The sequence below is a fragment of the Malania oleifera genome, chromosome 4, assembly GCF_029873635.1.
Source record: "Malania oleifera isolate guangnan ecotype guangnan chromosome 4, ASM2987363v1, whole genome shotgun sequence".
In the NCBI taxonomy this organism is placed as follows: domain Eukaryota; kingdom Viridiplantae; phylum Streptophyta; class Magnoliopsida; order Santalales; family Ximeniaceae; genus Malania; species Malania oleifera.
The window spans coordinates 65,056,861-65,128,949 of NC_080420.1; the positions used below are offsets into that span (position 1 = coordinate 65,056,861).

The 72,089-nt window shown below is 35.0% G+C and overlaps 1 protein-coding gene across 2 annotated transcripts; it reads right to left on the reverse strand.

Moving 5' to 3' along the window:
- Positions 1-27,651: 27,651 nt before the first annotated feature.
- Positions 27,652-59,771, reverse strand: LOC131153511 (uncharacterized). 2 transcript variants are annotated; one of them, XM_058105855.1, is made up of 7 exons: positions 59,452-59,771; positions 45,297-45,343; positions 43,241-43,397; positions 40,965-41,160; positions 30,380-30,509; positions 28,791-28,967; positions 27,652-28,708 (listed from the first exon to the last, which is right to left on the reverse strand). In XM_058105855.1, exons 1-7 carry the CDS (start codon positions 59,609-59,611, stop codon positions 28,550-28,552), a joined length of 1,026 nt encoding a protein of 341 aa, XP_057961838.1. In that variant the 5' UTR covers positions 59,612-59,771; the 3' UTR covers positions 27,652-28,549. The 2 variants fall into 2 exon arrangements, with proteins under 2 accessions (XP_057961838.1, XP_057961837.1); XM_058105854.1 differs by having other exon boundaries at positions 40,965-41,163.
- Positions 59,772-72,089: the final 12,318 nt, after the last annotated feature.

The window sequence follows — 72,089 nt, forward strand, 5'->3', positions numbered from 1 at the left end:
GTCCGAACCAGGCTAGGCAGGCCAATCGTACTTATAGACAAGTCAAATTTGGCTTAGCATGGTAGGCCAACCATTGGTAGGTCCTGCCTATGAGCCACACAGCCCAATCATGTGGGGATAATACATAATATCAATTAGCTATCCATCTCGGGGAAAATTTCAGTATTATACAGTTATAGCAGATGATTTACATATTATGGAAATTTATTAAGATATAGTATGCTTATGTTTAAAAGTACATATTTCCATGATTTATTAGTTACAATTAATATATAAATTACTTGCAGTATATATATTTATAACATACAAGAAATTATGCTGCCACACACTTATGATACTCTATCCCACTTACAGAGAGGTGTCTCACCCTGGAATTGAAACATTTTAGGAGATCCAGACAGGTGAGCGGAGCGAGCTCCTAGGTAGAGGAGGTATGGGTATAGTCCTAGATTCAGGGTAAGTGTTGAGTTGGGAGATGTGTTTTGTATAATCCTTATGATGATTTATGGTTTTTGGGGATGCACATGTATATTTGTGGAGATAGTAGAACTCTGGTATTGCATGTAAGGTTCAGGTATATTATATTTTCTGTTGCATAGATAGTATGTATTTATGGACAGGTATCCTCGATACCCACTTTGGTTTTGGGATGACATTGTGGATATTATTATTGGTATCAGAGTAATTTAATGTTTTTAGTAGTACGAAAAAAAAAATAGTAGAAATTTCGAGTCGTTACATCATGCATAAGTAATTATTCATATATACAGGTAAAAATTGAAATCATGGAGCAATCAAAGGACCATCAAATATAAACTTAGGATAATTTGTAGCTAATTAATGGCTTGACTCTCAAAGGGTCCTCAGCAAAGTCGCCAAGCTATCACAACGTCTCGAAAAAGGGTCCAGAATGGTGAGGGGTGATGAAAATAATGGTTCAATGGAGTCATCACTAAACTATTATTTTCTTAGGTACAATTAGTCCACCTAATTACTACTCATTCATTAGTCTTTATACTAATATAAAGGTCGAGGAACTAGTAGTCTCGGTCTACTATACCAAATTTAAGATCGAGAGTACTGTTATGCGAGAGGAAAGTATTAGCACCTCATACACACTCAATCTATGAACAGTACCTAATTAACTATGAATTATCCAAACTTGAATCCTAATCCTTAATTAACTCTTAAATGAAATTTAAAATTTCAAAAGAAAATGGAAAAAATAGGTGTGATTTAGGAATGTTTAATAAAACCTCCAAAGGAGGAGATCTTATTAGATAAACCCCTTTAGAAATGATGTAGGTGAGGTATGAAACACCTCTTTACCCTTTGCTTTATCATTGGGACACACACTCACACATAAAATAAGATATAAATAGATACTAAATACATAAAATGATCATATAAATTCATCAAATTTAAGCAAAAAGTGATTTTTAAAACATTCTTAGATTTCCAAAAAATTTTCAAGAATTTTCTAATATTTTCTCTACAATTTGTTTTTGGGATTTTAAAAGAATTTTCCCCATTATACTTTTTATTTTTTTTCATTTTTTTGTTCCCTAAGTCAAAAATGAGTTAAAGAATTTTTATTTATCTTTCTTGATTTTTTAATAATTTTTCCTTATTTTCTTTTACTATTTTCCCAATTTGTTTTCAAAAAATAAAAAAAATAAATTTTAAATTAAAAATAAAATAAGCGGTCTAGGAGGAATCAGATCCGTTCAATCGGTTTGAATCAGGTTAATGGGTCAAATTGTAGTAACCCGGGAAAAATAGCAACAATGTCTTTCAGTCCCTCTCCACTCGTATTTCTCTCTCCTCATGCCTTTCCTCTCTCTCTCCTCATTTTCTCGGCAAATATTCGGCCGATCGGGAAATGAAAATTACCGTTGGATTCCATTCTCCGCCGTCGTCAATTTAATCGAATTGGATTTTTCGTAGTAGCGTTGTAAGCACCACTCCTAGAGTAAGGTAAACTCACTCTTTCTCTTCAATTTCTTCCCAATCTTTAACCAAACTGACGATCAGAAACCACCATGATGATCTAGGAGTGTTTCTCTACAAGTCTAGCGGAGTAGATTTTTGAACTAGACTTTTCAAACACCACTCTGAGGCTAAGTTGAGGAGTACAAATTATGTGGGTTGTTTTAAAATATTAACTGATTAAATTGTAATATTTAATTATATCAAATTTTTGGGAGTGTTTTGGGAATAAGTTAAAGTGTAAGGAATTGATTAAATTAGATTTTTGGAAATATTCCTAGAATTAAATTAAACTACAGGATTGGATTATATTGGATTTTTCGGAGATATTCCTGGAATTAAATTAAATTGCAGGAATTTGATTAAATAGAATTTTTGGAAACATTTTGGAATTAAGTTAAATTACAGGAATTGGATTAAATTAGAATTCTGGGAATATTTTGGAATTAAATTAAACTGCAGGGATTTGATCATATTGGTTTTTTTCTTATATGTTAGAGATTAAATTTAAATATGGGAAGTGGATCATACCCCTGTTTTTAGAATTTAACCGATTAACGGGGAGTGTGTGAGCTTAGGGATATTAAAATAATTATTATTCCAGGATTTAGCTGATTATAGTAAAATATGTGGTTACAGGGTTTGTGCTCTGAACACCGTAGGCGTCGGTTTACGAATCTTAGGCAATCTCCGTGAATAAGATAAAGGGAATAGATTAAGCTAGTTTTTTTTTGTAAATTCTACCGATTAAAATGGAAATTATGTGGGTATGTATATGATTATCATGCAAGTTTTGAAAGTCAACCGTTTAAACTGAGGTTTTTGAGCCTAGGGTTGAGTAATAGCTATTATTTTCGAAAATGAACCGATCAAAATAAAGAAAAATGCTATAGGATTTAACTAATTGATTCTTTGGATAATTTGACTGGTTGAAATGATTAGTCGGAATTGTTTTACATTTTCTAAAAATTGGTCAAGGTGAGTGGGGTTAATTATCACCGTTTTCCTTATTAACGCTTATTTTGAGTATATGATAAATTATGGAGATAATTTAACCTATATTTTCAGTAAAGCAGATAATGAATATGGATTGACTTATTATTTCAGTTATATAAATATGTGTATTATTCAAATTGTGTGGCATGAGAAATAATGAAAATACTGTGTTGAGTTATGAAATATGTATAACATGTGGAAATACTGAAATGTGTTAGGATTATACTATATTTGGAATTGTTTATTCAGAACAGAATATTAATGTTAAATTGCAATGTATGGTTTGAGAACTCTGGTGGACCATAGTATGCACGGTACCGTTGTGAGAGTTATGGAGAGCTTAGTGCAACCATACCTCTTAGAGAGAGTGTTGGTATTGACTAGTTGATTGAGCTGTGAAGGGTAGTGTTCCCCCTAGAGTCTAGACCAACATGGGAAAGCCAATCGGACTAGAAAATTGAAGATTTGGGAATTAATTTAACTGTGGTGAACTTCCTAGGGTTAAGTCCAGCCTATGGGCTGCATAACCCGTCATATGGGGAGCATGTCGGTTTTTATCTATCTAGCAATGAGTTCTAAATTCATATTTTCATATTTAACCCAAGTATAATAGAACAGTGCATGTGAATACAGAACAGTGTATGTGAACACAAAATATATGAAGACATAGGATGTGAAATTTGAAAACAGAGTATGTGATAAGAGAACATAGTAGAGTATATGAAAACAGAGCATATGAAGAGTCGGGTAATATATGAAAGACAGAGATTTTTAACAGTTGGGTTTTACAGAGAAAACAGCATACAGAGTAAAGTAACAACGTATTAAATGTATTAAATATAGTAGTATTATATGTTTTTGGGGTAAAGTAAACTCTCCACCCGAGGGCTTGCCAAGAAAGACGAGTACCCTAGTAATTATAGTTTGGTACCAGACAGAGGGAAGTTACATATATAAGCGTGTAATATTCCCTATTCTTGTAGACTTTGCTTATAAATATAACCCTGAGGGTATACTGAGTAAGTTGAGTGCCCTGGTAGTTGTAATGGTATTAGAGTAGAGAGAAGGTACATGTATGGGCATGTAATCTTCCCTATCCTCAGGAACTTTCACTTATAAATAATTGTGTGTGTGTGTGTGTGTGTGTGAGTAAAAAAAAGAATGATTTTATAATTGTGGTTAAATAACAACTAATGATATTTTGTATACACTAAACTCATAATAGCCATACACTAGTATTAATATATTCCGTCTTACTCAGATGTGTCTCACCCATTATACAATTCATCTTTTTCAAGACCTCCGCGTGATCGAGCTTAGCGAGCTCGGGGCTAGGTTTGTTGGCATAGCATTTTTTTTTTAGAAGGTACAAATCTTGGATGTATTTTTGGGTTTTTTTTTTTTTTAGTTTTCTGAGATGTATATATGGATACTAGATGTCGGGAAATTTTTGAGATGTTTATATAGAACTTTGGTATATTATAGAGGATGTTTATTTATTTTTCCGCTTTGTGATTGAGGTTATGGTATCAGACATAGGTGATTGGATCACATCACACCCTGAGCCCCACTTGGCGGATTCAGGGCATGACACAACTAGAGTTGATTCAAGTCAAACCGAATTGACATGGCCCGAGGAAAGAGAAGGTGGGAAATGGGATCAGCTACCACATGTTTCCCATCCGTGGTGACACATGGCATCAGGCGGTATTTTTTTTTTATTTTAAATTTAGAAGGTGACACGTGGTAGAAAATGACAGAACTGGGAAGTTTAATATGGAGCATTGACATGGTATCGATGTGACCGTATAGAGAAAATATAATTTGGACAGTCAGGATTGCACCACGTCGCTTTCTAATTATGCGATCTTGGTTGTGCCACGTGTTATCATCCGTACGGCGACATGTGTCCCATTAACATTTTTTTTTACATGATTTCAATTATCATGTTTTGATGATAACAACCTATTAGTGTTCTAAGAAAACTAATCTTGGCATATCAAGTAATGATAAGTACAAACTCAATTGCAAAAATTAGTATGAAAAATAGGGCAATTAGTTGACTAATGAGGTGTATTCGTTAACTAACTAAACCAGTAGCTAAAGTGAGTTTCTACCTAGTGAAATCATCGACGAATTAGGGTAAGTCGTTGACAAACTGGGGGAACTTGTACGTCAACAAATTAGAGAATATCGTCGATGAATTAATCCAGTAGCTAAATGAGTTTTCTGCCCAGGAAATTCGTCGATGAATTGGGGCAATTCGTCGATGACTTGGGACAACTCGTGGACGATTTGCATCAAGCCCTGAAACCAACGAGCAGAAAAAATGGCTAGTTCTTGAGTCATTTGAATGGGATTCACTCCCAACATTCAAATAATAGTTTGCTCATGCATTGGCTATAAATACAAGTTCATAGACTTGATTAAATAAGGTTTTGATGGTTTTACAAGTTTTTAGTGAAAAACATCTCTTAAACATCAACCCGAAGCACTTTGCATTTCAGTTTATAATCACAAGTGCTCAATTTCTCTATTGTTCTCTAATCTTGTTTGATTCATTACTTGAGAGATTAGTGTAAGGATTATATTGTATTTGATATCAGCTCATTTGAGGAGCATTGGTTTGTATCTCATCTTCTTGTTGTAAAGGGATTCGTTCCCGTATTGAATGTTCTTGGTGAACCATTATTGAAGGTTCTGGGTGGACCGAATTGCAAGGCTTCTTAGTTAACCTTGTGGCTCTTGGCGAGCATTAAGGGATTTTTTCCCGTGTTGTAAGGCTTCTTTACCAATGAAAGAGTTTGATAGTGGATTGTGGAATCCTTGAGTTGGTCTCAAGGCATGGACGTAGGCTTGATGTCGAACCACGTTAAAACACCAGTGTTAAGTTTCTCTATCCTATACTCTTTATTTTATGTCTTGTGCATGATTTACATTTGATATATTGTAATATAATTGCTTGTATCTTGCCAAGAATTTTATTTTGTAGAGAAAACCCAAAATACGTGAAAGAGTCCATTCACCTCCCCTCTAGACTCTTACCCCTAGGACAACAAGTGGTATCAAAGCGAAGCACTTGCATTTTTCAAAGTAAAATCCATAGCATAAAGATCAAATGGAATATATGGTGGAAACTTCTTCCCAAAGACAATCCATGACCAAACCACTAATGTTCAACGGCTCCAACTACCCAACACGGAAAAATTGAATGATGATATTCATTATGTCACAAGATCTTCAAATGTGGCGGGTCATTACAAAGGGAGACAACATCTTCAAAAATGAAGAAGGGAACCGAAAGAAATAGAAAATATGTCAAGCAACAAAATGAGGTTAGTACAACTGAACTTTAAAACCAAGAACTGTCTTTATCGTGCTTTGAGTTACGATAAATACAATTGTATTTGTGGATGTGAAACAACAAAAGAAATTTAAGGTAAGGTTGAAGTCACATTGAAGGTACATCCCAAGTTAAGAAATCCAAAATATACATGCTAGTTAATGAGTATGAAATGTTTAAAATGGATGAGGGAGAATCAATCACATCCATATTCACTCGGTTCACACACATCACAAATGGTTTAAAGCACTCAGTAGAACTTATTCTATGGAGGATAATGTACAAAAAATTCTCCGATCCTTACCCAAGTAATGACATGCTAAATCAACCGCCATTAAGGAAGCAAAGGATCTAACCCAAGTCACACTTGATGAGCTAATTGGGTCACTTATGACTTGTGAAATTAAGAAAAACATGAGTTTGGATCCTAAGAAGCCTAGGAAGGATATAGGTATTGTGTTAAAATCATCTCATTTAAAATACAAAGAAATGCTAGAAGATGATGATGAGGATAGTGAGGATGATATAGAATCACTCACAAGAAAATTTATAAAATTCCTAGTAAAAGGATCACAATTTAGTAAGCAAACTAGAAAGAGGAAACAAGAAAAAATGTTAGCATTAGGTGCTACAATTGCAAAAAGGTTGGGCATATCATAACTAATTCTCCCTTGATCAAACACAAAGGGAAATTTCAAAGAGAAGATTATAATGCCATGAATGCTACTATTTGGGATGATATCGTTGGACCTTCCATAGATGATGAAACAAAGAAAGAAGCATATTCTTGCTTCATGGCCGATGAACAAGAGAAGATAAGTTCGGAAGATGATGATGATTATTTTCCTTCATATAATGAATTAAAAGATAACTGTAGAAAACTATATGATGAGTTAGTATTGGTTGAAAGAAAACACTCAAAGTGCAAAAGGAACCTTGTCTTTGTTCCACCTTAAAAGAGGAAAATGAATCCCTTAAAAAGAAAAATGAGGAGCTTATTATAAATACTCAAGAAGAGCATGAAACTTTTAAAGTAAAAATAGAAAAATTGGAAAATAAATTGTCAAAATGCAAATAAAAGGAACCTTTCCTTTGTTCCATCTTGAAGGAAGAAAGTAACTGCTTGAAAAGGGAAAATGAGGAGCTTGTTGAAAATGCTCAAAAAGACCATAACGTTTTTCAAGTTGAAATAGGAAATTTGAAAAATCAAATTGAAAATGTTTTAAAAGAAATTACTCTTGAAATAGAAAGTTTAAGTTCATGGAAAAACTTTTAACAAATTTACAAGAACTCCAACAAATTTTTGGGAGTTAAAAGAAATGGCTTTTACAAAAAAAAAATGTTAAATTATCTTATAAATCACATGGTTATGTCTCATCAAGCAAAAATAGTGCAAACAAGACAAACCCCTTACACACAAATAAGTTTGTTTATATTGTGAGAGAAAGGTCCACATCCGATATTATTGCCCCTTTAGAGGTACTAGAGGCAAAGAAAGGAAGCTTGAATGGGTAGTTAAGAAAACCAACCCTTTGGGACCCAAGGAAGAATGGGTACAAAAAAGAATTACATGATATTTAAATTTTGCTTCCTTAGAACCGAGGATGAGAAAATAGGATTTAGCTAGATTTAACAAAACGTAGGTGAAATGGAATAAGTATTGACTAAGTGAGTTTATATAGTGCTAAACACTTATTAAAATTTCTGTGGATAGAGCTCAAAGTGTAAAAATTTTGCATAATAACTGTTTGATTTCTATGCTGAGAACTTTTGAAGATCAAACCAATATTGATGACTTCAAATGTCAAAACCAATATGATCTCTTAAGTGTATGTACCCTTGTTTATTGGTTAATTATATATATTAAAGTATTGGTTGTAGCTTATGGGATGAAATAGCATGAACAGCCCCACAAGTTCTTTATTCAAAGCTTGTTCTTTAGGAATACATTTTTGGGCGAAAATAGAAACCTTGGAAATCGGATATGAATAACTTAGGTGTTGAATAAAGGTTCAAAAGCATGCTATGATGGGTAAATTCATCTCTAATGGACAAAAAATGTCTTCCTTAGTTACATAATTCGTTTTTTGATGATATATGCTTAAATTTGGAGACATAGTAAAGAATATCTAAAATATAGCATGACATATCCCTTACATAAGAACTAAGTTTTAGGCGAGTTAATTATGACATCAAGTGGTAATCAATAGTACCTCTCTTTTTTATGATGATCAAAGGTGGAAAAGTTTTGTGGTGTTAGGTATGTGCGGAAGAAAGATATTAAAGAATGGTGTATTATGTATTGCATGTTATAGCCCCAATAGATATGAAATCTCTAATTGAATATTTTTTATGCCTTATATGCATATAGTGATGGGGAGGAAAATTTATATCTTATTCAAATCATATGCATAAACTAAGGGGGAGCTTTCAATAATACCCTATAAAAACACCAATAGTTTGTCATCATCAAAAAGGGGGAGATTGTTGGAGGTTGTTAGCATTGGTGGCTACATGATCTCAATTGTCATGTTTTGATGATAACAACCCATTAGTGGTTTTAGGTAAACTAATCTTTTCATATCAAGCTATGAAAAGAACAAAATCAATTGCAAAGATTAAGTAAACTCCTCATAGGTTAGACATCATAAAAAAGGGGGAGATTGCTAGTCTTAGTGGTTACGTAAGTATGTTTAATGTGTTTTGATGATATTAACCTATTTGGTGTTCAAGTGTATCCTATCTTTAGAGATCATATTAAGTACATGTACAAGTGTCAAACATATCAAAGGAAAAGACAAGACCGAGTAGATGTTCAAGTAGGAAAGATCAAAAGGACTCTCACTCGAAAGAACTCAAGCACATCCAAGGAAGCTATTGTTGAATTATATGTAATAGGGAGTGTTTGAGGTAGGAACGATTGTAACTCTTGCGGTTTTTGTTTCAAGCATGATTCTTGAGCAAGAGTTGAGCAAAATGCATGCACATACTAGGACACAAGAGTATATAGGATTTCACTAAGTCATAAATTCAATACTTATGGTTTTCAAAGATAAAACAAAGAGGTTGACAAAAATATCCTATACTCAAATATGTTTTCGTAAGGAACAAGTTTTTAACATCTTAATTTGTGAACTTTAACATACTTGTTCCTGGTTCTGTCAAAACTATTTTAATGTCCTAAAGATTCAAGAAAGTCAAGTATATTTTTATATAGGACATACTAGCATATAAGATATCAAAATAAGCTTTCAAATGCGATTTCATACACAAAAGATCTTATATTCAAATGAAACTTCATAAGGACAAGTATTAATCATTATTAGTCTTAATATCTTTCATATACTTTTGTCCAAGAATGGGTTAATTTATTAAAAAACATATTAGTATGAAAAATAGGGCAATTAGTCGACTAATTGGGTGTATTTGTAAACTAATTAGACTAGTAGCCAAAGTGAGTTTCTACCCAGTGAAATCGTTGAAGAATTGAGGTAAGTCGTCAACCAATTGGGGGAACTCATCAACGAATTAGAGCATATCATCGATGAATTAATCTAGTAACAAAATGAGTTTTCTGCCTAGGAAACTCATCAAAGAATTGGGGTTATTCGTGGACGACTTGGGACAACTCGTCAATGAATTGGGTATTATTTTCGACAATTTGCATCGAGCCATGAAACCAATGGGCAAAAAAACAGCTAGTTCTCAAGCCATTCAAATGGGATTCACTCCCAATGTTCAAATAACAATTAGCTTGTGCATTTGGCTATAAATAAGAGTCCATAGACTTGATTAAATAAGGTTTTGATGGTTTTACAAGTTTTTAGTGAAAAAAATCTATTAAACATCAACCCTAAGCACTTTGCATTTTAGTTTGTCATCACAAGTACTCAATTTCTCTCTTGCTCTCTAATCCTGAAAAACTCACATTGGGTTTAGGAATAATCAGGCTCAAACTGATGACTTCCACCATGTCAAGGTAACACTCTACCGCTGAGTTATATCCCTCCCCTGCCCCCATCGAGATAAGTCAAAGGGTCGAGAAACTCAATGCCACGCCACTATTCTTGAACAATTCATTACTTAAGAGATTAGTGTGAGGATTATATTGCATTTGGTATCAGCATATTTGAGGAGCATCGGTTTGTATCTCATCCTCTTACTGTAAAGGGATCGGTTTCCATATTGAAGGTTCTTGGTGAACCGTTGTTGAAGGTTCTTGGTGGACCGAGTTGCAAGGCTTCTTGGTGAACCTTGCGGATTTTAGTGAGCGTTGAGGGATTCTTTTCCGTGTTGTAAGGCTTCTCCACCAGTGAAAGAGTTCGATAATTGATTGTGGAATCCTTGAGTTGGTCTCAAGGCATAGACGTAGGCTTGGTGTCGAACCATGTTAAAACACTGATGTTAAGCTTTTCTACCTTATGCTCTTTATTTTGTGTCTTCTGCATGATTTACATTTAATGTATTGTGATATAATTGCTTGTATCTTGCCAAGAATTTTTTTTTTGTAGAGAAAGCCCAAAATACGCGAAAGAGTCCATTCATCCCCCTCTAGTCTCTTACCCCTAGGACAACAAAATTTAATATATATTATCTTTTTTTTTTCTTTCCTTTTTCCTCTTTTGTTTCTTTTTTTTTTTTTTTTTTTTTTTTTAAGAATTTTTTAGTTTCAATTGGCAAAAAGAATTTGGGGAGTCTAAAAGAATCCTATTCGGATACTTTAATTTTGAGTGAATTAAACCCTATGAAGTGATCAATGACATCTCAAGATTCTACAAACTTACCCAATTTCACATTTTACCATCCCCTCTTAATTGAATTTTTCAAAACAAGTCATGCATCAAAATGAATAAAGTAAATGATGCTTACCTCTTAAATTCCTTATTCCTTGTTGTTTCTGATGTTGCCTCATCTTGGTTCGTTTCAACAATTCTGAGTTTCTTCTCTTTCCTTTGCTGCTTCTTGGCCACTCCCAATTTGTAACGACCTGCCAATTTTGCTATATAAAATTTTTTTTTCAACATAACCACATACATAATAACTCTGATATCCTACTAAACTGATATAGTCATGATCAACTCGGACCCATGGGTACCGAGGATATACATGTCATACATCTTTGATACCTAAGCAGCGAAAACATAAATTACATACAAGTTATACAAAAATGGGTACAATACCAGAATTCTACTGAACCTGTCATATATGTACAATCATCCACAAAAGGACCAAAATGTACCCTAGGGTCATAACCCAAAACCCATTCTAACCCTAACTCAACAACTTACCCTTCTGACAAGGTAGTTCGGTCAACCTCTATAGCTGTAGAGCTCTATCCGCCCTTCTATCTGGATTTCCTGAAATATTTGTAATGCTGGGGTGAGGCATCTCTCAAAAAGGGAGATAAACTAATATCAGTGTGTGGCAACATGAGTATTATCATGCTTAAACATAAACCGTACATAATATATATATATATATCTGATAAAAACTGGTTGTATAAACTCTGAGCAAAACATGATTCATCATATTATAATAAAAATCATAATAAATATCATACTAATTTATGTAATTATGTAAAACATCTTCTATAACTGTACAATACTAAAATAATACCCAAGATAGATAGCTAGCTGATGTCATGTCTTACCCCCCACATGACAGGGTTGTGCGGCCCGAAGCCGGGACCTAGCAATGGCTGGCTGACCACACTAAGTCAACATAAGTCTGTAAGTACGATGGGCTTGTCCCACCTATTCCGGACTACCAGAGGAACATTTGCACTACACTGAAGCCACATCGACTGTCATCTCCCATATCCTATCTGAGATGTGTGGTAGGACTAATATAAACTTGAACTTATACGTATAGCTATGGTACCGTGCTCTAAAATACTAAACTAAGTCATCCTAGTTCTGATAACATATAGTACAATTCATATTTCTATTTCATAACTATTTCATATTTTTGAGTAATAGCTGACATGATCATATTTTCATGGATTCTAACATATTATACATAATTACGGCATCTGTGTCGATCGTAAATCACGGCATCTACGCCGACCATATCATAACTTACTAAACATGAATTTTTTGCACTATTTAACATAATATTTTAAACCATAATTTTTGTACTGCTTTCATGGTTTTTCTAAAAACTATCGTAACATGCTTATTCTGGAAAAATCATATTATTCTAGTATAACATAATTTTCATGGAAATCTATACTCATGCCACACATATATGAATAATATTCTAAAAATAAAAATTTGATCCGAAATCCTATTTTCTAATAAAATGTATTAAATCTATTTTCTTGTTCAACAACGGTATTTTCAAACCCTGTACTATACATATTCTAAAAATAAATGTTGTATATTAATAAATAATTTCATGAAAAATGCTGACTTAGTTTGTCCCTTTACCTAACTTATTGAGAAGCCCACAAATCTAAACAAACCTACTCATGTGTGTTCGCAGTTCAACACCCTGAAATTCACATTTTCCAATAAATCAACATATACCCGTATAACACCTTCCAACATGTTCCCCTCAATCTAGAAATACCCAATAACTTAAAAAATTTAAAATAACCAACTTACCCAAATTTTGAAATGGTGCCCAAATACTCCAAATCAAAATTCTGATCCGTCGATATTGTATAGAATCTTCCTAGGAGTAACGTGGTGGCTTCCGATTGTCAAATCGGCAAGAATTGAAACCAAAATCCTAGAGAGAAGTCAGAGAGAAGAATTTTAGAGAGAGAAAGAGAGAGAGAGAGAGAGAGAGAGAGAGAGAGAGAGAGAGAGAGAGAGAGAGAGAGTGAGAGAGTGAGTTTTTCAACGTGACCTCGTCGACGAGCAAAGCCTCCTTGTCAACGAGTCCAAGAAAGAAGTTCGTCAAAGAAGACTATAGGTTCGTTGACGAGCCCGCACGCCCTCAATCCTACTCTCGGTTTCTCTTCGTCGATGAGACACGTGTCCTCGTCGACATTCCCAAGAAGGCCACTTGTCAACGAATATTCTGTGTTCATCAACGAGACCCTATTGAGCCCCCTTGGAAAAATTCTTTTCTCTCTTTTCCTTTATTATTTAATTGCTATAATTCTCCAGGTCTCTACACAATTGCTGAACTTTGACTTTTTTTCACTCTCAATTGTATAGACCTATTTCTCTCATTTCAAACGTTTCAATCTCAACCCCACAGTCTTTCCTATCTCACTCCTTTCTTCTCAAAGATTTTCCCCTATTTTTTTCTCCTCCCAATTCTTTCTAAAGATCACTATTTGTAGGCCTAGGGAAAGCAATCCATTAACTCCGATTGATCAATCAAATTAATAACAGATTGATATTTTTTAAAATTTTAATTTTGATTTTAAATTACCACCCATTTCTAATTGAAATCTCTTCTTATGTTGTGTGTGCATGTGCAAGCATGGAAGAGTTGGCCCACCGAATTTTTATTATTTTAATTTTGTTCTTTATCTATTTTTATTTATCATGTATTATTATTTTATTTTATTTTTGAAATTGTACAAATGAATATTTACAAGACACTATATGAATTTGAATTGAATAGTGAGAGTGATAAAATGATAAATCTAATTATTTCTATATAGAGCTCTGGACAAAATGGGGTGTCTACAATCCTCATTAATGCAGCCAAAATTGGTCCAGGAGGATTTGGATCAATCATAACTTCGATTACTTGCCAAAAATGAGAGAAAAATGTTTGGAAGATCTAGGGTGTACTCTGAAGGATCACTTTGATGCCTAAGTAAAGGAATTCGAAAGCATTATATGATCGCAACAGTAAAGGAGTGAGTGAGAATGAGATGACATGTCTTACCTTCCTTGAGGGGTCCTTTTTATAGGCATATTCGGGATACCTGCCTATTGACTTCCCTACTAATGAATTGCAGGAATTTCATTTTAAATATGTTACTAGGAAGTAAAGATTAGTGTGCTAACCCCTTGTCTTAACTAATGGACATTACCTTTTTTTTCCATTAATCCCTTTATATTTTTATTTTTTGGTCTTACGTAAGTTAATGTTGAGTTTAATGTCAAGGTTTCTTTTAGGTTATATCAGTTGACCCGCTACCCTCGAGTATTAGAGTTACCTTTTTGGTTCAAGAGTATATTGAATTTACTATAAGTTCTTTTATTATCACACCACATAAGTAGTGCTTATCAGATGGGTCAATACTTTGTTGAGTAATGCCCATTTCTTATTGCTTCATTAGCAATGCTCATCAAAAAGAAATTTTTGAGTATCATTAGTGGTGCTCATCAGATGGGTCAATTTTTTGTCGAGTAGTTCCCATCTCTAGTTGCCTCATGAGTGATGCTCATTAAATGACCATTTTTAGGCCTTACGAGTGGTGCTCATAAAATAGGTCAATACTTTGTCAAGCACTATCTGTTTCTTGTTGCCTCAAGAGTGGTACTTATCAAATGATAATTTTGGGCCTTATAAGTGGTGCTCATCATATGGGCTAATTTTTTGCCAAGCAGTATCCATCTCTTGTTGTCTCATGAGCAATGATCATTAGATGAACATTTTGGGTCTAATGAGTCGTGCGCATTAGATGGGCCAATTTTTTTCTGAGCAGTGCTTGTGTTAACCTTATAGGTCATTCCCAATTTTGATAATGACAAATACTCTTTGTATTTGATAGCTTTCAAGTTTGTGTGCAAGATCATACAAACTGGATCATATTGAAGGAATGCAGTACACAGTGGCTTAAAGCAAAAGAAGACCCAGAACATTCATTGTTGTAATTTTATAAGTTTAATATTGGGTTTGTAATTGTAATATAGGAATGGTCTATAATAATTAATGCATGGCATGCATATAGGAACTAAAGCTCAAAGACCATAGATTGGCCTTAGGGATCACCTTTCAGTCGACCGACACCAAGTTTTTTGGCGTACTTAAAAAGGCCATAGAGAGACCCTAGGTCCCAACACTTGCACATAAGAAAGTTCGCATTCAAATTCACAATCAGGGGATCAACTTGAAATGAAATTGAATATAATAAGCATAAAATGAGATAGGTCGGGCGACCAAACCCTAGGAATTCAAAACACCTCGGGTGCTCGAACTAGTGGAAAGTCAGCAATTTGACAAGGTTTCAGGCGACCGAACCTAAAATGACCCTATCTTCCCCGGGCGAATGAACCCTTAGAAAGTGACTTTTCACCAACTCAGGCTGCCAAACTTTTTAGTTCAAAACAAGGCTCGAGTGACCAAATCCCTCAGTTCGGTTAATCGAACGTATTTTTGGGCACCCAAACCGCACACCAAAAACTTTCTAACTTTTTTTTAGCCAACTGAATTTGAACTCGGCCACCCGAACCATTTAAAAGGCATTTTTGGGCTAAATCTATTCGGGTGACCGAACTGAAGTTCAGCCACCCGAATCTCTCGAGTTAAATTAATTTTTACTAAAATTAAAAGGGGTAAATTGGGTTAATTTTTCTAAACTTGTTTTAAACTTTTCTAATTATCCCCATTGAGTCTCCAACGGTCAAAAATTCCACCTTACCTATATGTACATGTTCATTTGCAATAATTATAAAAGGATTAGAAAATTGATTATAGCCAAAATTCTCTCAAATTCAAAAATCCCTTTTTAGCCTATACTACTCCCAAACACTCTAGAACTTCATTTTCCTTTATCTTTTAAGTGTTGTGAGTATTTCAAAAGTGATTGTGCTTAATCTTCCTAGCTAGTACTCTCATTTGCTATATTATTTGGTTGATTTTATTTGAGAGTATAACATTAAGTTCTTTCACCGATTTTATTTGATAAATCTTGAGTGGGAAGACTTAGAAAGTTGTCGTTCTTGCATTGTCATTGCAAGAAACCTAAGCCTATATTTTTTCGTGCAAAAATCATTTTCAAAGCTTACATTCAAACATCCATTGTGCTTAGTACATTGAGAACATTTTATTAAGGTTGTTTGAATCATCTAGCTAGCATATTTGAAACCTTGATCTGATACTATGATATTCATATATTGTGTTTCAAATCTTGCTTTAATATACACTCTTGTGCTTTATAGACTATAGACATAACCTTGAGTGTTTATTGCACATGTAGAGCACTGAACTTATAGTTCATACATATTGATGTGCATTGACTATACTATGTTGAATCAGAACATAGCCTGCTTAGCGTAAGAAGAATTTTCGTGTACGTAAATTTTAGTTGATTGTTGTATTCCAGGCATGGGACTAAAGAGGGAGACTAGCCCTGTGGAATAGTCCAGTATTGTCTTAGACCCAGTTAGGAAAGCTAGGTGTACCATCCTGGTAAGGTGTAGGTTGAGGTCAGCGCCGCTAATTGACCTAGTTGTAACCGGTGCTGCTCCACCCATTAAGTGAGCATTAGTGGAATCCTTATGCTCGTGAGCCAAGGCAAGAACATAGGCAGTATTGGCCGAACCCCAATAACATATCGTGTGTGCACTGTTTATATTTCTGCAATTTATATTCCTACACGTGTATGTTATAGTGTGAATGATGCGTATGATTTAATTTCCATATTATATTTCTCTACGCATTTGGAAATTGCATAGACTAACCCTAGTTTGTGTATATACTACAACTGGATAGTTTAACCTAGGAGATAAATATTTAAATTTCCAATTCACCACCACTCTTAGGAATACACCAAAGCTAATAGCTTGTCTATTATTCCCTAATGAGTGGTGCTTATCGTATGGCCATTTTAAGACCTCATAAGTGATGCTCATTAGATGAGCCAATTTTTTTCTTGTTGTCTCATGAGTAATACTCATAATATGGGCATTTTTGGGCCTCATGAGCAATGCTCATCAAATGGGCCAATTTTTCATTAATTAGTGCACGTCTCCTGTTTCCTCATGAGCAGTGCTCATGTGATAGACATTTTTGAACCTCATAAGCGGTGCTCATTGTAACAACCTCAAAAATCTTAATATAAAATGAAACATAATAAATAGAAAAGTCAACCTAAATCCGTGAGTAACGGGGACACCTGTCATTCATAGCGGAAACCTACGCAGCAGTAAATATAAATCACATTCTCAAAATCGTAATATATATAATACCAGAGTTTACTACATCACCAAAATACTGTATTTATATACAACCTCCAAAATATCAAAATAACCCTAAGATCATACAACAAAAATATCCTGATCTTAGATCAAAGCTTGCCCTTCTAGTAGGAAAGCTCAACTCACTCAACGGCTGCCTTGACCCTCCGGTCTCTCTGGGTTTCCTGAAAATCATTTAATGTTTGGGGGTAAGACACTTCTTAGTAAGGGAAAATAAAATAAATAAAGCTGTGTGGCAACATGAACATTTAACACAATTATACATATATTGTACATTTCATATATTCATAGACATTCATCATATCGTATTGAATAATCATATATTTTCATATTTGCTAATAAATCATATCATTCATAAAACGTCTGTTATAACTGATAATACTGAAAACATACCCAAGATGAATAGCTAGTTGATGTCATGTATTAACCCCCATGACGGGTTGTGCAGCCCGAAGGCGGGACCCGACAATGGCTGGCTGACCACTGCTGAGCCAAAAATGTTTGTAAGTACAATAAGCCCTCCACACCCTGGTCCAAACTGTCAGGTGGACGTCCACACTCTACTGAAAGTCACATCGACTATCTATCTCTCACCCCCTCATAGGGTGGTTAGCACCAATCTGATCATAGATATCTGATCCATAAGTTACGGTATCATGCTCCTGAACTGAACTAAACTAACATCTGGGTTCTGATAACATATAATACATGATATTATAGCATTTTTCATCATTTCATAAATATGGCCTCGTGCCGAAATCATTTCATATATATGGCATCGCGCCAAACATTTCATAAATACGGCCTCGCGCCAAACATTTCATAAATATATATAAGGCCTCGAGCCGAACATTTCATATATATATACGGCCTCGCGTCGAAATCATTTCATAAATATCATTCTGAAATAAATCAATTATCATGTATTTTCAACATCATTTTGTACTGTAACATTTCATATTCCTGAAAACATGCTTCATTCATAACAAAGTCATATCACAATACATTTCACGTAAAGTAATATTCATGCCACACATTTTTTGTATAAAGTCATACATTGTATTCTAAAAATCATAAATTCTGGCATCTCATACATATATATACATTTCAACATAGTAGCAGTATTTTCCCAAACATGCATTTCCTTTGTGATATACATATATAATACGTGCATAATCCCTGAACATTTCTTTGCTGATAATAATAATAATACGTGTGGAAAAATAACTGTTTTAGTTTATTCCCTTACCTGGCTACTGAGAAAAAACCCCTATAAATTCTTGGTCTAACACCCGTAGGCTTTCCTGATCAATACCCTAAAAATGACAACCCCTAGAATTAAACATCAATATTTCTTTGTAAATATCATTTCCTACAACTATGGTAAGACCAAATTTGGCATAAAAAGTCTTACCTCAACTCAGGGATGATTTTCAACGGAGTTCCACCGACGATCCGTTCTGGTAGATTTGGAGAGAACTTCCCCAAGAGCGTCATGGTGGCTTCAGATCCTCGAACCGGCAAAAATCCAGCTCGAAATCGAAGCGAGAGGAGGAGGGAACCAAAGGGAGAGAGAAAGAGAGAGAGAGAGAGAGAGAGAGAGAGAGAGAGAGAGAGAGAGAGATATATATATATATATATTTCTTAATTTGGATGTTTAAATCTAGGTTTTTTATATTTATAAGACCGTTTTCGTCGATGAGACACGTCACCTCGTCAACGAGTCCTGTAGAAAGTTCATCGACGAACATGCACCTTCGTCGACGAATTTCAAACTTCCCCAAAACCCTCTCTCGGTATCTTCTCGTCGACGAATCTTGTCTTCGTCGACGAGGTCCTCTTATACCCTCGTCGACAAATCTCCTGTGTTCATCGAGAAGGCCCTGATAATTTCCCTCGATTATTCCTTCCAAAGTGCAATGTCGTCCACGAAGTCGACTTCCTTCTTCTGTTACTGTTTCCATTTCCCTTCCTCTTGATTATTTAAATCTCATTATTATTCGGATTGTCACACTCATCATATAGGCATTTTTCAGCCTCATAAGCAATATTCATTGTGGTTTGTGCCTCCTATTTTTCTCCTTTGAATAATCTTTATTCCCTTCTCTTATTCTTCATACTTGGAAGGGAAGTCTTTGCTATAGGTATGTTTCCTTACTCCTCCCTCGATGATTTCATTAGCATCTTTAGCATGTTTTCTCTTCAAATTTTATTTGCTTCTTTTTGCAATGATAAATTCCTCTAGGTTGATATATTTTTGGGCTCGCGCCATTAGCTTTCTTATATCAGTTGGGGGTTTCTTCCCTATGGAATTCAAGAAGTCAAAAGGTTGCAGAGCTATTGTCAAGGCAGCTACTGTTACTCTATGGTCCAATTTTTTTATCTCTAGAGTTGCATTGATAGAATAACACATGAACGTTTTCAGTGTCTCATCCTCTCCTTGGGCAAGGCTTATAAGGTGGGTCGAAGTATTCATCATTTTTCGACTACTAACGAAATGCCCAAAAAATGTTGCTTTATCTTAGAGAAATACCCAATCAAGCCAAGTTTCAATATCCAATACCATGGTCTAGCATTCTTTTTCAGGGTTGTTGCAAATGGTCGACACATAATGACATTAGGTGCATCTTGCAATTGCATCAACATTTTGAAAGTGTCGAGGTGGTCTAGGGGTTTGTCAATCCATTATATCCTTCTATGTAAGGTATTTTGAATTTATTAGGTAGAGGGATCTCCATTATTTCCTTGGTAAAAGGGGGATCACAAGATCTAGCTGAGGTTTTCCCTATTAAGGGTTGACTACAAACTTCTTTTACCAGCTTTTCTAATTGCTCTTCTACTTTATTTGTTAGATCTAAAATTTTCAAGGCAACTTCATGTTGTACCACCACCTAACCCTTAGGTTTTGTTTCTTCTTGAACAACCCCTGAGTCATGTTCTATACGATCTTTTTTCTTTTGTAAGATCATGCTAAACATGTCTTTCACATTCTTTTGGAAGGATAGAAATTGGTTTAAAGGCACAATGTCCGCCAAATTGTCTAGTATTGGGGAGTGAACAAACTAAGGCGATTAATCTCTAGCAATAGGTTCAGACTCATAATTGTGAGATGTAGCCATGATTGAGATAAAGAAATCCTTCCAAGTTTCCCACAGACAACGCCAAACATTGCAGGCAAAATTTGTCCAAAAGAATTTGGATCAATGACAACTTCGATCACCTACCAAGAAAAAGAGAAAAATAGCTTAGAAGACTCAGAGTGTACTCTAAAAGATCACTCTAATGCATTAGTCAGGGAATTTGGAATGATAATATGATCACAATAGTAAAGGAGTGAGTGAGAAAAAGATGAGATGTCTTACCTTCCTTAGGGGGTCCTTTTTATAGACATTCAAGATACCTCTCTATTGATTTCCCTACTAATGGATTGTAGAGATTTCATTTTGGATATGTTACTAAGAAGTAAAGATTCGTGTGCTAACCCCCTGCTTTAATTAACAAAGATTCCTTTTTTTTTGCCCCATTTATCCCTTGATGTCTTTTCATTTTCTGGTCTTACATAAATTAATGTCGAATTTAATGTCAAGTTCTCTTTTAGGTTATATTATCCATGATGAAATTTTGGTTTAGTTATTCCTTGTTATTATGGACTCATAAAATGTTTCACATTTTTTTTATTTTTTTTATCCTAATGACATGTTTTTTTTTTCTATAAATAATTGTAGCTAACTTGTTAAAACTAATATATTATTGGGACAGACATTCCGCAAACCAAACATGAGCTTAGGTATTACATTTATATTGTAACTTGAGAGGTTAATGTCATAGGTAGTTAGACTACACGAGGTACCTTTCAACATTTTATTAGATTGAAACCTATAGATAAAATTTTTGCAAACTCTAAAAATAGGTTTGAGAATACAGCTAAACTGAGTTTGACCTAGAGAAGAATGGGCAGTTAGGATGCTTTATTTAGATATTGGGGAAATTGTTACAAACTTGCGTATCTAATTTTTGTGTACTATTAAACATATATATATATATATATTTACTTGAGTAAGGTATGCTAAATTTTAAGGACGAAACCCCTTAAAGGAGGAAGGTTGTGATGCCTTAGGTGAAAAATTTGCCAATAAAGTATTTTACATTCATGGAATCCTTTTCATGATTTCATTATTTTATTTATTTGGTAAATTAATCGAGTCAAAGGTGAAGCTTGGGAAACAAGTAGGAAGAACAAAAGAAGTTTCCCAAGAAAATCATACGTGGGAATGCTTAATGTATTATGCAATCGGTAAAGTTTACATAGGTAATTAATGTCTTATTTGATATAGATTAGTGAGAGTAATAGATTTATAAATAAAATGTTCTCCTAAGCTTAAGTAATGCTAAATAATATTTTTCAAAAAAATAAGCGCTTAATGTTGATTAAAAGGATTTTCATATTTTGAATTTGCATGAAAAATCAATATAATTTTATATTATGTTTCGTCCAAATCTACACATTGATAGATTGAATGAAATACGTTGAGTTAGAATTATTTGAAGATGAATTTTGAAAGAAAAACTTAATAAATTGTTAGAACACAAAGATGAAAATAATAATTAGTAAAAATGTAGCTAAGAGCAAATTGTAAATGTACAAAGTTTGTAACAACGAAAAAAAAAATTGTAGATAGCCGACGCTGGGAAGGGGGGCAGACCGGCAGAGGTTTGTAAGTTTAAACTACACGTACGTGCGTATATTATATATATCATAAAAGGTTAAGAGGGAGGCGTAACAGATGAAGAAGAAATTGGGTGCTTCACTTTTTTAACTTCAATCCAGATTTTGAGTAGCATAAAGTAATATTTTAAATTTTTTTTTTTTTTTTTTAGACTAAAATAATATTTGAAGTATGAATTTTTTATATTAAAATTTAATTTTTGTGAATTTAAAAGAAGTTTGTATTATATTTTATTTAAATTTATGCCAACTCAAGTACGAGACTTAAAATCCATACTTATAAATGTACAATGAAATTTTTTAGTTTAGACTACATTTCTATTATTTACAATATTTATTATTAAAATATAATTGTTGGCATAGTTTTCCTGAATTTAAAATTTTTAAACAATGTTTTAGTCGGTTAATATTACTTAAACTTAGTATGGAAGAAAAATGATTGTTTTAGGGGGTTGATTTTTAAATTAATTATCATTTATTAGAATTTATAATAAATGTGGGCACTCAAATATTTATTTGAATACATTGTTACTTTGATAGTATAACCCTGTTGTTATGGACAAACTCACGTTGTTGTGACATGTGGATAGTAATGATTCTCTCTCTCTCAATATATATATATATATATATATATATAACAAATACATACATAGGCACACTTATTATGTGAGAGTCTAAATTTTTATTTAAATTATTATAATATAAATTTTTATATATATTATTAAAATAGATAATATTAGTTTATTTATTAGTATGTAAGTTAGGTGATCAATGTGAATTATGAATAAGAAGCTTGTGTCTTTTTTATTGATGATTTGATGTATGTGTGTGTGTGTGCTAGTGTGTGTTGTGTGTGTGTTGATGTGGATGTGTGTGCGTGTGTATGTTTGTGTGATATATATATATATATATATATATATATATATATATATATATATATATATATTTAGGTACTAATCTAAATTATTAAAGAAATATTTAAATAAATAGTAATCCTAAATAATTGTGTGAATTTAGTGTTTTGCCTCACTCGATTCACTTTTTAGTTGTCAATGTTATTGTTGCACAAGTTATGTACTTTTTGTGGTTATTAAATTTATATAAGTGTTGTCCATTGGACCTTATTTAAATACCGAATGATATCAAATCCAATGAGAAGATCTTCGTTTGGAAGGTTTGATCCAAAAAATGCTTCCTTGATTAAGCATTCTTAATGCAAATATAGGAACTTCAATCACCAATGCGCCTTTCGGACCCCCTAGTGCGACACCAAACCTACGAATCAGTGTCCTCCGCCCCTAAGTCTCGCTGATCAGGGTAAAGTCCGGATGCGAACACAGGTTCTATACATTAGTTGGACGTTCGGCCAACCCGACCCCCAGGACACATTTCCATTACCATCCACGGTCCCTACTGGCTCACAGAAAACTGTCACCATCCACAGTCCCTGCTGACTCATAGCACGAACTCTCACCGTCCACAGTCCCCACTAACTCACAGAGTAAACTCTCACCATCTACAGGTACCGCTGGCTCCGTGAGTGTATCTACCTGGAATTGAACCTCCGATGCTCCTTCTTACTTACTGATGTCTTTCCACCGCACCATGCCATGGGGACACAGACACGCTTTTTAACTTGACCTGGAAGTGTTCTCCATTTGCTGCCTTGAATCCTTGGTTACAAGACTTCCATTTGTCTTTCGGGAGAATACTTGCCTTAAGAAAGCTACATGTTGCTCCTGTGTCGAAGAATGCAATGACTTTAATTGCCTAACAGAATACGACAGTCCTTTAGACGATGAAGGAGTTGATGACAACATCAACCTCTCATAGAATACTGCATCAGCCATTCTCGTGCATAGTTCAAGTAACAATGGAAATGGGCCAACCATTTCATTGGAAGGAATGCCTCCAAGCTAGTGGAGGAATAAGATCCTTGAGCTCCATGCATGGTGCACAGCAGGGTGCCAGTTTAGGTTTTTTATTGGTGCATCGACCAAACCATATTTTGAGAAGAGAAGAGACTGGAGGCCTTGGATCATTTTGCATTGGGTTGAATAAATCCTATGGTAATCTGTTTGGGTTAACCTGATTTATGTGGCATAGATTTTTCCTTATGTTAATTCATTTTTGTGTTGATAGGTGCAAATCCACAAAGGGATTCTATTTGAAGTTCCGTATCCTTTTATAGATGAGAGAGATATTAATATATCTATTCCTGTCTTGGATTTGAATCTAGATTTGTCGGTAAATGATTTTTTTTATTTTTTTATTTTTTTGCAAAAGTTATTAAAATATGAATGTGGTAGTGTGCTAATATTTGTATGATATGATGTTATGTTATGATGTTGGGATACATAATATGGTTGGTACAACGAGAACAAAAATCCTAGAAACTAAATAGCTAATGATGTAAATCCTTTTGTTTCTAAGTTAGATTTTTAATTTATATAAATTTTAATATAGTTTGTGCAGGGAGAACAAAACCCCTAGAAACTAAATAGCTAATGGTGTATATTGAAAATTATATAAATTAAAAATCTAACTCAGAAACAAAAGGATTAATGGGGCTATTGATTGGTTTATGGCTAGATAGTTGATTGGTTCATTGTCATTATGGATAAGGATTCATAGCCAATTCAAATAATTCAAATAAAATGGATTTTCTTGCAAATGGAACCTCTGATTCTAATTCCAATTTTTAGTTTGAACCTAGCTTGGTTTGAAAAAGTAGGAGGAAAATTCATATGATCTAAGCTAGAATCAATGTAAGAATTTACCTAGTCCCAGGGTAAAAAAAAAAAAAAGAAGGGGTTGGGGGGGGGGGGGGTGTGGGTCTGATATTTAATTGGATTTCAACCTTCCACAAAGATCTTCTTTGCAAAAAAATTGGAACTCATTGTTAGAGTTAGAGAGAAGTTATGAAGGATTACGATCCTTGAAAACCTTTTGTTTAACTCTCTCGGCGGCTTCATGTACCTCAATTTTAAAATTAGTCTAGAATAAAAATAAGTTTGTAAATTTTTTGATATTACGCATAAAAGAAAGGATATTTGAGAATTTTGGGTCAAAAAATAGGAATTTGATGTTGGAACTGAAAAATAGGGCACAAAGCACACTTATTGCAAAAGGATCCACTCAACACAAAGGGGTTGATTATACTAACACTATTAGTCCAACTATGAAATCCTCAACAATTTGCATTGCTCTCTTCATGTTGTTTCTCCAATTAGCACATTCAACAAATTTATTATTCATTTTTTGCATGATTTTCAATTAGATAGTATGTTTAAATTTTCGAGATTCCTTTCATTTCAATTTCGTCAAGTGCATTTTTTGCTATCTTTATTGTTATTCTCCAAGCAAGCATAGCATTTTCCTTGGTGCCAATCTCATTAGTTGCTCATCACGTGTAGAAAGTTTAACAAGTATTATTGGTAAGTAGTAAGTACATACTTTTAGTAATCATAAGTGCTAAATGTTAAAAAGTAACATTGGGTATTATTAGAAAGAAAGTGTTGATTTACCAATAATATATTTGCAACATTTCAATAGTAATAATATATCAATACATTACAATATAATATAATGTCATATAATCATAAAAATAGTTATAGTAATGTATTATTATGAAACATGGGTCTTGAATTTAGATTTATGTGAATTTAAAAATAATTTTATATTATATTTTATCCAAATCCATACAAATCCAAAACCAACTGTAGTCTTACCATACCATGAAAATGGACCAAGGCTCTTCCTCTTGGCTAGTCTTATTTCTTAACTCTGGCACAAGAACATAGATTAAAGGCGCGTAGCCTAACCTAATCAAACCACCAAAACGAACACACCTTTAAGAGTGTAAATGTTTTCCTTATAGTGAACCAATATCGTAAGCAACCTTTATATTAGTGGTAAGGGATATAAGTACTTATTTATATGAGTAACAAATGGGGCCAAAACCTCGACTCTTATACGACGAACATGCTATTAGCCTCCGCCTCACTTAGCTACATTTTAAAACCATCAATACTGCTAGATTTAATGAAGTCAATTCAATTACACAATTATACTATTAACCATGTTGGACCACACGTGAAATCTTTCATCATGCTAGGGTAGACGAGATCAATAAATTGTTTTAGGCCACACATCAAATCCCTAATCTGACTAGCCAAACAAGGTAAGCATGGTGATATCAACCTCCTATTACCACTTGCAATAGACTACATATCAAATCCTTAGCCCCATAATGGGGCTAAAGGTAAGTTTTCATCCAAGGCAAGAGCTTACCTCAACCTCAAAAGTGAATGGCAATAGTTCAGGATATAATTACCATCTAATGATATTACAACACAAGATGTCTTGAACAAGATACCCATGACTGTTAAAGCTAGGGTTTCAAACCCTTAAAAAAATTAACATCCCTTGTGTTTAGTCCAAAAAAAAATCCTTGAAGAAAGGTTTTGTGTCTCTCCAAACCCTGCTTATGTTATACAAATTTTATGACGTATGCATCAAATAGGATCTTCAAAGGCTATGAAAGACCTCCGAACCTCTATCGTACAACATTTCATGAACCAAATATAACATAAAAGCAACAATATGAACTGAAAATAAAAATAGCTTCAGGCATGGTCCAATTTTAGATTTCAAGACTTCGGAGTAGTGTTTGTAGCTTTTAAGAGATGGAGGAGAAGAGTTTGTAAAAGACATCTATAGCATCCAACTTGACTAGCAAACTCATCTAACACATTCCCTACCATCTGCCACACCCTTGTTGGCCAAAATCCCACTTGCCTTTAAAGGTTGGTTTCAAACTTCCAATGTAGCACAAAATGCCTGTGGTCTATCCAAAAAAAAATGCAAGTAACCGAAAAAAAGTTAAGAATCCTACGGAAGTTAACAGCAAAGAAGATTCCAAAGCCGTCTAGCCTTCCCATTGCCAAAGAGCACCCAAGATTGAGCTGTCCACGCGCCGTGTAGAGTACCAAAGTCAACAAAATATGCACATAAAGCCATAAAGATACAAAGTATTCAAATTCAAAATTTAGACCTTTGAAAATATGAATTTTAACTTTGCATTTGAATTTATATAAATTTAAACAAAACATAGTATAAGATTACATGAATGCTGCGTTTGAGAGCATGCATATCAGATTTTGAATTTGGATTTGAATGAATTTAAATAAATTTCTATATTGCAACTTATCCAAATCCAATACAACTCGAAATCCGAAGCTTATCCAAAAATAGGATAAGTTTAAATTCACACAAATCAAAATCCAAGTCCTAAAACATATACTCCCAAATGATACCAATGCGTGCTTGAATAGATTAAAATAGAAAATTGAAAGCCTCGATGTTATCCAACAAATATGTTCACTCCCAGAACCCAGTGCCGTCCTCTGTTTAATCAAAGCATGTAAGGTATCATGAATGGTGCAGATCAACAAACAAATATGCTGAGATAAGACATGCTGTACTTGAGAATATAAATTTCAAACCTTAGATTTAAATTTAAATGAATTTATTGAAATTTGTATTACACTTGGTCAGTTTGTCCAAATCCACACAAAATCCAAATTTAAATTCAAGACATCTCCTAAACATAAGGTGAGTTTATTCTAAATTCACACAAATCAAAATTCAAACCCTAAAATGTATGCTCCCAAACGCTACCTAAGTGTGCTTGAATAGATTAAAATATAAAACTGAATCAAAAGCCTCCATGTCATTCAACAAATAGGTTCCCTCCCAGAACCCTCTGCCTTCCCTGTTAAATCAGAGCATGTAAGATATCATGAATGGTGCGGATCGGCAAACAAATATGCTGAGGTAACATAACTGTATATCAAACCTACTTCCACAAACATAAGCAATTGCATCATCAATATGAACTAGCCTTTTTTGTGGAGCACTTTCCACAAGTGGTACTAGCACATCTTCCTAACAATGTTGTATTGCCTGCGATTTGTTGTCAAAACATAAAACACAACTATTTCTTGCGGATGTGATCACCAAGAATACACGGTGCAATTGTAGGCATTGAGCCATTGATGAACCATGCCATCCATGGACTGATATTCCAACCAAGTGAGAAGGCACAACAAAAGCCAACCACAAATCTAAGCAGTTATGTTCAGTAAACAGAAGAATCAAGGCAGCCTGTGAACAGATAAATAGATTTCATTAAAACACTTCACATTCTCAGCTATACCACTTGGCCCCACACCCTTTGCAGCTGGAAACCAACAAGGTCTCTAAGATATCCATGGCAACTGAAACTGCTAACCCAAGCTCTTACCAAGCAGCAAAATCATGAGTTACCATTTTGTGTCCAAGAAGAAGAGGAAATAGCAATCTCAAGGTACATATTCCTTTCTAATTCGTTCTGTCGTTTGCCTTGGCCTTTGAAACCAGAGCTTTAACACACAACCGCGGCTTAGTACAAACAAGGTTGTGTGGGAGAACAGAAACAGCAACCACTAATGACCCATTGGGCACCCCGGCAAGCGGCAGCAACTCAACAAGAATAGAAAGCTGTAAAATTATGCCTATACTCAGCATGTGCCATAAGATGAGAAGGAAAATGCTTAGAAGTATGAATAAGAGGGCTTTGTACCTCTGGAGATTTTAGGTCTACAACTGAATCAGGTATAGATTCTTTAACTGCAGCAGCTACGATGCTGAAGCACTTGTTGCGATCCAACAAAGAGAATAAATTGGGATCAACAAATATATTTTTCAAACTCTTTATCTCCGTCTCCTCAATCCCTCGTCTATTATACCCAACAGCAAACTGAAACATGACATAAAATTTTAGTCAAGAGATAAGACATATTCCAAGAGAACAACTCATTGCATTTTCAAAGGAAAATAAATTGTAAAGAAAATAGTGGCTACTACTACATCATTTGGTTTGGATGAGCACATCATGACTGGGCCATACCATGACCTCTAATTGTAGTAGTGTTTTAAAAGGCGCACCTTGATGCGTTTTGGGCCTAAAATGCCCTAAGACGTTAGTAGAAATACATAATTCCTAAAAGGCCTACGCCTCAGGTGTAAAGTCTCGCCTTTTTACACCTCGCCTCAAATGCCAAGGCATACGCCTTTCGGGATTCTTGGTTTGTAACATAAATTAAACAGGGCAGAACCCAGAATGCATCGAAAGCCCTATCCTCCCTCTCTCCCACGAAGCTTCCTCTGTTCTGCTCCCTCGATGAAGCCTCCAGCGAGTCTTCTCCTCAACGATAGCCTCTGCTCTCTCTTCAAAGCCTCCAGTCTTCTCCTCTCTCAACGATTCCTCCGACGATTTCTCCAGCAACGATTCCTCTCTCGACGAAGCTTCTTCCTCCTCTCTCGACGAAGCATCTTCTCCTCTCTCGACTAGAGTAGAGGAGAGCCAGAGGGAAATGAGAGTGCTCAAAGGGAACATCAAAGCTGTCAAACAGAGCTGGGAGCTATTTTGCCCTAGATTTCAAGATTTTGGACTTAACGTAAAAAATTTGGGCTCCTCTTTTACAGTAAAAAACCCATGTTTTAAAAGGCACCGAAGCTTTTTAATTTTTAAATTCAAAAATTAATGGGAACCATTTGTAATGTTTTGGCCTACATGAAATTTAAAAATTATGTTTTTTTTTTCTCCATTATTTTAATTTTTTTCTCATTTTTTTACTATATATAAATTGATTTTATTTATTAATTATTTAAAAAAATGCAATCCCAAAATGCTTACGCCTCGCCTCACGGAGGGTATAACGCCTCGCCTTACGCCTTCACCTTTTAAAACACTTATTGTACAATTAATTCATTAAATATTACTTGCCTACCAATACTAACAACAGCCAAGAAATAAAATCTACCATAAGCACTGGCTTTTATGCCCAAATTATTAGTTGTTTTATTGCTTTGGTAAAGAATTAGCCATTTCAGGTTTATATATATAACCTTTTTCACTTGGCACACTCTTTATGCCTTCAATTGTGTTGAACAAAAGAAAGGAAAGAGTGCATAGACAAGATCGCTTGGCTGACACAATGGATAGTGGGAACAAACCCAGACACCTGCACAATGCATCAAATAGCATGGACAACAGTTTCTTCTAGTCCTATGTTGAGTCCCATCTCTCTAAAAAAATGTGATAATTTACTATATACACAAGAATTGTAATTTCTTAATATGCTGCAGTGCCAATAAATAAACTAATACCTTAATAGGATGCACAAGTTTGTCCCGTCTTTTATTCACAAATTGAACAACAAGATGGGATGCAACTGCCTGCAGTTCCTTCTCATTCAAATTACAAGTAGCTTGAATAGGTAAAATGCGATGGCACCAACTGCACTAAAGAAGCATTTGGTTAACGGAAACCATTGACACCAAAAACATAATTACAATAACACCACTCTGCACCCCCCCAACCCAAAAGAAAGCTCACACATAATAATAATAATAATAATAATAATAATAATAATAATAATAATAATGAATAACATATTCTATCAAATCCCTCTTGTGAACCCACAGACTCCAACCATGAATATTTTGGTGTACTACAAAAAAAGGTACCACTGAGGTACATTGTAATATTACAAACCATACATTAGACAAGCATAAAAAGATGGGTAATGGAACCCCAAGCAATTCAGACAAGGCTGTGTTCAATTGGGCGAAGCATAAGAGATTAAAAAGAATGCAAAAGGCAATATCAACACAACCAAAATATTACAAGGGGTGAAATGTATTTAATCAGACATCAAGGGAGCAAAGAAGAACCAACAGACCCCTTTGAAATTTCTATATCTAGTGTTGGCAGACACCCAAGACTAATTTGTCATACTAATAAAATACATTTGGTTTTTTACTTGCATACGAAATGAATTATGGGAATGTAACTAGTTAACATATACGTTTTGCATTTATTATGATATTTCTAAAAATATTCCACAAACAATCTTATTTAGCTATTATTAAGCTGATGCACGACAACCAAAGGAAAAAAAATAGATTTGGAAATCAGATTCTGATGAGGGTTTTAGAGGTTTTTTTTTTTTTTTTTTTTTTTGATAGCTAAAGAAGAAGTTCGTCAAAAAATTAAGAATATACAGCCAGGAGAATAGGACATCTCCTCAACAAAATCTGGGATAATCCAGATTAAGAACAATAGGAAAACCAAAAAGCAAAGATTACAAAATGACAAAAACCAGCAAACACTACCAATCCAACAAATATCACCAATCGTGCTAAATATCCGAAAAGTTCACACCTTAAAGTTCCCATGACCCATACACCAAAGAGAAGCCATGTAATGAATCTTATCCCAAACTTGCAAAGACAACAACTTCTTCCCAGAGAAAATACATGCGTTGGGTTCCAGCCACAGCCCTCAAAAATAAACTGCAAAGCAAGCACATTACCAGAGCACTGCCCTTTCCTTTTTCCTACTAAAACCGACAAAAGAAACTGTCAAAAAATCCTCCACTATCTCTGTACAGACCCATTATTCTCCAAAAATAAAATAAAAATTAAACCAAAGCACACAAACATTTGGAGAGAGAGCCTTCAAAGGTCTTCTAATCTGTAGTTATTGGTATTGATTCTATTAAGCACAACCAACCAGATAAAAGCCTAGATTTAGGCAGAACTTTGGCCTTCCAAATATATTTGCAGAGAAGAAAAGAAGAATCAGAACTAATAAAAAATTTACCAAATGATTTGCAAGAATATACCCCCAGAGGATACAAAGACCAGGACCAACTACCCACTTCCAACGAAACCCGACAGTTATTCAACAAGACTGACAAAGAGGATAACTCTTCCATCTCCCTATATTTCAAGGACATCCAAAACTGAAAATCCCAAGAAGGCAAAGGACCATCCGGATCAACAACAAAACAAGAAATGGTACAATTCCGCCCTAAGCTCAGACGAAACAGACAAGGAAAAGAGGTGGATAAAACAACATTCCTCAACCAGAGGTCTATTCAAAAATGAATATCACAACCCCTACCCAACAAGAATTTAGTATGGGGAATAAAGAAGGGATAAATCTAAGAGATAGCTTTCCACACACTTTCCAAAAAATATTTAGATCCCAAATTGGTATCCCACCCATTCTCGTCTGGTCCAAACTTAATTTTAACAACTCTATAACATAGGGAATAATCCTATAGCAGGAACTGCCAAAGCCATTTGGCCACGACAGCTATGCTTTCTCCTGTTTAAACCTACACAAAACCTCCCAAACTCACCAAATAATCCCTAAAGCCCACTACCCTTGACCACAGGAAATCTCTCACTATCCTTCTCAATCTTGCTAGCAACCCCCATAGGGATCTTAAAAATAGAAAGAAAATCCAATGAGATACTTGAAAGACCAGCGTGAACGAGTGTAATTCTACCCCCAAGAGAGGAAAAAGCACCCTTCCAACCATCAAAATGCTTAGAAACCATCTCTACAACCAGAACCCAAAAGCTAATAGATCTAGGCTATCCCCTCCTAAAAGGAACCCCTATATAGAACAACAGCCAATCCATCAAATCACAACCCATCTCTAAATACAATTCTGTGATGCACGCATTAGACACATTAAGAGCTGCAACACCACTCTTCCCCATATTAATCTTAAGCCCAAAAACCCTCTCAAAAATATGGAGAAGACCCAAGATATTTAAAAAGGAAAAGGCCTACAGACCAATAAAAAGAAGTATCATCAGCAAATTCAAGGTGCCGAACAATTATTCCCTCCCTCCCCACTTCCAGCCCTTCCACTAAACCTCTATCTACAACCCTATCAACCAACCTATTCAAAATATCAGTCACTAAAACAAACAAAAACGGGGAAAGAATCACCTTTTCTAATCCCCCTCATAGCCTTAAACCAAGATATAGGCTCACCATTCACTAAAATCAAATAGTTCACATTAGACATGCAACCCCTCATCCATCAACGCCATCTCTCTCCAAAACCCTTCTCACAAAAATTCTTATCCACAAAGCTTCATATCACTCTGTCATAGGCTTTCTCATGACCTCATTGGCAATCAAAATGGCACCCACAATCTATCTCCCCTAATGAACGCACTCTAAGCCTTAGTAATAGTCTTATCAAGCACCGCATTCAACCTATTAGCTAGTACTTTTTTGATAATTTTATGCACACTAGAAACTAGACGAATAGGTCTCTAGTCAAAGATCTTGATAGACCTACTTTTCTTCGGCACCAAAGTTATGAGTGCAGAATTATTTCTTTTGCTCAAAATTTCATTCCAATAAAGTATGTCCAAAACCTTAAGCAAAGTTGCCTTAACCACCTCCTAACTATCTTGAAAGGAGGTCAAATTGAACTTGTCTGCCACAGGAGCTTTATCCCTCTCCATCCCAAGGACGGTAACCCTCACTTCTCTTCCTCAAAAGGTTTCCTCAACAAAGCTATCTTATCACAAGACAAAGGATCCCACTCTAAACCTTCAACTTGGGCTACTAACATCCTCCTCAAAGTACATTTTGAAAGGCTGAAATAGGCTTAGCACCCTAGAGAAAATTTTGGTTCAAAAAAAGAAGTTAGGGTTTTGATTAGGTTTTTCGGTCTATTAAACTTGGGATAGAAACTTAGAGCACAAGATGTTTGAAGCCGAAAATTAGAGCTATAAACAGTACTGAGAACAATAACTAGATTTAGTTTGTAGGGTTTTGAAGTTCCAAGGTTGTGGTCAATAGTTTGGGAGATTATGGGCTTAAACAAAAAGTTGTTATTGGAAAAGTTCAGGAATTAGGTCTGAATCAAAGTTGAAATAAAAAGGAAGAATAAGAAGAATAGAACCTAGAGACCCACCCTAGTTTGTGAGAAATCCACTCATAAACAACATGAAATCCATATGGTCATGAGAAAACAAAGCATCAATGCTAGAAATTCTTACTCATTCTCTCTAAAATCGAAAGAATACAACCACTTATAAACTCAATATTTACTAATCCTATAAGGACTCAACTTGATCTAAGAGCAAGGAGCTTATAAATTCACCCATGATTTAACTACAAAGCACATTGTCTAACAGCCAAACTCACTGAGGTTATGTTTGGGAGCATGGACTTCAAGCGTAGGATATGGATTTGTGTGGATTTGGAGAAAACTTGGTATAATTTTGCATTATATTTTGTCCAAATCCATACAAATCCAAACTCAAGGTCTGAAAGCTGAGCTCCTAGACACAGGGTAAGGTTTTTTAAAAAAATATTCCACAAAATAACCTACAAAAATAACCAAAGCCCATAGTTTGCTCCAAGCTCACTAAGGACTCTGAAAAAAGTTATCCTACAAAATAATCTATGAAAAATACTTAAAATAACAAAAATTATAACTCTGTCCCCGGAAAATATAAATTACAACCCTGCACCTGAAATTTATAAAATCATGACTCTGCTCCCAAAGATCTACTGCTCTAGAAACAGCAAATAGCAACACCAAGAACGTTTTCTAAAATGCTCAAACTCCACAATGGCCTCTAAAAATGTCCTGGGATATTGGCATCTCCATAGATGTTTTACAAAATCTAAACATAGATGCATACACTTCAATAACACCTTTTTTTTTCTTTCTTTTATAATAATTTCAGAAGATACATTAAGAAAGAGAATTTACAATTAGAGCGAGGATACTAAATTCTCAAAAAGAAAGGGAAGAAAAAAAGCAAAGAACAAAATGAAAAAATAAAATTAATAAAATAAAAATAAAAATTTGAACTTATTCAAGAAAGCCCCTCTTTTAATCCCTTCCCATCATAGCTCACCAAACACCTCAAATTCTCTAATTCCCCCTGATCCTTCTTCGCCTTTTACCACCATCAAGCCCAACTTCATTCCTCCATGATTAGACAATATCATGCCCAAGCAATCCAACAAATTCTGGATTTGAATGTCTTTCTCAGAAGATTCCTGAACTGGATTAGGCACAATTCCATCTTTTACCTTCAATTCTTTTTTAGAAACATCATCCTCAAAAATATTAATTCCTTCTAAACCTTCTAGAGGAGGCAGCGCATAAGATAAATCCCTGAGACAATCAGAAGAAGAGTTGGAAAAAAATCCTTGCTGCTCCCGAATTTGATCCAAAAGTAAACCGTTGTCACAATCAAACTACTACCTACACTATCATCCTTTGAAACATCCCCCCATCTCATCCACACGAAAACAAGGAATAAATTGAAGTATATAACACTACCAAAACTTTATTTCGTGCATTACAACATAAGGCAAAAGTTGAGACGCACAATGAGGAGAAACCAACAGAAAATTGAAGATAACTTTAACTCCATCAACTTCGACTATATTTTCAAAGAAGATGACCCGAGTCCATGGCTAGAGGAGAGAGAGACACCATTACTCAACGATCAAGATAACTCAAACAAGTTAGATGAAGATGGTGGTGCGCAGAAGGAGGTGATCAACCACCAAATAATGTGCATGATTCGAGTTCAAGTACCACATGTATACAAAGATATCTAGGTTTGAGCCCACCAAGTGATGATGGTAATGCTAGTGGTGGTGGTGGTGGTGGTGTTAGGGCTAGGGATGATAGCGGTGGTGGTGGAGATGCAACAAATGATTATAGGCAAGGAAAAATCAGAGGCTATGGGACACCATTTGTAGAAGACACATATCCTTCTAAACATTATGGATTATAGGACATACCTGAAAATTATCATATACGTACTACTCCAGAGTATCAATCTTCACAACCTGGGAGGAGGAGTGCTACTAGTGGTGACCCTAATGGGAGTCATAAAGCATAGCCTAGAAGATGCCACTGGCACTGAGATTGTGACTCTGCTGAAGATTCATATGATGTTTTCATATTTTAGGGACTTCGATTTAGATGATTCATCGCAATCATAAGGATATCATGATAGCAATTATCATCTAGTGTATCCACCACCTCAAAATTATGATCCATATCATGCGTATCATCATAGACCTCATCCTAGTGGGTCTACATAGACTTGTTCCAATCACTGCCCAGAGCTAGCCCCAACTTATGGATATGGATACAATTCAGGTTTAGGACATGGTCAGGGAGGAGATTATGCACCTCGTATCTTGGTTGGATTATCACCAGAAGTAGATTTTCAAGAGCAATAGCGAAATAACATGAACTTGGGTTTATTTAGCTTAGTGTTTCCACAGCGGTGAGGAGATAATTCCCAATATCAATATTAAAATAGAGATGGAGACTATGAAAAGCGCCTCCATGTCATTTCTTTTTGGTGGTAACTTGTCTTGTAAATGCAGTCATGTATTGACACTAATACTTATAATTGATGAAAATTATGTGTATGTACATTAAGTTATTTTATTTCTCTAATTAATTGTTCTCAATTTCAATTACATATCTATATTTTTTACTCATTAAAATGGAGAAACTATAAAAGATGACTATTTCCACAAATAGTGCAGTAAAAATATTAATTAATATAAAATCATGGTGCCTATTAAAAAGTGTGTGTAGGTTAAATATAAGGAGTTAAAATTCATTAAAAACCATGTCTCAAAGAATTCCGGGCTTATTTTTCAATTTTTTGGCACAGTTGTGCATGCATGAAAAAATTTCACGGCTGTTGCAACCGCTTACTGTTATGTAATGTCCACTTCTCCAACATCTCATGACTCCCGCAAACACTACACGTCGTTACCCATGACCACAATTTAAAACCTTGTTGAGCTTGCTCCAATTCAAGCCCAGGCACGAGCCAAGCTACAAGCCTGAACATGTCAAGGCTCAGCTCGACTCACTCGCATTGTAAGTTTAAAAGTTTCTAGCTTGGACAGTTACCACAAAAAGATTGATTTCAATTAAGGACTTAATATAGCCCCCAATGCGGGTTGAACATGCATTTAGGACAAGGTTTATATGACAAATGATGTCAGCATAAAGAATAAGAACAAAGTTGGAAAGTATAATTAAGCTTTAAAGAACAGATCCTAATTTCGCATAGTTCAGAAATATCATCAATGAGCTTCTACTTGAAATCAAAGACAAAGCCTCTACTAATAATGCTATGAGGCTATGGCCACCATAATACCATGACAAGGGTCACGCTCAAACATATTATGAATGCAGCCAACAAGCATAGACGAAATGTCCAAGAAACAGATATCACAAACCCGCCACTTTATTATCCACAGCATGGTATCGAGACCAGTTTGATGCAGTATTGAGCCATGTAGATTGCTTTCTTGTAGCCGAACACAGAGTTCCAGCAGCAATACAACAGAAAAATAGCCAAGGGATGCAAGGAAATTAAAGAGGGAAAAGAAATAGATAAGTCAGCGAGGTTGGTGACCACATGAGAGAGCTCATGTCTGAAATTTTATCACTAAATTATGAGGAAAAAAAAACTGAAAGCGCAGAGGATTTTATACTAAGTTAAATAAAATGCTAAATTCCAGGCCCTTAATGAGGAGAAGATGGATCTTAACAGACTCTAGATAGAAAGGAAATCCTTATCTCTGCATCTAGAGAGTAGAGATGGTTTTGTTTTGTTGCTTGAAAGAAGCCCTCTATCAAATCTTTGGGTCGGGGTTTCTTGCGGCAGAACATTGGATGGCAAATGGTTAGTCTTCAATGTTTGGGCAGTTGGGGACTTTTAACGTAAAATAAGATATGGGAAGGTGGATTATTGGATGATGGTTAGGTTGAAGAGAAAGGCAAGGTACTTGGTCTTAGGGCTGAGGTGGAATTGGAAAAAAATTACCTATTTTCATTCCAGGTGGTGCTCGTAATGAAAGTTGGCAGAGTTTCAGGGAGAGAGTTTTGTCTATTGGTGGTGGATCCAGGTGATTAAGTCATATCATACTGGGAATGAAACTACTGTGACAGTGTAGCAAGCAACTTGGTCTTGGAAGGAAGTTGTGTCGCCAGAGAATAATCATCTTTGTGCAAAGTGTAGTGAGAATATGCAGCGGAAGACAATTGGAAATGATGTGAGGCAATTGCAACGACAAGCTGCAGAGGAGTAAAATTGACCTACAGCAGAGGTGGCTAGGGTTTCACAAGGGGCAATCCAGGGGATGAAGGCGAGGTGTTATGGGACTAGGTCTCTTAATATTCTGTTAGATTTGGGACAATAGTTTGGTAACCTACGTTCTTTCAGTTCAGGCCTGAAATGGGCCCGAGTATGAGCCCAGTTGGGAAGTAACGAGGCCCTTTGTACCCAATATAAGTTAGAGCTATGTGGCCTTCGTTTTTTTATATATATATATATATATATAGCAAAATAAAATCTATTAAGAAAGAGAATGTACAATCATATTGGCGATACTAAATCCTCAAAAAAAGAGAAAAAGATAAATAAAATGCAGAAAAAGAAATGGAAAAAATAAAGCAAAAAAAATCTGCTAATGTCAGCCCAGAAATTCCCTCTTCAATCCCTTCCCATCATAGTTCAGTGAACACTTCAAATTAGCTACTTCCCTTTGTCCCTTCTTCACCTTTGATTTTGCCCCGACTTCATTTCTCCCTTGATCAGACAACTTAAGGCCCAATTTATCCAACAAACACGAAGTTTCAATGTCTTTCCTAGAGATTTATTGGCCTGGAGTAGGTAGAATACCATACTTAGCATTTTGTTCAACTTTATTGACCTTATCATCAAACATATTAATTCCCTCTAAGCCTTCTAAAGGAGAAGGCAGCACATAAGATAAATCCCCTAGGCAATCAATAGTAGCATCTGAGCAACCGGAGAGAGGGAGACAGACATTTCGTGATCGAAAGCCACTTGATCCTTTCGATGAAATAAAAGCGAGGGGCATAGATCGACACCCACCCAATAGCCCTTACGGTTCCAGCTTCACCTGGCATTGATTACCGATCTTCGGCTTTTTTTTTTGCTATCCCAAAACGAGGAAAAACCTATGAATGGCTGGCAACTTAAGGATGTAAAAATTATCCTTTTGAGGCTCCATTTGAGGCTCATATTTTTAACCCACGAATGCAAGGTATTCAGCCCAAATTTAATTTAAGGGTTTCAATCTTAATTATCTTCTCCAAACCACACCCAGTCCATATCAGGTTTTACAAGATGTTCCTATTAGCAATCAAGCCCAAAGTTCACTTATTAATTTTAATGGGCAGTCCATGGACTCAAGTCAATTTTCCCACTCCGAAGAAGGCCAAATTTCCATCTCTGACCGCTGGGGCCAAGTTTAGTTCTGTTTCTCAGCTAGAGCATTCGGCTACTTCCTCTTCAGGAAGAGATACCATTCCAGCAAGTCTTGAAGGAAAAGAAACAGTAAAACCCAGATTCGATTCTAAAAACAAAGAAAATTAGTTGATGCTTCTGCACCTTTAGAGGGAGATGAAATCTGCAAAGGGAAGAGAACTAGTCAGCCTTCGGTGGAGGCTGGGGGGATTTACAAAGGACCAAAAAGCTTGTGTGGGTGAGATTCAGGGAAGAAATGATGCTCTGGTGGAAAAACCTATTAGTAAAGGACACCAACTCTGATAAGTTTAGGGGCCAAAAGGTTAATGCTCGTCTGAAGGCAGTACGGATGGGTGTTGAAGTGAGGAATAGATTCAAAGAGAAGCAAGATAATTCTGGTGAGATAATGAAAATAATTTTAAAGTGAGATACAGAAGGAAATTTATGTATTGTAGAAGAGCCAAATTTTCAGAAGAGTGATACAAGTGAGAGGGTTAGCAAAAGTAAGGAGAAAAAATGGGGGATGTCTCAGATAATGATAGTGAAGTCCTAAGTGAGTTCAGTTGTGATGGAGGTTGCTTTTGGATGAGATTCGGGAACAGTATTGATATGTTTCTGACTCGTCTGATTCACATGAGGACTTATCCTATGTGTCATCATCTCCAATGGAAGGGATTTCCCTTTTTAAAAATGATGGAATGGATAAAGGACAACCATGTAAGGATAGAACCGTGCCCACCCTGTGGAGGAAATTACTGGGAAGGATCTAGAAATTCTAGAAGCTCAGCAATTGATGGATAAGATGGGCTTGTGGCTGACTGATTTTCAAGGAGACGAATTGATGGCGGTAAAAGCAAAGTAAAGAAGGGCCAGGGGGGAACTAGCAAATTTGGAGTGCTCGGTGAACTACAAGTCTACCACAAAAAGGACTTAAAAGGGGTTTTCTTGCTTTACTCTTGTTAGATTTCTTTATTTTTCTTTCTTTTTTAAATTTTTTTTTTTTTTTTTTTTAATTGAAGACTTCCTGCCCTCATAGTTGTTCTCTCTTTCTTTCTTTCTTAATACACCTTCTTTTCTTATCCAAAAGAAAAATTAAATATATAATCTATACAAATTGCATGAAGAGAAAGTCATGCCTGGTGAAATAGGAATCCATCCTAATCAATGAGCGTGTGTATTCTGCTGTATTCCCATGGCATTTGGGATTAGGATAATCTTCCCTGAATACATGCAATCCCATGCATATACACACAGAGGTAGTTGGAATATTCCCTGGGAAAGATGCCTCCATCATCCTTTGTAATTGTATTTATTCCAGTGTTTCAGGAAATCTACTCCTCTATGCACTACTCACACAAGCACATCTTGTTTATCGTAAGAAATGCATAATAAATAGAAAAGGAAAATATATAACTATTTGGCTTCATAATCATAACTACTTACAATTGCTTATACAGGTCATAGAACCTCCATAATTGGGAAAAGTTTCCAGTAGAACAATGCTACTAAGAGATAAAATGCTTGGAGAAGTAAAAACATTCATTTTAGTAATTCATAAAAGAAAATAGCTAAACTAAGCAAATAAGAAACTTACAGAGGTGACTTCAAACTTCCAGATTCCAGAGACTGAATAATATTCAATACAATATCGACAGTGTCATGAACATTATTTCTCGGAAATGTAAAGAGAACCAATCCACTCCTTGTCAGCTTAACTAATGAAAGAAGATCTCTATCTGCATTTGCATCCGCCTTTGCAGCAGATAAACAGGTGTTTTTTGAAAGTTCACCTGCTGTCAATACATTTAAGGGATCGTTTAGAACCACTTGTGCAGAAATGCTCTTCAAAAAAAGTGCTGAATTTAATAAGTGCTGAACTAGAAAAGTGCTAAAATAAATGGTGTTTGCTTGTGTTTAAAATAAGTGGTATTTGGATACTTTTATTATAGGATACTATATGATTATTTTTAAACACATTTCAAATTAAAAAATTAATATTTTTTATTTAAAAATTTTGTTAATAATTATTTTAATTATTTATAATTAAAATATAAATATTTTCTCTTAATTTTATTATATTTACAAAATAATTAAAATTTAAATATTTTCACTAAATTTTATTATATTTACAAAATTGACCCTACCTATGAACAATGTCATTTATAGGTGGCCAAAAAGCTATCTTAAGCTAAGGATTCATTTGGAACCACTTATGTAAAACTGTTTTTCAGAAAAAATGTTGAATTTAACAAATGCTGATAATAAGTGTTGAACTGAAAAAGTGCTAAATGTTATAAGTGATGTTTGGTTATATTTAAAATAAGTGGTATTTGGATACTTACTTTTATTATAGGGTACTATATGATTATTTTTAAACATATTTTACAAAATATTAATATTTTTAAATTAAAAATTTTAATGATAATTATTTTAATTATTTATGATTAAAATTTAAATATTTTCTATTAAAAAATAATATAATATTATTATTTTTAATTAACAAATATTGTTATTAATGTTTATTTATAACGTATTACTATCATACTAAATTATGATAAAAATAATATTGTTAATTAAATTCAAATTTTTTAATTTATTTAATGTCAATTTAAATTAATAAATACTTCTTGTTTAATCCAGAATTGAATTATAATAACTAATATAATTATTTTTAAATATATTTTAAATAAAAATAATAATATTTTTTTAAATAAATTTATATGATAATAACATTAATTTTCAATTAAAAATTTGAATATTTTCTATTAATTAAAATAATAGAATATTACTATTTACAAATTAACAATAATTTTATTATTAATGTATATTTATAACATATGATTATCACATTAAATTATGCTAAAAGCAGTATTAATAACCAAAATAAAATTTTAATTTATTTAATGTTAATTTAAATTTATAGATGGCTCTTTTTATTCATTCCAGAATTTAATTATATTTTATTAATAATTAATAGGCTATAATGTATAGTATAATCATATATGGTTAATTTTTAATTAATAATTATGTTAACTATTATTTTTAATTAATATTTAAATATTTTTATTAAGTAAAAATAATACAATATTATTTTTAATTAACAATAATCTTTTTCATAATTTATATTTATAATATATGATTATCATATTAATATTTATATTAAAATAATATTATTAATTAAATTAGCATTTTAAATTTTTAATATTATTTCAAATTAATAAATGGTTTTTCTTCATCATTCCATAATTGAATTATGTTTCATTAATAATTAATATATTATAATACATAATTAAATTGCATATGATTATCTTCTAATGTATTTTTAAAATCAAAAAATAACCACTAAATTTTCTTATATTTACAAAATTGACCCCGCCTATGAATAGTGTCACTTATAAGTGGCCAAAAAGTTATCTTAGATTGCTTCTCAAAATTCACTTAAAATGTTCTCAAAAAAGTGATTTTGGAACAGCACTTTTACTAAAAGTGTCTGTTGTAGTACAAGTCAAGCGCCACTTTTTCTTTATAAAAATGCTTAATTTAAGTGATAAGTGTCATAAGAATTTTTTTTTTAAGTGCTCCCAAAAGGGGGCTTAGACTATTTCTCAAAATTCACTTAATTTGTTCTCAAAGAAGTGGTTCTGGAAAAGCACTTGTTGCAATAAGTATTTGTTTTAGTACAACCCAAATGCCACTTTTTTTTGTAAAAAAAGTACTTATTTAAAGTGATAAGTGCTATACGCATTTTTTTTAAGTGCTCCCAAATGGAGCTAAGTTAGTTATAGATGGAAAATATAGATTTCATATCCTTACCATAGATCCAATTGAATGTCAGACATAATAAAAAGACTATTATAACAAAATTACTACCAGTATTCCCAAAATCATCAGTAACAGTCTTGCTTTGCACACAGTTGGTGTATTCCCCATCTGTTTTCACCGTACATATTTTCCTTCTCTTAGGTGCTTCATTTGCATCAGAGCATCCAAAATTTTCGGAGCTACCAGTATAAAAAGACCCAACGTACTGCAAGAAACTCCAAACAACCATGAGTATTCCCACCAACATCAATTGATATACCTATACATATGTATATATGCACATGTGTGTGTACAACAACAAGCCTTAAGTCCCACTAGATAGGGTCAGCTACATCTCAGATGCAACTAGCATTGCTGTATTAGCATATTTTCCAGATCCAAAGTATAAATCTCATATACAACTTGTACAAACAAGAGGATGCTGTCAATAATCAAGAAGGCAACTAAACTAATACAAACCTTCTACAAACCCAAACACTGAATTTTCTATTTTGAATCTAGATAAAGCATGTGTAACAAAGTTGATATTTCTTCTGATAGAAATTTTCTAATGCAATAAGTATAAAAGAATGTCTTTTGATAGAAAGACGACCTTTCTTCTTATAGAAATTGTCATTTAGTTACTTAATTAAGGAATGTGAAGGATATGGTATACATAAAAATAATTAATATTAATATTAGTATTGATATTTTTTTCCAACAAAAAAAAAAAAATTAATATTTTCATTAAAAAATGCAACTGGCCCCTCCACAAGGGAAGGAAATGAAATGACTCAGCAAGTAAAGGAAAAAAGGTTAGAAAAATGGGAAAAAATGTAACAGGATTATAGAAGAAATAGAGAAAAGGAGCAAGCAGCCTAGTTAAATCCTTTGGATCTCCAAGAAGAGTGATTCACAAATTTCACTCTATTTTGTTCATTCCTAAATCCCAACAGAAAATGTAAGAGATTTCATTCAAGAGATGCCAACATATGGAACCCGACAAGAAAGGTGTCAGCTAAAAGTATCAACAAACTAGCTGTCACCTGTGTGTTTGAGTGTATCATAATGTGAAGCAAACTGCCATGGAAGCTAAGGATAATCCTCATTCTAAGGTTGCCACCAAGATGGAAGATAGACATGAACAAAGTCATAAATGAGAAGAAAACAGATTTGAATTTCAGTTCCTATTGCTTACATGCAGAGCCTCTTCAAAAGAATCAAGTCCTCATTTAAAGTGACTCACTAATCATGACCACAAATAAATACTTCAATACTAGAATTACAAATTCCACTCTGACTTGGGCTACTTCCATGTTAGTCCATTATCTGCAATCAATGAGCAAGACCTTTACTCCAAAGCATCAAAAATATTTTTTTTAAATTATAGGGGTGGTATCATCGTCAAAAAGTTATCAAAACTAAAACTAACAACTTGTTTATTTAATATTTTTGAAACTAAAACAAATTAAAAACCTAATTAAAAGAATCTTCATTTTTGTCCTTGCATCAAAAAAATAAAAATAAAAAAATATGATTAAAATAGTGAAAATTCAAAAGAATATAAATTATAAAATATTCAAATAATAATATATATTAATTATAATTATTTTACTTGATTATTATACTTCTAATAACACGTTTAAGAGATAAAAGAACAATTCTATTGTGTATGACAGTTGAAAAATATTTAAAAATAAAAAAAAATTTGAATGAATTTTATTCTTTTTCCAAATTTTTAAAATTTTATGGATATTTTTATTTAATTACATTGAATTCAAAAGTCATTTTATTTTAATTTTTAATTTTTAAATTGAAATTATGTATAGAACAATTTAATATATAAAATCTGATTTTCAGTTTTTGCCATTACAACTGAGAACCAACAACAAAAACATAAAACTAGCCCCTCCCAGACATAGACAAACAAACTGTCATCACTTATTTCTAACAAAAACAGAAAACAGAAACTGGAAACAATATCAAACAGCCCCTAATGGGTCAATATTTTCTTTCTTTGTTCCAAATATAACACTCATCCAGAAATACATAGCAAATGAACAAAACAGTGTAAACCTAACAGACGTAAAATAGCATGATACAAGGGATGGTTCATATGTAAAACCTTTTCAAGGATGGACATGGCTTCTTTCGTGGCACTTTTCTCCCTCTCTGACAAGAAAATAAATTTTAATATCTCAAACTTATTTTCCCATGTTAACAACTAAATGTGTGCATTAAAAAAATTTTGAGAGCATAAGAATTATGATGAATTGAAATCCAAATCAGGAGTAAAATACTGAGCCTACAAAATCCAAATCATCAGTAACATAATGAAACTCCAGAATAAACAGAGATAGAAATGAAAATTGAATCAACAGTCAAATACAATGATAGTTTATCAAATACAAAATAAATTGCAGCATAATATCAATTCAATTTTTGAATACACAGACATCACTATAAAGGATACACTGAGAGGATGATCCTGATCCACCGATTCCTGACTCAGGATCTCTCCTCCAAATGACAAAACCCCTTCCTCTCAATCTTTTCCAAACGTGCTTTCGATCTTCACCAACTTGAGGAGATTCTTCTCCATACCTTCCTTCAATCAGATACATGGATAAAGGAAGGCTTTCGCAGGAGAGAAAGTGAGTGAGAGCAAGAGACCATCATGAGAGTGAACAGCCCTCAATTGCACAACCTTAAACAATTGACTTCTACTGTGTTTGAATATTTAGCCAAATTTAATGATCTTATGTTTAGGTTTGACATGGATGAAATCATAAAGATTGTCACTGTTGATATTTTGATTAAAATGAATGACCTAACTTGAAGATAGGTCTCTCCCTCCATTTATAATACAAATTAAATACATTCTAATGACAATAATACCCTTACTAACTATCACTAATTAACATACTAACACACTTAGTAATAGTAATAATAAAATACATAAATAACCTCTAACACTCCCCCTCAAGCTGGAGCATAAATGTCATATGATCCTAGCTTGTTGCAAATAAATTTAACAAGAGCACCCCCCAAAGCTTTGGTAAACAAATCAGAAAGCTGCATATCAGACTTCACATAAGTGGTAGTAATGAGCTTCTACACAAGTTTCTCCCAAACAAAGTGGCAATCAACTTCAATATGCTTCGTCCGCTCATCAAAGACCGGGTTGGAAGCAATATGAAGAGCCAGCTTGATCATCACACATCAACTTCATAGGCTGAGAATGTGAAAAACCCAATTCTTCCAACATGTTCTTCAACTAGACTAGTTCACAAGTAAAGTGAGCCACAGCTCCATATTCTGATTCAGCACTTGACCGGGCCACTGCAGTTTGTTTCTTACTCTTCCAAGAAACCAAATTACCATCAATAAAGATACACTACCCGGTTGTGGATCTCCAGTCAGAAGGCGACCCAGCCTAATCTGCATCTATATATCCATGGATATAAGTGTGACCCTGATCATGATATAAAAGACCTCTCCAAGGTGCACCTTTGAGATATCTCAAGATGCAAAATTACCACGTCCCAATGACTTGTCCTCAAAGAATCTAGAAATTGACTCACAAAACTTGTTGCAAAATATATATCCATCCGAGTGACTGTGAGATAATTCAACTTTCCAACAAGTCTCTGGTATTGTCCAAGATTAGGCAGCAAATCACCCAAATCCGGTGATCACTAACTTGCTGTAGGTGTGTCAACCGGTTTCGATCCCAACAATCCAGTTTCATCCAATAGATCAAGAACATACTTCCTCTGTGACAAGAATTTCAACGGTCTCAAATCTTTGGTTTGAAACTTAGTCTGTAGAAAATGTTTGAGACTCTGAATACATTTATTAGCATCACCTGTAATAACAATATCATCCACATAAACTACCCGATGAAGTATGACAATAAAACAAAGAATGATCCACTGCACACCGTCAAAGACCAAACTCAAGCACTACAACACTCAAATGACCAAACCATGCTCTGGGAGACTATTTTAAACCATATAGTTCCTTCTTGAGCCAACACACTATGCCTGACTCCCCATGAGCAACAAACCCAGGTGGCTGCTCCATATAGATCTCCTCCTCAAGGTCACCATGCAAGAAGACATTCTTCACATCTAACTGATGCGGAGGTCAATGACAAGTAGTAGCCAAGGAGATGAACAAACATACTGATGTAAGTTTGGCAAACGGAGAAAAAGTGTCAGAATAATTCAGACCATACACTTGAGTATACTCCTTAGCAACAAGAAGGGCCTTTAGACAAGCCACAAAACCATCAAGGTTGGCATTCAAAGTATAAACCCAATGACAACCAACCACAGACTTGTCAGGAGAAAGAGATACTAAGTCCCAAGTGGCATTTTCATGTAAAGCATTCATCTTTTCAACCATAGCATTCCTTCACCCAAAGTGGTCTAAGGCTTCCGAAACAAATTTAGGAAGGATAGTAGATGATAGAGCAATAAACAAAACAATAATAGGAGGGTTATAGGAAGTCATAACAAACATAGTTGGAAATGGGATGTTGAGTGCATTTGCCTTTTTGAACAGCAATGGGAGGATCAACATCATGGGAAACATAGTAGTCAAAAGCACCCCTAAGGTGCGAGGCGCAGAGGGGCGACGAGGCTAACGCCTCACCACTGTTGAGGCGAGGCGACCTTCAAGAGGCACACAAGGCGCAGTGAAGCGCCTAAGGCTCATGGCGCACTGAATCACGCCTTAAGATATTTAAGCTTTTAACTTTATTTTATTTTTTTTAACCTTTTACGAAAGAAAACGCAAGGCTTCAACAAGCATAGCCAAAGCTAGAGCCTTTGAACCAGCCCTAGCCCTAGCCAGAGGCTTTGACTCGAACTAGTAGGTTCAAGCTTCATCTTCGAGCCTTCGAACCAGCACGAAACACGTTTGTTTTCATGTCTTGAAGTCTTGGAGCCTTCGCCAGCAAGAGAGTCTTAGCAAGAGCCCTTCATCTTCGAGGTTCGAGCCTTTGAATCATCACAACCTTCATCTTCAAGCCTTCGAACCAGCACGAAACACCTTCATCTTCAAGTCTTTTAGTCTTTGAGCCCTCGCCAGCAAGAGAGCCTTCACAAGAGCCCTTTATCTTTGAAGTTTGAGCCTTCAAACCAGCACAACCTTCGTCTTCGAGTCTTCGAGCCTTCTGCCAACAAGAGAGCCTTCTCCAAAGCCTTCAAACAAGTGAGAGGCTTCGAGCCAATGAGGTCATCATTGCCAATCTTCATGAGTCACCAACAAGAGAGCCTTCTCCAGAACCTTCGAACAAGTGAGAGGCTTCAAGCCAGTGAGTCATCGTCGCCAGTCTTCGTATGGAATGATTTTCATGAATGTAATGATCGTAGACTAGGATCTGCTTCAAATAAGTAAGTTGTTTTCTTCTTCTTTAGGGCTCAGTATTTTGCTGTTACTGCTACCTGACCCTCCCCATACACTTGCAAAGTGAAAGCCTTATGTCCCGGGGACACCCTTTTCTTTTTTAGTTGAATGCAAGTTCATAATTAATATATAACATTTTTTTATCAAATTTTGCTGCTGTTTTGTTTGGAAATACAGTATACAAACTATACATTGTTTTTGCATTTAGGATAATAGGGCTTAAATCTTACTATTGATATCAATTATCCATCAAATAGGCATTGTACACAACTTTAATAATTGTGTGACTCACCTTCGTGAGGCGCACGCCTTCCCCTCGCACCTTGCACCTTGCACTTTGGCTCCAAGTACCCTTTGCGCCTTGTGCCTTTGACTACTATGATGGGAAATATGATCAAGACTCAGATGGTTGGTTGGGCAAGGATAGCATAAGTAGAATCTAGAAGATTAGGCAGAGGAAGAGACTCATTTAGCTCATAAGCTAAACCTGAAAAAATGGATAAAAATTTGTTAATCATAACTGAATCTGACCCACTTAAATTGACCTATAATTGATCCACACATCAAATGAGTTGAATATGGTTTGAACTTTTTTTATCCACCTCTAAATGAGTCGGTTGGTGGATTTAGGATTTTATCCGATGGATATCCGTCTATCCGCTAACAACTAATGTTTAAATTCATTGATAATCTCATATGCTCATGCTTAATAGGCATCAAATCAATTAGCATAAGCTCTATTAGCCAAGACCTAGTCCCACACTCTTTAACTCTTGCACTACTGTATGCGTCTCTAGGTCTACACATTCAAACTCAAGCCCAAATACTTAGTTTTCTTGTGATCAAAACAAAAGTCTCTAAATTCATGCTTTGAAAAATAAAAATAAAAAATTATAATTTTGTGATTAGTTATTAAATGTTTAATATATTACCAAATTATAATTTAAAAAATAACTTCAGTTATTGCGTTACAGAATAAATTGTTTATTGGATGATAAAAAAAAATTATATTAGGGATGAGAATGATAGATTATCCGCCATCCGTCATAGATTATTTGATCTGAACCGCCATAAATCCGCAACTTAAATGAGTCGAATATGGATTGTAATATCCTCACCCGATAATCCGCCTAATCCACCACAGATTATTGGACCCAATCCGCTTTGCCAAGTCTATTAGAAGCAATCAGGGACTGAGTGTAGTAAGGTGTAGACTCAAAAAAGGTAACATCAATAGAAACTAATGTTTTAAATGGCAAAGGCGTAAGGCGAGGCGTTTTACCCTTCAGGAGGCAAGGCGTTGAGGCGTGAGCATTTTGGGACTGAATTTTTTAAAATAATTAATAAATAAAATAAATTTATATATAGTATAAAAATGAGAAAAATTTTAGAATAATTGAGAAAAAAATAAAAACATAATTCTTAAGTATCATATAGGCCAATTTTAGCTAACAAACTCAAACAATGCATGTTAAAAATAAGCATGAGCCATAACTTTACAAAAAGAAGAGAAAAATCCAAATTAAAGCATCACAACGTCTCATCATCCAAGATTCTAATTTCTAAGAATCTAAATTTGAAACTAAAGACCTCAATTAAAACTGAATCCAAGCTGCAACAAGAACTTAAAATTGAAATTTGAAATATGAAATTTGAAACAAAGCCTCATACTGAGATGAAATCTCAAAGCAAAGAGGTTGTACAGGGTCGCTGCAGAGAGACGAGAGGTTCGAAGGAGTCGTCGGTGTTAACAGAGATAATTTAGGATGTAAAAAGCTTTGTAGAAATCCCTACAGTGCGAACGACGGCCACGGTTGGTGAATGACCGCCACCTACCATGGTGTGTGAGCCACCAGCACCTACCATGGTGGGTGAGCCACCAACACCTACTATGAGATCTTGCCACAAGCCAAAAGCTATAAATTGAGACCCCCCACCGAAGCTAAACTACACATCTTAACTGTAAGTTGTGTCCTCTTTTGTTTTTCCATATTTTATTCTCTGTGTACATGTTAAATACGGATTCGAGTATGTAAAGAATACACAATTGAATATACAATTGATTCATTCAGACCAAAATTGACATGGTAGCAGAGCCCCTCTTCTGAGTTTGTTGTTCTCAACATGGTTTTAAATAAAGGTCGCGACCGTTACGTAACAGTTTTTTGGGTTACCGATACTGTTACACACCGCAAAATCGGTGGGAAGGAAAATCACGGTCGTAGCAGCAGTTACGGACCGCAACCGTTACATAAAGGCCGCTACGGCCGTTACGTAACCGCTACAAGACTGTTACACCAAAAAATTATTTTATTTTTTACTTTTTCTTCTCACTTTCTCACTTTTTCAACAATTTTTGTGGTGGTCAGTAGCTTCGACTCCTCTTGGCGTAATCAACGAAAGTGCTGTGTTTCTTCCTCTGCTATGTCATTTTTCATACACAGGGCAGGCTTCTTGTTTATTTGGTTGACTGCTTGGGCTTATTTTTTCTTTATGCCTTTCATCATGTCTATTGAAAATACTATTGTTAGATTTAATGGAAAGAATTTCCCTACATGGAAATTCCAATTTAAAATGTTCTTGAAAGCGAACGAATTATCAAATCATATTGATAGTTCTGCTCAAGTTCTCATTGATGAAAAGGAATTTGCACAATGGGAGGTCAAGGATGCAAAAGTAATCTCTTGGCTATTGGGGACAATTGAGTCTCATCTAGTGACCAATCTTCACTATTTTACTACGGCTCGGGCTATGTGGGATTATCTCCACCGTATTTATCAACAAGATCACAGTGCTCGGAAGTTCCAATTGGAGTTGGAAATTAATAATTACAGTCAAGGTGATTTACCTATTGAACAATTTTATTCTGGTTTTATTAATCTTTGGAGCGAATATTCTGCTATTGTCCATGCTAAGGTTCCCCCTGCGGCACTTGTTGCTCTTCAAGTGGTTCATGCTGAGGGTCAACGCAATCAGTTTTTTATGAAACTTCAACCTGAATTTGAGCCCGTTCGCTCCAATTTATTGAACTGTAATCCGATTCCTTCTTTGGATTTTGTTTGGGAGATTTTCTGCGTGAAGAGCAGCGGTTATCCACTCATATGGGTATGACTTCTAAGAAGGTGTTTTCTGAGGCTGTGAATGTAGCATATGCAACACAAGGGAGAGAGAGGAACAAGTTGCAGTGTTACAATTGCAAGGAGTTTGGTCATATTGCTCGAAATTGTCCAAAGAAAGTTTGTAACTACTACAAGAAAGTAGGCCATTTCATCAAAGACTATCGAGTGCAGCCTCAACATCGCCAATCCCAAGCTTTTCAAGCTGCTGTTCGATCCTCTTCTTCTTCTTTTGCGCCACCCACTGTAAGCTCTAATTTGTTTGTTCTCACACCAGCAATGGTGCAACAGATGATTGTTTCTACTTTTACGGCCTTAGGCCTACATGGTACAGCTACTAAGTCAACTTCTTGGATTGTTGATTCGAACGCTTCTAATCATATGACGGGTCTTCATGATGTTCGTAAGTATTAGGGCACGCAAAATATTCAAATTGCTTATGGCAGTACTCTTCCAATTACTGCTATTGGTAATTTGGGCTCTTCATTTCGCGATGTTTTTGTCTCACTTGGATTGTCTACCAATTTGCTTTTTGTTGGTCAAATGATAGATAATGACTATGATGTTCATTTTTCTCGTGATGGCTATCTTGTGCAGGATCAGGTGTCGGGGACGGTGCTTGCGAAGGGGCCTAAAGTGGGACGTTTATTTCCTTTACAATTTTCTGTTCCTAATGTTGTTTCTCTTGCTTGTACAGCTACTACCAATAATAATGAAGTTTGGCATAAGAAATTGGGTCACCCTAATTATGTTGTCTTGGCTCATCTTATGAAATATGGTTTCTTGGGCAACAAAGATTCCTTTTCTTCTTCTCTTGCATCTTTTGACTGTGCTACTTGTCATCTTGGTAAAAGTAAAACTTTACCCTTCCCTAAACATGGTAGTTGTGCTTCTAATTGTTTTGAGATTGTGCATTCTGATGTTTGGGGTATGATTATTGTTATTTCTCATGCTCAATATAGATATTTTGTGACATTTATTGATGATTACAGTCGTTTCACATGGATCTATTTTCTTCGTTCTAAAGTTGATGTGTTCTCAACCTTCCAAACTTTTGTTGACTATGTAGAAACCCAATTTTCTACCTGCATTAAGATCTTACGCTCAGATTCTAGGAGCGAATACATGTCTCATCCATTTCGATCTTTTCTCCAATATAAGGGTATTCTCTCTCAGCATTCGTGTCCTTCCACCCCTCAATAGAATGGCGTTGCAGAGAATAAGAATCGTCACCTTTTAGATGTTGTTCGTACATTGTTGATTGATTCTTCTGTACCTCCTAAGTTCTGGGTAGAAGCTTTATCTACTGCTGTCTATTTGATCGATCATTTGCCTACTATCACTCTAAATTATGATTCTCCCTATTTTCGATTATTTGGCATATCTCCGGACTATCAAACACTTCATACTTTTGGGTGTGTTTGTTTTGTTCATCTTCCACCTATGGAGCGTCACAAGCTTGCTGCCCAATCTATCACGTGTGATATAGTCTTACTCAGAAAGGATTTGTTTGTTATGATGCTCATGCAAATAAATTTCGGATCTCCCGAAATGTGATTCTTCGAAAATCAATTTTTCTTCCGGTCTTAGGATATAGTCCTCCCTTTTTCTTCGCAAGACTTCTGGAGGAATTGAATTGCTTCTGATATATGTTGATGACATTGTAATTATTGGCTCTAATATTGCGTTAATCCTCTTTTCACATGAAAGATCTTGGTCCCCTGCAATACTTTCTTGGCCTTGATGTGCAGCTTACTCCGAGTGGTATGTTGTTACACCAACACAAATACACGCAGGAAGTGATTTCATTGGCTGGTCTCCAATTAGGTAACTCTGTTCTTACTCCCTTGGAGGTAAATCTTAAGCTTCGTCAAAAGGTAGGCGAGCTTCTATCAGATCCATCCTTGTATTGGCAGCTTGTTGGAGTTTGAACTACTTAACCATTACTCATCCTGATATTTCTTTTTTCGTCCAGCAAGTCAGTCAATTTATGCAAGCTCCCCAACATCTTCATTTAGCCGTTGTCCGCCGCATTATCTGATATCTGAAGGGCTCCTCTACACGCGGGTTGTTATTTCCTAAGGAATCTTCCTTACAGTTGGTGGGGTATAGTGATGTTGATTGGGCCAAATGCGTGGATACTCGTCGCTCTGTTACTGGCTAGTGCATGTTCTTAGGCCATGCACTCATTTCCTGGAAGAATAAGAAGCAATACAGAGCTTCCAAGTCCTCCACAGAGTCAGAGTATTGTGCTATGTCTTCCGCATGCTCTATGATCACATGGCTTCGTGCGTTATTGGGTGAGCTTGGGTTTTCTCAACTTCATCCCACTCCTTTTCATGCTGATAATACCAGTGCTATTCAGATAGCTGCTAATCTTATTTTCCTTGAGCATACGAAACATATCGAAGTCCATTACCACTCCATACGTGAATCCTTTGACAAACGAGTGATTACTTTTCCTCACATTTCCACCGAATATCAAACTGCAAACATATTCACTAAAGCTTTATCTTGGCACCGGCATCAGTTCTTGGTTGACAAATTGATGCTTCTTGATCTACCAGCATCAATTTGAGGGGGATGTTAACGGAGATAATTTAGGATGTAAATAGCTTTGTAGAAATCCCTACAGTGTGAACGACGGCCACAGTTGGTGAATGACGGCCACCAACAATGAGATCTTGCCACAAGCCAGAACCTATAAATTGAGACCCCCCACCAAAGCTAAACTACACATCTCAACTGCAAGTTGTGTCCTCTTCTGTTTTTCCATCTTTTATTAGCTATGTACATGTTAAATAGGCACCCGAGTATGTAAAGAATACACAATTGAATATACAATTGATTCATTCAGACCAAAATTGACAGTCGAAGGCAAATCAAAGCTTGGAAGGGATCCTTGACTCGTCGGAGAGAGACAAGAAGCTTGGAGGAATCTTCGAAAGCAGTCGTCAAGTCGTCGGAGAGGGAGGAGCTAAAGGAATCATCGGAACTATGAAAGCTTCGTCAAGTCGTCGGAGAGGGAGAAGGAGCTAGAGGAATCGTCTACGGAAGCTTTGTCAAGATGGGGAGGAAGAAGCTTCATCGAGGGAGTTTAGACGATAGGTTCTGCGTTGGTTCCTTTTTTTTTTATTTATGTTTTAAATCAGACCATCCAGAAATGCGTACGCCTTCCAATTTGAGGCGTAAAATGCAAGTTTTTTTCCTTAAGGCATACGCCTTCTCCCCTGAGGCATATGCATTTTAGGCTTTACGCCTTTCCAATCACACCTTAGGGTGTTTTAAGCTCAAAACCTCAAGGCACGACTTACGAACGCCTTTTAAAACATTGATAGAAACAAAGAAGCGATGCAACATTGGACTATAACAACGATATCCCTTTTGAGTATATGAGTAGACTATAAAGACACATTTTATAGCACAAGGATCCATATTATCCACCATAGGAGTTAGTTGATGTCTTGATGAACAAAGGACACACACCCAAATATACAAGGAAGGAGAGAGAATAAAGGTGAATTAAGAAAGAGAATGGAGTAGGGAATTTTACCACTAAGAACAGAGGATGGCATCCTATGATCAATAGCAAACAGTAAGTACAAAATCACTCCAAAACACTTTAGGTACATGCATTTGATAAAATAAGGTGCAATGATTTCAAGGATGTGTTTATTATCCCTCTTTGTGACCCCATTTTGTTGAGGAGTGTAGGCATAGAATGATTGATGGACAATACCAAACTAAGTCATATAAGTAGTGAATTGTGCACTGAGATGCTCTTTAGCATTATCACTTCGAAGTATCGAACTGGCAAACCAAATTGAGTCTTTACTTCAGAAAAAAAGGCACAAAATACATGAAATAACTCAGAACGATCTTTTGTTAAATATAACCAACTCATTCTTGAATAATCATCCACAAAGATTATAAACTACTAAAAACCCAACTTGGACACAACCCTACTAGGACCCCAAACATCATAATGAACTAACATAAAAGCCTTGCAGCCCTTTTATTGACTTGGGAAGTTTAAGGGACATGATTGTGCTTTCCTAAATGACAAGACTCACAATCAAGACTAGACATAGAACTCAAATCAGGAACAAGATGTTTTAACTTTTTCAATGAAGGATGAAGACAAAAATGAATTTGGAGAGGTATGGCAGCAGCAGTGCAGGCGGTAGAAGGAGATTGCAACTCAAAGTGATAAAGTCCAGTAGCTTCACGTCCTCTGCCAATCATCTTCCTCGTCTTCAAATCCTGAATAATGACAGAATCATGGAAGAATGTCATTGAACAATTCATGGATTTAGTAATCTTCCTAATGGACATAAGATTGAAAGAAAATTTGGGAATATAACACCGAAGGAAGAGAAATAGAAGCAGCGGGATGTACAGTCTCAATTCCCTTGATTGCAGTGGTGGATCCATCAACAAGAGTAACACAAGGTAAATTTGCAGGATATTGAAGAGTGGAAAAGAAGCTAGGTATACATGTGATATGATCAGTGGCAGAAGAGTCTATGACCCAAGGACTAGGACCAGAAGTACTAGATGACGGGCATACTATGGGATTACCTGTTTGGGCAAGAGATGCAAAGGGAAGAGAAGCTTGTTGTGACAGTTGATACTGTTGGAACTTGGAATACTCTTCCTTTGACATGGAAATAGTACGTTGCCCCCCCACTTGATCCCGAAGGTGTGGAGTTAGTGGTGGTTGCATTGGCTGCCCCCAAAGGTGTGAAATTGGTGGTGGCTGCATGGGCAACACATGAATGTCTACTGTGGAGATCCCAACACTACTCAATAGTACAATTACTCCGTCCACAAAATGCACTTGCGAGGAATGCCTCTACTTCGCCATCTCTACCACCAAAACTAGTCGAACCACCTCGATAACTTTTTCCGTTGTCTGGTGGAGAACTAGAATCGCCCTATGTAGCAAAGGTTGTCCTCTTAGAGCCAGATGCAAGAGCAAAAGAATGCGTGCTAAAGGAAGCACGATGGACACAAGAATAAACATCGGCAAATGATGGCAACTAGGCACTACTAAGTATCTAGGACCGGACTACCTCAAACTCATGTCTCAAGCCTGCTAGAACCCGAAGGATTGTCATCCGCTTCCTCTACTTCTGCATCTCACAAATGTCAGCAATTATAGGTTGTACAATGTTAAGCTCCTCACGAATACGCTTCATCTCTCCAAAATAATCTGCAATGCTCCTATCTCCTTGTTGTGACTGAAAGTACTCCTACAATAAATCATACATATGTGTAGTGTTACTAGAGTATAGAAGCTTGACATAATCCCAAATCTCCTTGCACGTATATAGATGCAAACACATCTGTGCAATCTATGGTTCCATCAAATTCCATAAGAGGGAAACAATCAAGGCACCTTCTTGAATCCACACTTCTGTTCTCTTCTCAACAGAAGGATCATATTGGAGCAAGTGGTCAGATTTTTCTAATCCTACTAAATAAACTAGAACAACTTTAGACCCTCGAACATAATTCTTTCCATCCAACTTTTGAGTCGCTATCTGTGGCAGTGATGTAGGAAACAGATTTTTTGGATTCATAGACTCCATCCCAACACAAAAACTTGCAGCCACAGCAATTTCAAACAAGAAGAACAATCAAAACTAATCGGGACAATCACAAACTATGTGAAGCACCAACACAACGACAGATGAGGCGAACGACTCGCCTACTGATATAGCAATGCCACAACCTCACAACTTGACTTACAAACACTGCCACTACAAGAAACTCGCAAAGAAGCCTTTACAAACTTTGAACAAAAATTAATGGGTTATCACAAGTGCATGGTCAAAAAAGATTGGATTTTTCAGGCAAAAACATGCCCAATGGCTTGCTAATATGGCCTAGAGAAGGAATCTGAACGTGGAAGAGGAGGGGGAAAAAAAAAAAGAGGTGGGTGGAAACTCTCTCATGCACCAACATATAAGGTTGGCACTGCCAGCAGTTAGCCAGCGCATTGGGCCTTTTCTAGCGATGGGGTTTTGTGGGGTAAGGCTTCGAAGGTTTCTGTGTTTGGGTATATGGTTGGTTTTGTGAAATAATGAAGAGTGGAGGTGGATCTACCGAGGGCAACAACAGGAATCTGTTTTCCGGCAACGATTGAGTATAATAGGGTTTAGGTTGGATCACGCTCTAATACCATGTTAAGATTTTGATTAAAATGAATTATCTAATTGGAAGATAGGTCTCTCCCTCTACTAATACTACAAATTAAATACATTCTAATAACAATAATACCCTTACTAACTCTCACTAATCAACATACTAACACACTTAATAATAGTAAGACTAAAACACATAAATAATCTCTAACAGTCACCATGTTCAAAAATGGGCTAAGGCAATAAATTCAAACTCAAATTCCTAAGCATCACCAAAAGGTTCCTATTACTTTTTCTTAGTCTTATCACATGGCTTTGGAAGCTAAAAGATTTCTCCAATTCTCCAATCAGAAGAACAATTTGGCAAGTTTCGTCAACCTAGAGCAAGTTGTAAGCAGTTAAAGTAGACATGATCTTGTCCAAAATGTTTAGGAGAGGACTTAATTTGTTGAAGATGAATGCATCATTGTTTCAGGTCCTCAAGTGAATTATTCCATAATAAAGCTTCACAATTACATTTATGTTTTGCATGTTGTTAGTGCACAATTTCCTAAACCTTCAATGGAAATAAATCATGAGTCTTCCAAGTTCCAATCAAGATGAATTTCTAGACTCCTTGGTGACCCTAGACACATGATGCTTCTTCAATGCTTTCCATGCACCAATCAGCAAACAAGTTGCTTGTAAAACCAACTTTAGCTATTCAACTCAGACTATATTCATATAGTTAAGAATCTTAAGATCACATCCCTAAGTATAAACTTGCACATCATTGTTATAGCAAAGATTATACATTTAACCCTTCTGCATATAACATATAAACCACAACATATAAAAGCCATAAATATTCCAAATTGCAAGATTTCCAAACCTTGCCAGGAACACAACACCTAAAACTATTCAAGTAGAACAGCTTCAATTATCAAGAAGAAACAATCCATCAAATCAAGGCAAGATTATTTCATTTTTTTTATTATTAATTGTGGACAAACTATAAGTAACTATGCAACCAACTAACGTAAAGCAATTGATAGGAAAAAATTTTTGATTGGTAGCAATCTAACCTCCCACTGGCCTCACAATAAGATGCTTTAAAAGCGCACCTTCAACTTTCAATTTTAGCAAACCAAAACTCTAAGCTTGCAAAATCCACTTGCAGCTAGTTTATAACAAGGGTTAATATTTTTTACAGGATCCATGTTAATATCAAACCACTGCAGCACTCATATAAATAGCCCAACTTAAGAACAACTATCGGCATTCAAAAATTTTATAAAGCAGATAGCAATCCAACTTCGCTGCCATCTGGACAAGATGCTGTACAGCTCAGTTTCAACCTCACTGATCCAAAAACTCTAAACTCACAAAGTCCACTAGTACCCAATTGATGATGAGGAGGGTACCCCTTAACAGGTTCCTCATCAATTTCTTTCGGATCATCAGAAGAAGAACCCATAAAATTGCTACAACTCTTTTTCAGCAGCCGCTGATTATCAATCAAATCTAGAATCAAGTTATGTGATACAAAAGTAGGAAAGACAGCAATAGCAACAACAACAGCGACGAATTGAATGCACAATGAACGAAAGGGGAATCTCACTGATAGTGCAGGTGATGAGAAAGCCAGAATGCGAGTGGTGGAGAAGAGAAGAAGGAGCGCTGTAGTCAAAGCGAGGGATGCTAATGACAGTTGAGTGCTGCTCCCATGGAGTCATAATACATCCTATTGCCCTATCTTCTTCTCCTTCTCCTTCACCCATCTTTTTTTTGCGTCAGTTTTCCTCTCTGTTTTCGTCAATTCTCTTCTCAGTTTGCTAATTTGATGTTCCTGCCGAGCGGCTTAAAGAAAGCTCGAATGTGCAGGACTGCCCCGGACAAAAAAAATAAAAATATAATAAAATATGTTGATTGATATACTTAACAAAACTATTTACGAAACATTTTTAATAAATACTAACTGGGGAGCAGTATATATATAATTTTATTTATTTTTTTTTTAAATGAGAAAGAATTTGATTTTTCTAACTATATCAAATACTATGACCTTAGATTTGGATTTGTATTGGATTTTGATAAAGTAAAATATAAAATTACATTAAAATTTGTCCAAATTCATTTAAATTTAAATAAAATAAGTAAAAAATTGAGAAAAATCAAGAATTAGTTAGACAGATAGTGATGTAGAAGATCAAATTTTTGTTAATAAATTTGATATATTTTTAATTTTCTTTTTTATAATCCTTGATAATCAAACCAAAAAAAAAAAAGTAAACATTTTCACTTTCTTCTCTTTTTCTTTAATGTTTTCAAAGTTCCGAATGCATATTAGAGAATGATGAAAGCTAGAAACATATTTTAGAAATTTAAAATTAAAATATTAAATTATTATGTATTCATAATGTGTAAGGAATATTTTTAATTTTTCATTTAATTTTTAAAAAAAACATAGCAATTTTTTAAAAATTTACAACATTTGTACAAAAAAGATAAATAATTTTGAGACTATTTGCTTTTGGAAATGGATAAAAATAAATAAATAAATAAATGCCACCTTATTTTCTAATTTTCAAAACTTACATAGAAAAGTAGCAAAATGTCTTTCTAGATTTCTTTGCATTTTGGAGTATAAAATCTGGATCTTAAATTTTGATTTGTATGGATTAATGATAAAATATAGTATATAAATGGATTATGTTTGTTTTAAATCTATGCAAATCTCGAAGACCCAAAATTTATAATCCTATATATTAACTTATATAATTTTAGGAAAAATTAAAAAATAAGTTGTCTTTTTTATTTTAAAATCTATAAATAAAAATAAAAATTTATTTTGCACAATTATACAAATTCTTTATTTTCCAACTTTTTAACATGGATCTTGGAAAACAAAAAGATAAAAACTTAAATTTTTAATTTTTTTTGAAAAATTAAAAATAAAAATATTTCCTTCACAACTACAAGCCTACATTTGTATTTAAATTTTAATCTATAAGGTTGGAGCATATGAACAACGATAAAGAAAAATATTGACCAAAAACTACCTCCTCTTCTCCTAATTAATAGTAGAAATATTTATGTTTATGTTTTATCTCAAAAATAAAAAACAGAAATATATTAATACATAGGCATAAATAAATATATATATATATATATATATATATTCTCATGCATATACACATACATACATACATTCTAGTCTCGCTATTGTCCAAACTTTTATCCTAATTTTTCAAAATTTTAAATTTTTTAAATATAAATCTAATTTATAATTGTTGAATATTTTTTTCTCCTTTGCTACTATTGATTCATTTTGTTATTTACTACATTTTGATCCCCCCAAAAAAAATAGCCTTCAAATCCTATCCTAAGTCAATAGCTCACTTTGACGTTAAAATAACTCTTTCCCTTCCTTACGTTGCTCTTTTGCATATTCTCTACCAAAAGAAAAGAATCAAGATCACAAATTTCACTTTAATAGTTTTTTTCCTCAATCTCTTTTATTTTTTTAACTAACACATAAAATGTAACCTACATATTTCACCCCATGAAATGCCCACCAAATAAGTTTGCCTTAGACCACTCTCACCCCTTAAGTTTTAATAGGTCCTTACATAATCTAATCATAATGTCCATCAATTTGACAACATTACCTAAATGAAATAGACATTGAACTAATCAATTTCAAAAAATTGTTCCCAAAGCTATATTTTCAAAATAATTATCATAAATTTTAAGTATATGACTATAACATGCAATTCCAAGTAGTGGATTTCAAAAACACCTAGGATCACGATGGCACTCTTAGGTTTCGGTTTCTTAACCAACTCCAACATAAATATGAAATATGATATGTATACTATATATATGATGCAAAAATATTAAAGGGAGGCTAGAAACATCATTAAAATCTACTATTATAGTTTGACAATAACCTTTAGCTACTAACCATGTCTTATACCTTGCGACCTTAACTCTTAGAGTATCTTATTTTTTCTTGAAAACCCATTTGCAACCTACAATCTTCTTTTCCTTGGGAGACTTTAATAATTACCACATGTGATTCTTGTGTAAAGACTCATTATCTTCTCACGTATCAACTCAATTATTATAATCAACATAGGAAATTGCTTCTGAATATGGAATGGGGTCTCTAGATTCATTGGTTTCTCGTGCAACTAGCAAAGCATAGCCAATAGGATTATAATGACAAAACTATGTTGTTGACCTTATAGGTCATACCCTATTTTGATTATGACAAATACTCTGGTATTTAATGTCTATCAAATTTATGTGCATGCTCATATTAGCAAGATCACTTGATGGCATGTGAAGACTTGAAAACTAAAGACCCTGAAGACTTATTTATTGTAATTTACATTATGTTCATTTTGGATCTGTAATAGTAAAATAGGAAAGGTCTGTAATATTAATGCATATCATGCATGGTAAGAACTACAAGCTCAAATGAGCTTAGACAAGCCTTCAGTCGACCGACAACAGATTTTTGGGACTAACTCAAAGCCCTTAGAAAGACCCTAGGTCCTTACACAAACACATAAGACAGTCCCCATAATCACTTATATGATCAGGGGAAACAATTGAATTGAAATAGGACATAAAGGGCCAAATTTGTGTGGTTTCGAGCAACCGAACCCCTGGTGTTCAAAACACCTCAGGCAATTAAACCCTTCACCAGTCAAAAGGTTGACTTAGTTTCGGGCGACCGAACCAAAAATGACTGTAGCGTCAATGGGCAATCGAATCTTGATTGTGACTTTTCCCACCAACTCGGCAGCCTAAACTTCATGCCCAAATTTGCCTCAGGCTGCCAAACACATGCATTCAGCAAACCAAACTCAGGACCAGGCACCCAATTCACGGTTTTTTGGAAATCGCCTTCAATTCAGCAAACCGAGCCCATATTCGGGCACCCGAACTTCAAAAAATATTTTTCTAAGTGTCTATTCGGGCGACCAAACTATGGATTGGGCACCCGAAACTCTCGGGTTGGTCCAATTTTTAACCAAGGTTAATAAAGTTAAATGGGGTTAATTTTCTTAAACAGTTTTAAAATAGTTTTAATAATTACCCCTATATCCTCAACGGTCATAATTTAGCCCTCTTCTATATATATAGGAAATGATTTGTAAGGATTAGTATAGGATTAGCAAAATAGACTAAGCAAAATTCTTTGAAAAATCCTAAGCCCTATTTTCTTATACAAAGCCCATACACTCAAATACTTCCATTCTCTTGAGGAATCAAAGCCTTGTGAGTGTTTGTTGATTGTTCTAGTGTATTATAATCCCTTACTTGCTCTTGCATATTTGATTTTTGTTTGAGGATTAAGCAAAGGATTTTTTTCCCTTGATTTTATATAGTAAATATTTGGTTGGGAAAAATCTTATAGCTGAGTGGGTCTTTGCATTATTATTGCAAGACTCATTAGGGCTTATATTTTTGTATGCAAAAATATTTTTTAAAAGCTTATATTTGAATATCTCTTTGTACTTTGATATTGAGAAAATTATTTCTGAGATATTCTAAATTTCCATTGGTACAAATCTTTGAAACCCTAAACCTTGATTGAGATTTATCTTTACTTAGTTTCAAAGATTAGCTTGTTAATACACTCTTGTGCTTAATTGAATATTGACATAAGATTGAGTATTTAGCATACGTATAGCACAGAGCTTACAGTTCCTATCTTGTTGGTGTGCATTGATTGATATTGGTACAAATCTGCTTGTGTAAGAAACATTTCTGTGTACATAAATTTTTATATTTGTTGTATTCCAAGCATGGGTTTGAAGAAGGAGACTAGTCATGTTGAATAGTCCCGGATTGGCTTAAACCCGATTAGGAAAGTTAGGTGCACCTTCCTGGTAAGGTGCAGTTGTAGGTTGAGGTCAGCCCTGTGAATTGACCTGGTTGTAACCGGTGCTGCTCCATCTGTTAAGTGACAATTAGTGGAATCCTTATGCTAGTTAGCCAAGGTGGGGACGTAGGCAGTATTGGCCTAACCCCGATAACATATCGTGTGTGCACTGTTTATATTTCCGCAATTTATATTTATGCACGTGTATGTTATAGTGTGAATGTTGAGCATGATTTAATTTCCACTTCTTACATTTATCTGTGCATTTGGGTTTATGTGTATATAGACAGACCCTAGGTGAAGTATAACTGTTGTCAGATTAGTTGAACCTAGGAAGAATTTTTTAATACCCAATTCACCCCCCTTCTTGCGAATACACCAAAGTCAACATATACAACATTACTATACTCACAATGGTAATTTTATATCTTTTCTAGGTCTGTGCTTGGAAATAATGTTTTATGACTCCTCTTGTGGCATCTTTTGTACTTCACTAGTATTCTTAACTAAACCATGCTCACTAGGACTAGTCTTCTGCAAAGAGGTATAGTCATCTTTTATCTTCGCTTTTTAATATTAATTCTTGACTTTATTAATTTCTAGATTGACATATTTATCCTTCTTTAGGTTAAGCATTGTTGACTCAAAAAAAAAAAAAAAATAGGTAACTTGGAATCAATACACCATAGTCAATATACAATCCCTTCAACCCCGATGTATAACTAAGGGAAAAAAAAAACATTTTTGGGATCATGGCTCTAACTTTCCTTCACTAACACTTATATAGGTAGAATATCCAAAAAAATTTCATATAAGAATAATCAATAAATTTACCAAACCATACCTCTTCTAGTGTCTTAAACTTTAACGTTGAGTTTGGAGAGTGATTTATTAAATAGCATACAATGGATAATGCCACTACAAAAACATCCCTCAACAAGTTAGCATTTGAAAGCATACAAAGAACGCTTTCCAAGAGGATTATATTCTTGCACTCGACTATTCCATTCTACTCTAGTGTATGTATGTCCATTTTATAATTGGCAATGCCTTCATTTTTACAAAATTCTTCAAACTCGTGTGAACAATAATCCATTATTAGTCCTAAGTTGCTTGACCTTCCTTTCAATTTATTTCTTTGTCATTGCTTTCCACTATCTGATATATCTAAACCCTTCGTTTTTATGCTTCAAAAATAACACTTAGATCTTTCTTAAGTGGCCATGAAGGTAAGCATATATGTAGCCCCAACATTAGAAAGAACATGAGAATGTCACCTAAGGTCAAAACAAATGTAATATATAGTACCTTTGGTTATGTGGATGTTGGTTTTGAAAGTGACTATTCTACTTTCCAAACACACAATTTTTACTGAGTTCCATCTTTCCTCTACATTAGCTGCAAATAATACTTCTTTTGCTTAATAATTTAGCTCTTTCTTATTCCAAACACACAATTTTTACTGAGTTCCATCTTTCCTCTACATTGGTTGCAAATAATACTTCTTTTGCTTAATAATTTTGCTTTTCTTATTCATATGTCCTAATCTCATGTGCCATCATTTGGTAATATCGGAATTTGGCGTATAAGATTTAGAAACAACAACAATGCGAGAAACTACTGATTCACTCTAAAAATGAGCAGTGCAAAAGTTATCCCAAGTATAGGAGTTATGTCGTATAATAATTAGCCCAAAAGGCCGGATCGCCTCCTTAGGGAATGCAAATTGGTTTCAAAATTGCGTAAAATAAAAAGAAGGGAATAAGAAAACAAGTTACTAAACAAAGTTCATATTCGATTTCTTGGGATTTTTTTTTTTTTTTTTAGAGTTTGTAATGAAATTGAAACAATGCAAAACCTAAACTATGAACCTAACACGCATAAACCAACTAAACAACTCACTAATTAAACATTCAGACAATAAATCAAAAGCAAGAACCTCATTGATCAATTTTTATCAAAGACAAACTAAACTTAAACTTCAACAATGACTTAAAACTTAAACAATGGTTTAACAAAAATAAATCCAACGACAGTTTAACCAAAAAAAAAACCTCAACACCTTACTGACATAAATGAAAAATAGATCCAACAATACCTTAAATAGAAATAAATCGAACTTAACAATGGTTTGACTGAAAATAAACTTAATCCAACAATATGTTGAACGTATATAAACCTAACAATAACGTAAACAAAAATATCCAATCCAATAATCAACTCAAACTATATATTAAGTTAAGCATTGAAATGAAATAAAACACAAAGTAAATAAACAAAAGGTGAGAGAGAGAGAGAGAGAGAGAGAGAGAGAGAGAGAGAGAGAGAGAGAGAGATGAGAGAAAAAATAAAAGTAAATTAAACATGGTAATAAAACAAACTCAGCATTAACTTAATTGCAAATAAACTTAATCCACCAATATTTTTAAACAAAAAAAAAAACCCAACATTAACTCTAAACAAAAATACTCAATGCAATAATCAACTCAAATTAAATATTAAAGTATGTATTGAAATGACAATAAAATACATAACATGTAAATAAACTAATGAAAAAGATGGAGAGAGAGAGAGAGAGAGAGAGAGAAGGAATAAGTAAGGAGGGTGGTCGTAGGTCTCCCAGCTGCTGCCTCTCCTATGCGGCATAGCTCCCAAGGAGGACCAAAAGCTCTCCCACAAAAACACACTCCAACCCTAAATAAAAGCCTACCCATAAAACCCTAAAAAGCACCCTTAAAAGTCATAGCTTCTAGCCTTTTCCTTGGCTCGCCACAGCTCCAATGCACGGGCCTCCTTCAGTACATGAGACATGCATGCATGGGTCCCCTCAGCACGTCCCTCCTTTGTGCTGTTGCCTGAGACCCAATCGTGTGGTCTTGTCACATGCGGGCTCCCAGGTTCATGAAGCCAAGCTCACATGGCCCAGCACCTCTTCATTGAGCACATGCCTCCAAGTACCCGGTTTTGCATGGCTTCATATTCACGTGTATACGACCCAACCCTACATGCATGGGTTTTTGAAGTTGCATGCGGCCCAAATCATTCAATGCTCCCGGCCTCTCCTTTCACGCATGGCTTCCCAACTTCATTTAATGGCCTAATTGCTTTTGCATGCACGACCCAATGACTATTCATTGCGTGATAGCTTCATCTCTTCACTCACAAGGACCATGACTTCAAGTCCTCTCACTTTTACATGGCCCAACATATCATTTAATACTCACGGCCCACACGCACAACTCATCTCAAATTGCATGTACACAGGCCAGCTCCAATTCCTATCATAACAACCACTTCATTCTCGTGCATGGCCCATTAAATGCATGCTTCTTCACGTGCATGCGACTTCTCCTTGTCACGTGCATAGCTCTCAAAATTTCCTACGTGGGTCGGCTTTCAACAAATATCCTAAAATAATTAAACATAAAGATTCGCAAGTTTATGGAAAAAATAGGATAATTACCTTAATATTATCAACTAAGCTCGATGATTAAAATACTGGACATAATTAAGTATTTAATTAAAATGGTAACACTTAATTAATGCATTAAATACTTAATTACACAACTTTGACGTATAATCACACCCCCAACTAACGCTTTGTTAGTCTCTAGAAAATAACGTGAATGCATTCAAACCAAGGGAATAACAACCATAATTCTAGTACTTTTGAAAATCACATACTATGAAATATGCTTAATGAGTTTAGTAACACAGGAAACAGCTTAATCCAAGTTAAGCATCAATTAAGAGATCTATACACCATTTAGTAAATCAACTAAGGTAATAGAATGTAACCAAGCTCACGTGCACGAGAATAAGGCTAGAACTCAACGATTGATTACCAATAGACATTAACGGTTTCAATCACAACAATTAATCAGAGACAACCACACGGTCTTACTCTAATTCAAAGCCATTGTATTGGCGGCTTTCACACTATTACACTTTAAAAGGCACCCACTTTCTTGTTTAGTTAGGACCCCGGTAGTAGGTTACCGTTTCTAGTGTAATGTACAATGGTGGCTTTCACGCTACTACACTTTAAAAGGCACCCACTTTCTTGCTTAGTTAAGACCCCAGTAATAGGTAGCCCTTTCCAATACACAATTATTTCCCTCTTTTTATTTTATTTTTTCATTTTTTTTGTTCTTTTATCTCTTTTACTTTTTTCTTTTTTCTTTGCAATTGATCCCTGGCTTGTTTCCTATTTTCATTTGCCTCAAAATCTTTCTTTTTCTCTTTTTTTTTCTAAGCATTTAGGATATGGTTCATTAAAGTTTCAATCAATTGAAGTATACATCAACCAAAAACGATCTAAGATAGTCTTTCTAAGTCTTCTAACTTGTGTAGTGTGTATAGCAAAACTTCCAACATCCTTCCCTTGGTTGAAACTAAGTGAAAAGGATAAAGTTCCCTTTTGATTTAAACTTTGATTTGCACTATATCCTACATGTTCCATGTCCTCAAAAAGAAAAAAAAATTTAGCATGTAATGTTTATAAATAAGGAATTTAGCATGCTCTAAACTCAATATATACCAGCATTTCTCAAAGGTGGACCAAACTGACATGCAAACATCATATGCAAATATCACATTAAAACTCATAAGATGGCAGCACACAATATCACATGCAAATGCTCTTCTCCACTAAAATGTATTATTGTCCTCAATGATTGAAAAGAGAAGTAAAAAGAATGATACTGAGGGGAGTAGAAGCGTGCCTGGGTGGAGAAGTAAGGGAAAATAAAAACTGAAACTAAAGGAAAATGTACCTAAAAATAAACTGAAAGTAAAAGAAAATAAAACAAAATAAAAATAAAGGAAAGAAAAATATCACAGTATGTCTAGAGGAGGCTCGGGAAGAATTTCATCCAATGGGTGCAGGTTTATAAATTGAACTAGCGAGTCTCCAAATTTGAGTCACCACAATGAATCTGCATTGTTACCTGCACAAAAATTAGTTTCAAATAAATCATTGCTCCCCAAAGTCGCAAACAAAACATGTGCAGATTGACTTCCTTGTTTTAACAAGAAATGATCTTTATTCAGTATGTTTTCTAAGAAATTCACTTCATTAAGAACCGGCCTTTGAGGCAAAGGTGTCAGAGCAGTTACCTTTGGTTCTTCAGAAACATAAACATTAAAATTTTTACCTAGTTCCTTGAAAGTTTAACTTTTACCATTCTGCTCAACCTCCCTATCTGGTGTACTAATCACTTTACCACTGCAAAGATTTGCTTCGCCATTGCAATCCTTAACATTTACTCCAACAGAGGGTGACGATTCCATGGTTTCAAAATGGCACTTGAGTATCTAGCTGGGCTTGAAATGGGGATTCACCTTCTTCTAATGCACTCAATGTTGTGTTCAACTTAGTCAAATAGCTGCTTATCTCGTTGATTGCTTGAGAAGTCCAAGTGTTGATCACATTTTGGCTTGCCATGAATTGCTGGAGTGTATTTGCCATCTGTGCCATGCTATCCTCAAGAGAATTCTTCAATGGAGCGGGTGCTACTAAAGAATAGATCTGAGAAATCTGATATGGCTAATACAGATGCTGAAAGGCAGCCTGATGATATGTCGGCTGAGAAGGTGGTGCATAGGACTGGAGAGGTTGATTCCAAGGTTGTTGTGTACTATTCTCCTTTTCCATCTCCATAGCATCCAATCTTCTGGTGATTGCAGCCATACGTGCTTGAACATCAACATCATCCTTCAGTTCACACCGCCCTCCACCATGTATTGCTCTTAATGGTTGAGCTAAAATTGGTCTTTTGTCAATCCTAGTGTTCCACTTCCGAGCATTTTCAATTAATAATCCAGAAAACCTAGTGCATCATTAGGCTTTTTGTCGAAAAAATGTCCTAAACACAAAATATAGACGAACTTTTCGATTCAGGAGTCAACGTAATGTAGAAATGGTTGACCAAACGCCATGATTCAAATCCATGGTGGAAACACATGTTAACTAGATCTCTAAATCTATCCCAGCTTGCATGAAATCTCTCATCATCTTTTTGCATGATTTGACTAATTTGCTCATGCACAAATTGAGTTCTCTAAAAAGAAAAAAAAAATTATATAAGAATTCACATTCCATACCAGTCCAACTACATTTAGAATTAGGCCTCAAATAGGTAAACCACATCTTCGCTTTATCCTTTAAAGAGAAAGGAAATAAACGAAGTTTAATAAACTTATCAGTGCCAACTCTCGTAATGAAAGTAGTACAAACCAACTCAAAGTCCGTTAGAAACTGGTAAGGACTCTCAAAATCCATCCCATGGAACTAAGGTATCACTAACATTATCCTTTAATCATAAAATTAGGTGCATCATTAAGTAAAGCAATGCATGATGGTGTAGTGGTTCGTGCGGGCTACAAAAAATCTTTAAGAGTGTGTGGTGCAAGTGCAACCATAGTTTCCTCAAAACTCTTTTTTTTTTAATTTCATGAGAAAAATCAAAATAAAGGGAAAAACATTAGTTTGAAATTAAATCTGACATTCCGTGGCAACAGCGCCAAAAACTTGACTCACTCTAAAAATGAGCAATGCAAAGGCTATCCCAAGTATAAGAGTTCTGTCGTGTATTAATTAGCCCAAAAGGCCAGATCGTTTTCTGAGGGAATGCAAATTGGTTTCAAACTCATGTAAAAAAAAAAAAAAAATTACTAAACACAATTCGTATTCGATTTCATGGGATTTTTTTTAGAGTTTGTAATGAAATTGAAATAGCGTGAAACCTAAACTATGAACCCAACACGCATAAACTAACCAAACAACTCACTAATTAAACATTCAGACAATAAATCAAAAGCAAGAACCTTATTGATCAGTTTCAATCAAATACAAACTAAACTTAAACTTCAACAATGGCTTAAAACTTAAACAATGGTTTAACAAAAATAAAGCCAACAACAGTTTAACCAAAAACCAAAACTCAACACCTTAATGACTTAAATGAAAAATAGATCCAACAATACCTTAAATAGAAATAAACTGAACTTAACAATGGTTTGACTGAAAATAATCTTAATCCAAAAATATCTTAAACATAAATAAACCTAACAATAACGTAAATAAAAATACCAAATCCAATAATCAACTTAAACTAAATATTAAATTAAGCATTGAAATGAAATAAAACACAAAGTAAATAAACAAAAGGTAAGAGAGAGAGAGAGATAAGAACAAAAATAAGAGTAAATTAAACACCTCAATAAAACAAACTCAGCATTAACTTAATTGCAAATAAACTTAATCCACTAATATTTTTAAACATAAAAAAAACCCAACATTAACTCTAAACAAAAATACTCAATGCAATAATCAACTCAAATTAAATATTCAAGTATGTATTGAAACGACAATGAAGTAAATAACAAGTAAATAAACTAATGAAAAAAGATGGACAGAGAGAGAGAGAGAGAGAGAGAGAGAGAGAGAAGGAATGAGTAAGGAGGGTGGCCGTAAGTCTCCCAGTTTCTGCCTCTCTTGTGCGGCGTAGCTCCCAAGGAGGGCCAAAATCTCTGCCTCAAAAACACACCCCAAAAACCCTAAATAAAAGCCTACCCATAAAACCCTAAAAAGCACCCTCAAAAGTCCTAGCTTTTAGCCTTTTCCTTGGCTCCCCACGGCTCCAACGCATGCCTCCTCAGCGCATGGGCCTCCTTCAGTTACGAGCCTTCTTCAGTGCATTAGACAGGCATGCACGGGTCCCCTCACGCACGGCCCTCCTTTGTGCTGTTACCCGAGACCCAATCACGTGGTCTTGTCACATGCGGCCTCCCAGGTTCATGAAGCCCAGCTCACACAACCCAACTCCTCTTCATTCAGCACATGCCTCCAAGTACCTGGTTTTGCGTGGCTTCATCTTCATGTGTATACAGCCCAACCCTGCATGCATGAGTTTTTGATATTGCATGCGACCCAACTCATTCAATGCTCACAGCTTCTCCTTTCACTCACAGCTTCCTAGTTTCATTTAATGGCCCCGTTGCTTTTGCATGCATGGCCCAGAGACTGTTCATTGCATGGCAGCTTCCTCTCTTCATGCACAAGGCCCACGTCTTCAAGTCCTCTCACTTTTACACGGCCCAGCATATCATTTAATGCTCATAGCCCACACACACAGCTTATCTCAAATTGCATGTACACGGCCAAGCTCCAATTCCTCTCACACATGCCCACTTCATTATCGTGCATGGCCCATTAAACACATGCTTCTTCATGTGCATGTGACTTCTCCTTGTCATGTGCATGGATCTCCAAATTTCCTACGTGGCTCGGCTTCCAAAAGTTATCCAATAATAATTAAACATAAAGATTCGTAAGTTTACAGCAAAAATAGGATAAT

Excerpts from the sequence above, each read along its gene's own strand:
- LOC131153511 (XM_058105854.1), bottom strand. The coding sequence starts at position 59,611 with ATGGGTGAAGGAGAAGGAGAAGAAGATAGGGCAATAGGATGTATTATG. Across the intron at positions 41,164-43,240 it reads TGATGATTTTGGGAATACTG|CAGGTGAACTTTCAAAAAAC; the intron begins GTAGTAATTTTG and ends ATGTATTGACAG. Across the intron at positions 28,709-28,790 it reads TAGACCTAAAATCTCCAGAG|CTTTCTATTCTTGTTGAGTT; the intron begins GTACAAAGCCCT and ends ATAATTTTACAG.